The sequence below is a fragment of the Carassius auratus genome, unplaced genomic scaffold (assembly GCF_003368295.1).
Source record: "Carassius auratus strain Wakin unplaced genomic scaffold, ASM336829v1 scaf_tig00013767, whole genome shotgun sequence".
Lineage (NCBI taxonomy): Eukaryota > Metazoa > Chordata > Actinopteri > Cypriniformes > Cyprinidae > Carassius > Carassius auratus.
Genome location: NW_020524440.1, coordinates 156,621 through 219,905, shown reverse-complemented (window position 1 = coordinate 219,905; position 63,285 = coordinate 156,621). Strand labels below are relative to the sequence as shown.

General features: G+C 36.4%; 1 protein-coding gene across 3 annotated transcripts; it reads left to right on the top strand.

Moving 5' to 3' along the window:
- The first annotated feature begins 4,466 nt into the window (after positions 1 to 4,466).
- Positions 4,467 to 50,785, top strand: LOC113074137 (protein FAM19A5-like). Of its 3 annotated transcripts, none has more exons than XM_026246874.1 (5): positions 4,467 to 5,621; positions 17,670 to 17,819; positions 29,432 to 29,559; positions 46,026 to 46,073; positions 49,813 to 50,785. In XM_026246874.1, the coding sequence occupies exons 1-4, from the start codon at positions 5,525 to 5,527 to the stop codon at positions 46,047 to 46,049; spliced, it is 399 nt and encodes a 132-aa protein (XP_026102659.1). In that variant the 5' UTR covers positions 4,467 to 5,524; the 3' UTR covers positions 46,050 to 46,073; positions 49,813 to 50,785. The 3 variants fall into 3 exon arrangements, with proteins under 3 accessions (XP_026102659.1, XP_026102660.1, XP_026102661.1); XM_026246875.1 differs by lacking the exon at positions 4,467 to 5,621 and adding an exon at positions 8,540 to 9,045; XM_026246876.1 differs by lacking the exon at positions 4,467 to 5,621 and adding an exon at positions 14,233 to 14,539.
- Positions 50,786 to 63,285: the final 12,500 nt, after the last annotated feature.

Below are 63,285 nucleotides of genomic sequence, written 5' to 3'. Positions count from 1 at the left end.
TTTGCATATTTATTTTACAATATTAATATATAATAATTATTTTCTTCTTTTAATATATAAATTATTTTATAATAAATTGTATTGTATGTTATTAGACATGAACAATAGCTTACAGATATTTTTGTTTATGTATGTATTTTTAAATAATAAAAACAGTGATAAGTATTATTATTATATTATTATTTAAAAATAGATGGTAATTACTATTATTATTATTATTAATAAATAAAAAGAAAAATTAATTCATATGATTTTATAATATATTATAATTTTATAATGTATTTTATAATATTGTTATTTATTTATTTATTTATTTTATTATTATTATTATTATTATTATTATTATTATTTGCTTTTTAACTTTTTGCTCTGAATTTAAGATTTAACTTAATGTGTTAAGTCGGTTATTACAAAGAGATTAATTATGCTTACATCTTTTGAAAGCCCTAATATTTTTATTTTAAACTCATAATTAATGTTTTATATGTGTAAAATTGAAAATAAAAATTGAAATCTCTCCAAGTGCCCCCAGGGAACACACACCGCTTGAGAATAGCTAGTCTGACATCAACATATACTATATTCATGTATTCATTGCAGAAAAGACTAATATCATCCATTATGCGCTTCTACATAATTGTTTTTATACAGTAAGTGGATTGCAGTTATTTCCTCTTCTTACAAATTGGCAGAAAATATCAGCTTACAGATTGTGTGCTGTGGCAGCACAGTTCTGCAGAAACATAACTGAGGACCAGCACAGCAGAAAGTGATAAAACCCAAACAATAGATGCAAAGGCACGGCCACAGTTGTAAATATTGATTGCCATAGAGTGAGGTTTGTTGTTATTGCACTCTTGCAAGAATAATGATGTTACACGGCAAGCCAAATTATGATATTTCTCTCAAGGCGTGAGGTAGAGGATGCTAATAAGGAAAAGCGAAGTTAACCACACAAACACTAACCATATGCTGCCTCTGCATGGATGAAATCCTGATTCAAAGCAGCTGATTCCATTTGGATGGGTCTCCAGACATCTGCCAAAGAGACACCAGAGCCGCCCAATTCTCTTAGAGATAGAATAGTGACACAGCTAAAGAATGAAGGATGAACGGCCATGAGGGTGACGACCGAGAGGCTTTTTTAATAGACTTTCATGCCAAAGGTCTTCCAATGTGGTCACACTTCCTGAAGAATAACCTGCATCACCTTTATCAGATAATTGGGAAAGTTGTCATCAACATCGGATAATTGTGGCCTAACATTTTCCATGGGATCCTGCTGGTGTGAGAGTGTCCCCTTCGGCCGCAAATGAGGCTGGATGGTTGTAGGGTCTGGGTTTGAATTATTGATATGATTCTGTATGAGTGGGGAGTTTTTAACGACGGTCATTTAGAAGATGGAGAGGCATCAGCAGGGCACTAAATCTGACTGCGTGCTCCACAAACACTGACTTTATTGGCCGCACAGATGGCCCGTGTGTACTGACTTCAGAGCGCCAGTACATCACCCACACACATGCCTAGACTATCAGGTTTTGAAACAATACATGAAATTAGATTTGCTTTGATGTGTGATAATGAATTCAGATCTATATGCAAGGATTGTTTCAAGGTTTTCAGTCAGAAGAGCACATTATGTTTGGTTTTCAGACTGGCTTTTCTTTCTGAGAGGATGCGAACAATGCTGGTCTGAGATTTTTGCTTTTTTTAAGGGGCTGCTGGTCACGTTTCTGAGCTCAGAGGCTCTCTGAAATATAGCTTGGGTGTCATCTGTTGTTTACTGTTCTTGAAGTAGGCTGTAGGAGAGGGCAAATCGATGTAGAAATTCTGTCAGTTTGACTTTTGAAAAAGGCTTAATGGACATTTAAAGGTCTCTAGAAAAAGGTGTGCATGACCTGAGCTGTCTGCTGCAATACATTATGTGGAAGCCTTGCTTGAACATAGATGACGTTTGATCAGACTCTCAGACTACTTAAAGGAATAAATTGCCCAAAAAATGAAGGTTCTGTCATCATGTGCTCTTGCATGCAATTGTAAAACTGGATTTTGAATGTAAAAAGAGATGTTTTGAAGCATGCTTGAACTGCCACACAAATGAAAGCTTTACAGGTACCATAAAAAGAAGTCCAAACGATGAGATAGTGTTATGCTGCCTTTTTGTGTGTACCCAACTGTATTTGTTCATTGAAAATTTGATAATAATAATAATAATAATTATTATTATTATTATAAATAAATAAATAAAATGGTTCATCACATTTTATTTATAATAAAACAATTAAATCTTTATTATTTATTATTAATTATTCATTAGTTATTAAATATAAATGAAATAAATTAAATGGTTTGGCATATTTTGTTCAACAAACAAAAGCACCAAAAACAATACTGCTGTTACTACTACTACTACTACTACTACTACTACTACTACTACTAATAATAATAATAATAATAATAATTAAGAATATATAAATTATTTATTATTATTACTTAGCTTTTGTCCCTCAAAATGTAACTTTTAAGCCATTAATTGCAAAGAGATTTGCTTTTGAAAAAGGACATGGAAGCATCCTAGAAGTCCAATCTTAAGTGTATATGACACAAGTCGTATGAATATTTTTGTCTGTCTTTTTGTCCTTTTTGGAGCCTGAAAAACCCTGGTCATTGTATGTGTTCTTTGAAAGGAATAAATATCATACAATCAAAATTCCTTCTTTGATCCATGAAAGAAAGAAGGTCATTCACACTGGTTTGGAAAGACATGAGAGTAAGTGAATAATCAATGTGGAACAATACAGTATGTTCATTTCACATTGCTGACTGTAATGTACTGTCATTTTTTAATGCCAATAGCAGAAGGAGAAAAAATGTCTAATGGTGGTTTGCCATTAAATCTTGAAAGATGGGAATGGATTGTACACCAGCGCAGTGCAGTACAGAATACCAAAATATGGAGATGAAGCACTGTACCTGGTCTTATCTCCCAGGGAATGACGTGCAGATTTTGGGAGGGAGAGGGAGAGAGAGTGAGAGGGAAAACAACATATTGATAGAGCATAGTAGAATTTGCAAAGAAAACAAGCTTGACTCCATTTGACTTTTTTATTTATTTTTGTGTGTGGTGTTTTGGAAAGCATTCTCATGTCAGTCATTCTATCTTGCAGAATATTTCTATGAATCACCTGAGGTACGTGTCTGTTAATCTCTCTTTATGATGTATATCTTTTCTTTGTGATGCTTATTTGTGAGTGACATACAGTATAGTGGTATATAACACATTTTTTAACCTGTGTTACATTGTCGTGGAGTCATCATTGATGTTGTGTTCTGATAAGTTTGATAGATTGTGACCATGTTTAATACTTTATGTAAAGCTCACTGTAATGCTGTTGTTTAAATCATCCTGTTTGGATAATGCGCGCTGCTGCATGCATATTGCATTAGAAGAGGCTTTTTATGGGCTGATATTTTATGTATAAATTCACTCATATAAAAGAAGGCATTCCATTTGTTTATTTGTGCATCTAATCCTATATAGTACTATACATATCCAGACAATCATATTCATATTAGACTCGACTTTAGTTGCGACTCCAGTCACAATCCTACACTTTACAAGATCATTTAATAGGCTCTGCAAATATTGCTGGGTCTTTCCACAAAACAGTGTTATCTGAACAATATAAGTAAACAATCACTTTATGAAAAATGGATATTTGCTATTGTAATTTATTTCAATTTCAGCATGTGAATTCTGCAAGGATGTGCAAGTAGCCAGTATTTTCTTTTGTATCACTTTTTTTGTTAAGTTTTTTCCATAGGAGATGATCTTTTAACCTGTTTGTATTTTGTGTGTCCTTGAGTTTACAGTAGGCTAATCAACTGGTTACTGAAAACTGGATATTTAAACAAAAATGGATAGAAATATAAGTTAAAAATAATCTTCCTGTAGTTTCCTTGTAGTGTTGCAACCTTAAGGACAGAGCTATTAATGATTAATAACATGTGCAACTGTCATTTTGGCTAAGTAGACCTAAATATATAAAAAATGTTAATTTAGCTTGAGGCATTTATTGATTTAGCTAGGCTACATTTTGCTTAATGTGTTTTGTTTTGTTTTGTTTTGTCTTGTTTCACTGAAGCCTACTTTCAAAATAGAATGCACGCATTTCAGTATTGTCAAAAAAAAAAAAAAAAAAAAAAAAAAATGTCCCTATGTCGTACCGAAGGATTGTTACTAATCAGCAGCATCTTTTCAGTGACTTGAACACATCGCGACCAGTGTAGATCGATTCCCGCAGGAATGACTATACGAAAATACGTTTTACTGAATTAAACGCATACAGCGCGAACTATAGTCCCTATTCAAGAGGGAATAACTCTGATGATATGGTTCTTTTTACTCTTCCAAATGCATACAGCGCGACAAGTAGGCGACCCAGTTCGGTTCCAGACGGAATGACTCCGAAGAGCCGGATCTTTTCACTGAATCAAACGCATACAGCGCAACCAGTAGCTGGTTCGATTTCCCGCGGGAATGACTCTGACTCGGATCTTTTCACTGAATCAGACACACACAACGAGACGTGTAGAGCTTAATCGATGTGATACGTAACTGAAGTAGAACAAAACATGAAAGTCTTTTTTTATTAACCTCATATCTTAATATAGGCTTATTTATATGCTAAATCGGAACGTGTAAAAGCCCACAAGGAAACCGAGTTTTAAATGGATTTTGGGGGGGTTTAGGACCAGAAACTGAACCGGTTTAATGCATTGCCAATTTTTTCTTCCTTAAGTTCTGAAAGAATCGTTAAGGAACCGGAATAGTTAAATTCCTCACGATCTCCATCCCTTCTTCACACATTGTGCGTGTGTGCGCGCGCGGAGGGAGATCTAGAGGAGGGAGAACTCAGCTCTGAATCAAGCCACGAATCACGGAGAATGTGCGCGAAACACTTCACTGCTGTTCTCTGTAACTCCACAGGGCACATTCTGTATGATTTGACAAGAACTGGTTTGGGGACGTCGGAGTGACATTGAAGAAGGCGCATTTCTGGAGACTCAGAACAGAACCTCATCTACAGTCAGCATCCGTACATTCTGGACCTGTTACCACTGGACACTAGTACCACTGACCATTTCACCGTGTGGATATTTCTCCAGACCGCAGAGGAATTGCGCAATTTCCCACGGACCAAATTATGACTTTGCTTGGATGAGTTTTCCATCGTTTTGATTTGCTTTGTTTTAATTAAAATACACATTATGTTCTTAAATGTTAAACTGGGCAACTACCTGTAAAATAATGACTTTTTAATGCCGCTTCCTCCAAATTAAATATTTGAATGCGTTTTATGACATGCGTAAAATGGAAACCACTGCGCGTAAATTCACGTCGGATTAACTCTCTCTTCGCATCCCGGCCACATTCCCGTGAAAATCTATGGAAGTAGCAGAGTTTGCTTTGAACTTGCTTTAGGCTGGGTGCCGGGAGTGTTTTCTGCGGGACGTAGTGAGGATGCAGTCGGGGATGCGGGCGCTCTGTGCCGGCGGAGCCGCGTCTCTCTGCTGCCTGCTCATGCTGTGGATGATCTACACCCACATCCTGAAAGAAGGCAAGTGTTGAGCATCACTATACATGACTTTCACTGTCGTAACGAGGTCCAAATAACCACATATCTCTCTGCGCAGACTCACCTGATTTTGTCCCTATATTTAAAAATGCTGCTGTCAGATTTCTCTTAGCCAAGCTTATATGTCTTAACACCCAGGGGAGAACCATAGAGTCTAGGACAGAAACAACTCCTCTGAGAGACCCTGGAGAGCTTGTAATATTATTAGGGAAATCTATAACATAATAGAGAGGGCATGCCTCACAACCCTGAGGAAAATTGTATTGCTCAGGGGTTGCTCTTTCACAGCTCAGGAGATTTGTTTGAGATGTTACTTTGTCTCAGTGGGTTCTCCTAAAATGGCTTTGGAGAAATACACCAAATTTGAGACGCGGAGCATGTGAAATCCCAGACTTCAGACTTGAGAAATCTGAGCGCAGTTTGACTGTTGTGATTTCTCTCAGTTGAGATCTAATTTGCGGTTTTCTTTTCAATGTGAATGGCTTATAGAGGTGCATTGTGTGTGTCACACTAGTGTGGGCCTCTGAAGTTCTTTTGCTTCTTCTAATGCTGTGAATGATGTGTTCAGAGACCAGTGCTTTTGTATGCATGCATTTACATCAGTACCTAACATGCATCACACACGTTTTGTTGCATGTGTGCGTGTGTCTGTAAGGCGTTTCTGTGTGTTTTCTAGAGGCAATGAAGAGGATAGTCATGATCTAAGTCAGGGGTAAGAATGTGACTCACATTTGATAAACTAACTGCCCTAAAAAGGCACTGCGAGGCATGTCATACGTGGCACAGCTTTGTGTGCTGATGTGGAACTTTTGCAGATGGCTGTCAGTGGGGGGTGCGATGGGGTTTGAGTTAAGATGGAATTTAATAAGAGATATTACAGACATTGACACATCATCTCAAGGTGGTGCCTTAACAAGGTAATACTGCAGATTTAAAGGCACCCTGCTGCACAAATCCTCACGTTTAACTGAGACTTTCAGTGCGTTGAATGTTATAGGTGTGAACTGGTGTCTTGTATTTGAGGGATCAAGCATTGCTTATAGATCCTCTTAGTTAATGGCTGAGCTTTATTTGGGCTTCATGGCCTCTGGCTTAAACTAAGGAGGGAAACTCCTTTGAAATATTTTTTTTTTAATCTGACCACCAAGAAGCAACAAGAAATAACTGAGGGCCTGAAATTTTGTTTGCATCACATCCAGCTGCACAAGCTGATAAATCACTCATCAAATGTCACTGAATATGTTGTATTTTACCGGCAAGGTGAAGGGGTTATTTCTGCAATGAAGTTATGCATTTGACATGCTGACTTACATAGCACTGGATGATTCTTTTTATCACTTCATATTATTATTATTATTTAATTTGAATGTATTCATTTATTTTTTCACTGAAGAAATTCACTTACATTGAATTTTTTTAAAAACCAGGTCATATTTTGTATTAATTGTTTGTATTACTTATGTATTTATTTGACCATTGAAAAAAAAAGATATACAGGTTTGGAATGAGTTAAAAACAAACAGAATTTTAAATTCTGGGTAAACAAAAAAAATTAATTAAAGGAACATGGTTTCGGTATACAGCCAGATGAAATGGCAACTTATGATTGCTGTGATGCTACAGTGTGGTGGCCTTTCATTTCGATAAATATATCCATGACCCTACTGAAGTTGTGGGTGAGATATTAATTGATCAATGTGTGTGATCATCAGCCTTTGCCCCTATTTGGCTCTGTGTCATTTACAGATGAAAGTATGTGGATTCGAATGAAACCTTGACCCTTCAAGCACCATAGGCATGTGATGACAAACCCTCATCGCTCTTGTCCTTTTAATGGCTTTTTAAATGATCCAGCATAAAATATGCATATTATGATAGTGCTTTATTTGTGGTGAGACGTAAGCGATATGGAGATGTGTGTGTATCTTTGTGCGCCAGCAGCGCATGTGTTATAGTCATGATTTAATTATGTCGTCCTCCCAGGCCAGGGCTGTCATCCAGAATCACAACAGAGCTGCTGTGATGACATCACGATAATGCACAGAGCATTTCATCACCGATGCCCGGCGTAACGAGAGGGACAGTGACGAGATGAGAGATTTACAAGATTAAAATCAATTGTCAGGGGGCCAATTAAAAATTCTCTCTCCTTCCGTAGTGGAATTCCGCAGAAAGCTCGAAGCAGAAGATTAGTCGTTTATTAAATATTGTGAAAAGATTTCAGTTTCATTGAGCACCTCCCGCACCACTGCGCAGTCAAACTAAAGCCTGTGCAAATTTGATTCAGCTGCTTTGTGATGTGAGATGCAAACAAGCTTCTCTGCATGTGCAAATCTGCAGGCTGTTAGGACACAAGCTCATGTCACTGACCGACGTCTTTCTTTATCTGTCAAGCGCTCCGAATGCTGCACTGCACATCAGAGATACTGCTCGCTTTGGTTAAAGGTGACGTGTGACATTTTTCTGATGTTGAAGCACTTTCTTGTATCTGGCCTAAAATTACTTCTTTTTTTAAATGATTTTCAAGGAGTTCTAATAAACCCGGAGAGCTATCCAGCAGTCCCATCCATCTTAAACGCAGTTGCTCAGCTGGTGCGTGCGGCCAGGAAGCTGATGCCTTTGCTGCCATTCCAGAAAGATTTTGAGCCAATCACCTGAGCCATAAAGTCTGTTTCATAATGTTGAGAGGCCTGTGAGGAAAAATAGGTCACTGGTGAAATATCTTCAGTAATATTGTATGCCTACTTTTCAGTGGTCGTCACATGGTTGTAATATTTTTTACAAGAGTTTAGATTTTTATTTTTATTTTTATTTTTTTGTCTTGTTAATTTAGTTTACTCTGTCATTATTTGTTTCAGTAGTTTATAGCTTTAGTTTAAAGCATTCTAATTTTGGTTTTATTATTTTTAGGACCACAGTTGCCAGTGGTACAGTATTGACATACTTTATATTTTCAGACCGTGTGAAATCAAAATCTGGATTGTGTGGCTTTTAGGCCATGTTCTTAACTTTCAGGGAATCTAAATGCCAGTGTTCTAGTGCATTTGTACGTTTTGTTAGATGTTAGTTAGATGATAATAAAATGAGAAATTATGCATTAAGTGGAAATAAAATAAGTTTATGATTTTTATATTTTATTTCATTTCAAGCAACCTTTTATGGTTTTAGATTTAGTTATCTAATAACCCTGTCCTACACAGATTTTTGTCCAATCATATGCTCTCTTGAATAAGAAAGCCTCTCCCTTTGCAATCAACCAGCATTCATTGATATTTCATAACTAAACCTTATTGATATGTCCCACCTAAACATCTTGTTTCAATAGGAAATATGTCAACACCGGACAGAAAACTGAACTTGTCAGGCAATTTCATGAGGACTTTCCTGGAAGTGCTCTCAGGGAAAGGTAATTTATCCTTTGATTTTTGGCGAGTAAAACTTTTGACCGCCTATGACAACCATTAGCTATGATTTAAGATGGCATGATTTGTAGTAGATGTTGTTCTCTGACTGGTATCCAAAAACGCCTCTACAGACTAGAATAATTCATATTAGTGAACGCGTCTAAGGATGAGAAACAGATGGAGAGTGTGTTTGGCTTCAGAAATGGATTTACCGTGCAGAAGAGTGATGAAATAAAAGGGCTACTGTGTGTTTTTTAAGACAGGCCCATTAACTGCAACACGTGCTTTGGTCTGTCAGGCCCTTTTGGGGGGTTCAGTAACAGAGAAATGTGTGGGTCGCTCCGAGTGGCTGTGAATCCTGCCCTGACAGCTCCCCCCACAAAGCACCGCCATTCGTCATGGCAAAGACAGGAAATCAAAGTGTGCTTGGCTGTGGGTGTGCACTCTGGGCTACAGAACAGACAGATGGATGAGCTGTCACCAACATCAGCGCTGCCAGTTTATTTAACAATACATTTGGAAATGTCAGAGTTCCCTCTGAGGACTTTTCGCCCTGCCACCGCCGGCACCTTTCGGCTTCCACCTTAGAGCTTGGGTATCAGTGGGTGGGAAGAGATGATTCTAATTATAATGCAGCACATCCTGTAGGAAAAAAAAAAGATTCAAAAAGTATTGTATTGGTATTTCGTATCCATCCATCCATCTACCTTTCTACCTATCTATCTAAACCATAGACTGTAAAAATATATTGACGTGGTGGCAGTGACGTCACCCATAGACTCCTCAATAGCGGTTTTGAAGCCTAAAGTGTGTAGAGCAGGCCGTCGCCATCTTGGCAGCGTGTCACCGCGTGACTCTCCCGGATAATCAAAAGTGGGCAAAAAGGCAGGAGCTGATTCCTGAAGCCCCGCCCACCTAACGCGACGGCAGTGTCAGCAGCGGCAATCCACATGTCACTCAAGTGGCCACGCCCTTAATTATGCAGAACTTTAAGGCTTAATATAATTTAAACGGATGAGTTATAAAAAAATTCACCCCCCTCACAGTTGTCATGAAGGGCAAAATTAGCAATATAGACCAAAATAATTTTTTTAACCAGGCTCTAAACATGTTTTTTTTCTGCTGTAAAGTTGGACATTTTAACATGGGGAGTCTATGGGACTGACTCTCTTCTGCAGCCAGCCTCAAGCGGCCAGTCGATGAATTGCAGTTTTAGTCACTTCCTTATTGGCCTCACGAGAGAGAGCGAGAGGTTGCCGCTCGATTTAAACATTTTTCAAAACTTTGTCCAGAGTCAATGTTTCAAATTTATCTAGAATTTCTATATATATATATATATATATATATATATATATATATATATATATATATATATATATAATTGCAGTGATATTATTATTATTATTTTCAGCTTCAGTTCAATTTAATTGAACTAGCTTCATCCTTAACATTCAAGTTTAGGAATTGAATTGGAATTTAACATAAATTCTCAATTTCATATCTGAATGGTGCACAACCCTGCAGTAGAAACATCTGAGACAAAGTTGGTGCTTGATACCCAATAAAAGCTAACGAGAAGAACTCCATTAATTCTCTCGAGCTGTGAGCGAGCAACCTCTGAGCAATAAATTTGTCCTCTGGGATTACTTGGCTGAACCGCAGTGTATGAATCGCTGGTTATTTTTGCACTCTCCCTAAATGCCATTGTCATAATGTTGTGTAGGTGGGCAGGAACAGATATGTCATTTCCAGCAGCACAATTTGCAAAATGCAATTTCTTCCTCAACAAAGGCCACTAGCTCCCAACATGCCAGATGTTAATGATGGCCCATGTCATAAATTTAGTGCGAGAAACCACTTGTGCTCTGTAGGTAATGAAGCTGTAGAAGTGAACGGATGCTTATGCAAAACTCAAAAGCTTTTAAAGGCAAAATCAATTGTGTAGCATTGTGCCAGCCATTTTTAAACATTTTTCGCTGCTGGGTGAATATAAATTTAATTTATGTCAAATGGCACCCTGTTCTAGTTAGTTGTGTTCCTGTTCCCTCTCTCACTCTCTCGCTCTTTCTTAGCTGAGAGGAATTATTGTATATGAAGATGAATGATATGATGTTCTGCAGTATTTTAACTTCACTGCTTTCTCTCTCCTGAGAATTACTGTCTGAGTTTACTGTTGTCAGATGTTGTATGAAGTGTGCGACCTTCGTTCTCTGGCTTGTTGCTAACTTGTGTCAATTTTTGTTATAGCCGTCCTCATTCCACTTGAGTTTGATTCTAAATGACAGAGATGTTTAAACAGGTTCTTAGAAGGTTAGGGTGAGTTAATTAGCTCTTCAGTACACAATGCGGGAGGTTATGGCCGTTTCTATTGCCGAAAATAACTGTTAACAGCAAAGTCAAACTCGAGAGGCAGTTTTTCATCTGTAGCTCAAGCTGTGCTCCTTTCCACTCGTGCGGCAACAAAGTATTAGCTTGACTGTCTTTTGACTGAAGAGATTTATTTGAGGAAATCTCACAATACCTGTCAAGAAAGTCAGATTCCACCGCAAAGAATGAGAATATTATATTTTACTTAAAGGAATGCTCACGTTTAAAGTCTATCGCCAAAGAAGATGTTTAAAACAGTATGTGAAATGGTCTCCTCCTTGTGATAACAGTAGACTGGAATCAGGGTCTAAAAAGGATAAGGGAAAGCACCAAAAAAAAAAAAACATCATAAATTTAGTGCAGATGACTTGTTCACTAAATTCTGTGTCTTCTGATACAATAAACCATACTATATAATAGCTTTGTGTGAGGAATGGACTGTTAATCTCACTTGTTGTTGCACTGTATGGAAAAGAGAGGTTTTACTTATAAAGTATGAACATATTTTTTTGTGTTCTACTGGGGAAAAGTGGAAATTTGGTGTCATTTAATTTCAGTTAAAAAAAAAAGTGATATGTATAATATATATCTAATTCTTCTTTTCTTAGAACACATTTTGCTATAAATTCTTATGACTCCATCATCACTTCTTATTACACAGAAATCTATGCACATTACTGTAGCAGTAAAATACAATTCTGCATTTTTAAATATACTTTATTTGTTTAATTTGTTTAATTTCATTTATTTATATAGCACAAATAAACACCACTGCACTTTACAGATTATAAAACAAAGAAACATGACAAAAATCTGGCTGCACTGTTTTGAATTATTTGAAGCCTTGTAACATAGGACTGGGATATTCCAGTGCATAAAGAATTACAATAACCCAAGTGGGATGGAACAAAAGCATGCGTATCTCTTTCAAGATCGTTGGGGGATAGAAAAGTCTAGATAGTAGTTTCAGGTGAAAAAAAAGCTTGACTTAACTACTGTGTTTATATGTTGATCAAACTTTAAAGAGGAATCCAAAAGGACTCCCAGATTTTTCCCAGTTGGTTTGATGTAAGAGTGCAGATTGGTGACATTAAAAGTAGTAAAACAGAATTGGGGCCGAGATGGAACCTTGGGGAACACCACAGGTAAGAGGAGCTACAGTTGAGACAGAGCCTCCAATGCCAGTTGAAAATGTTCTGTCAGTAAGAAAAGATTTAAACCAACTAAGGGCACTTCCATGGATGTCCATAAACTGTTCAAGATTTGACAAAAGAAAGCCATGATCAAAGATATCAGGCTCATAAATACTCAATACTAATTTTAATATACAATATTTAATTACAGTGTTTTGTTCCTGTAACTCAGTAAGAAAAAAACTGTAATTTCAATGAGAACATAAAGAAAGCATAAAATACTTACAAGTAAGATGTTCTCATGTTCTATTCTAATAATAGATCAAAATCTATTATTATTATAATTATAAATATCCATTTCTTTATCCTATGTAGTTTGCATTATTATTATTATTATTATTATTATTATTATTATTATTATTATTATTATTACAATAATGAGAATTAGTAATAGAAAATGTGATTAATTATCATTAAAATTAAAAAAAATTTAATTAAATGTTTTCTTAAAAAAAAAAATATTGACTTTTTTCTTGTTCTTTTTTTCTTTTTTCGAATTTGGTATGAAAAAATAACCTGGACAGGTTCTTAAACGTGTTCATGAGATTCATCCATTCACTCATTTCATGTGTCAAACTTTTAGCAGTCCCACTGATTCAAGTGATTGAAACGCAGTGAGAATCTTCATTGAAATGTGTTTTTTCCTACCCTTATCTGTTGTTGCAATCTCTAGAAAGAAACCGGTAACATCTTCCTGTCAGGTGTCCTGTGGTGCTGTGTTTGGAGATGAGGTGGTGTTTTGAATAGAAATCTTTAAACTTCATGTTCCCTTGCAGTTATACCTACATCTTTCAGCTGAAAATGACACTGCAGACCCGAATCTAGTTCCTCCGAGAGAGGAAGTAGAGTCTGCATATGAGCAGAGCTGAGTTTGGTGACCCGGTCTCTGCTACAGCAGGGTGTCTCTGTGCTGCTCTGTGCCCAGGTGCATGTAGATCCTTAACGTTTGATATGGTTGGTCGTGTCTGGACTAAAGAGGCAGAAAAACTACTGTCATTTCAATTAACTTAACAACCTGTGATGGAATGGCTGTCAAGCTTTTGGCACATCAATCCCAATCTCTTTGACTCTCTCTTTCTATCCTGTTTTCTGAGGCTTATCTCCATCTATCCCCATCCTCTAGCTGTTAAACATGGACAGAACGCTGGTAGTTCGTGCCATTGATGTCCCTGGCCAGCAGCACACAGCTGTTCATGTGTGTGTGCCATTTGTGGGCGTTTCTTTAATTATGGGTGCTTTTATGTCCCAGGAGTTTTTATTAAAACGAATTAAAATATATTAAAATTTATTTATTTGTTCAGTTTGTATGAAGGCTGCACACTTTTGGAAAATGAAATCAAGGTGTGTGTGTGTGTGTGTGTGTGTGTGTGTGTGTGTGTGTGTGTGTGTGCGTGCGTGCGTGCGTGTGTGCATGGGCGTGCGTGCGTGTGTGTGTGTGTGTGTGTGTACGTAATTAAAACTTAATTTCCAAGTTATGGAAAAAAAATGTTCATGGCTTTCAGAAATGTTACATGTCTATTTTCAGACAAATTAACTAGTGTGAGTGTGTAAAGTATGAATTCATTTTCTAACAGAGCCATAAGTGCTGTAGTTGAAGAAAGATCTCAGTATGAAATGAAACAGAATAAAGAGGGGCAAACAGAGAAGCATCAGAGGACTGAAGGAGGGGTTAATTCTCTTATCTAAATTCTGAGCTGTGGAGGATTAATGTGGGCCGTTATGGAAAGAGGTTGTGGCTCTATTTTGGAGGAGGCTGATCAGAGTGAAAGAGGGAGTGAGACAGAGAGAGGTGACCTTCAGCATTCTTCATAGTCTTTACAATAATGATGTCTGCTGGGATTTCTCATCTCCACTCAACAAGATGCCCCCATCGGCGTCAAGGTTAAAAACAATTTCAATGGACTTTGAATCTGACACATGCAGCCTGAAATTGCGTGTAAGTTTTGCTCTTGATGTGTAATGTTTGATATTGTGTTGTTGAAAGAGGAAACTTTTTTTGTACATGCCACGTAAGATTCTGAAGTGAGAATGGGCTGAACATTAGTTTATAAATGCAGCATTTTAGACACTAATTAGGAGTCCTTCAGGAAATCTACAAATACAGATATAATTATGATATGTTTTTTACCAAGTTATTCTTATGTTGAAATGGGACTGACTGTCTGTCCATTGCACATTATTCATCTCTTCTGGTTTCTTCCTGAAAGGCAGGTGTCTTCCCAAGTTCGGTTGACCTTAACCTGTTGTTTTGAAATAGTAATTCTACAGCCCACTGGACTGTGAAGCGTTTGGTCATCCTGTAGGGAGTCCAAACTTTGCGTTCTACATGTCTGTCTTAATCAGCTCAGCCTGTGTCGACTGTTGACCAAGCAGTAGTGGTTATCAGCTCCACACTGCTGTCTTTGCATTTCAGTGGGTCAAGTGCTAATGCAACGGGAGGGTGGATGTGCTGTTTTTTTGCATGTTGGGTTGAGGGGAGTGTAAAAAATTATGAATAGCAATAAGCTGTTCAGCCCTGCAATCAGCAGCAGCTTAAAGCTGGAATAAAGGCTGACGCATTGACGAACGGAGAATATGGTGCATGAATAGACTCTTTTTGGACTGTTTTCCGTCGAGCATTGATTAAAGTTGCAGTGTTGCTGCATTTTGGAGACAATAGTTAGGCTTTTTGCTTTTTTAGCCTATTTTTTGATGTTGAGATCTGATTGACACTTTGTTCTGTCTGATCAGAGTGAATTATTGTGCCCTTGAGATGAGCTTTCTGTGAAAGGGAATCTTAAAGCATGAGTCGGTGGTGATACATCACTGTTCCTGAGTTCTATTACACGTATAAAAATTCCCTTTCATCACATCTCTGTTGGCCCTTCAACGGTATCACACAAGATTAATTAATATTGTAAATCTGCTTTTATTGCCATTTTAAATGGGCAGATTCATAGAGTTGTGCCTGGCTACTTTTCTTATTTGGTCAAGCACAAAGAAGAAAGAGCAAAGACAGGAAGTGAAGGAATAAGGAAGACTTTTCTCTCTAATATGAATTTTGATTATGATTATGAATGAGTCAGCTAATGCCTAGCCAGACTTTTTGCACTTTTTGTTCTTTTTCTACGAAGCTTGCTGGTCATTGTGGTCACTTGAATAGAAGTAGTAAGCTTTGCCAGCACACTAAAAGTGTCAAAAATACTCAGTCAAGCATTTATGACTGTCAGAGAAACCTTTGAGGGCAAGTGGTCTCGAAGGATGGAAAAGAAAGAGATTTTGCTTTATAAAAGGCTTGAACAACAATGAACACCTTTAGAAAAGTGAAAAGCTAGTATTTAAGTGACACCTCAAAATGATCTGAGGTAACTATCTTCTTCATGTTGAGGAGCCAAAATGAGAAAATTGCTTGAACCTTTCCATGATGCTCGATGCTAGCTTGCCTATTTTGGTTCTTTTCAGATGTTTGGATATGTTTGGAGAGATCTAGTATTCAAGTTAAATTATTTTCATAATATATACAATGAGAAAATTAGATTGCATGATGATATTCAGAGCTACTTTCTGTCAACCTGAATGATGGCTGGGGCTTTAAAGCTCCAAAAAGGACCCAAGATCAGCATAAAAGTGGTCCATAAGAAAGTCTTCAGATATATTATAGCTGTGTGTAAGGCACAGACAAATTTTAAATTGTAGTCATTCACTGCGTCCCAAACCTTAGGTTGCTGACTTGTTGCCTCACTGCCTTATGCTGTGTAGACACTAAAAGATTATTTAAATATGAGAGGCCACAAACATGAGGACAAAAAATCTTAGATCTAACCGTCTTGCTCCTATAGTGTATGGTGTGCTACGATGTGACAAAGACAGCACGCCACACACCAACAGATTTTCAACCAGTCACTGAGTTAAACTAGGTATCCAAATTAGTCTGATTTATGAATGGATCTTTCAGACCATCAGAATCATTTGTGAGCTTGATCAAACAATTCATTTACAAGAACTCAACGACTCAGAAGAATGATTCATTCACAAAATTTCTCATGCAAAACTATTGTACGGCCTTAGAAGAATCATTGACTTCTTTGTAGTGCACTTCTTTATTAATCCTTATAGTGCACGAGTCATTTGAACCATTTTTTTGGTGTAATTTTGAAGCATGACAGCTCTCATTCACTGTATGAATGTTACGTGATTTTCAGGCAATAAGAAAATGAAGTTTTATCCTGGTATTCTGTTGGACTAGCTGTCTGTTCGAAAATAATATTTCAAATCAAAATGTTGTTTCCAATTCATATGATATCTGTGTTATTCTTGATTGTCAATATTGTTCTTTTCCATGAAAATACAATGAATGGTGATTGGGGCTTTCAAAAGGACCCAAAAAAGCACCATAAATGTGGTCCAAAAGTGGCCTTCTGATGAATGATAATTTTGTTTAATGCACACAGTCACAATTAACAGTGTTTTTCAGTATTAAACTAGGGGAAACATCTGAAGCTGAATCAGTGAGTCAGTCCGATTCACAAAAGAATCATTTGCCCATGTTTTGTAAACTCATAGAACTCAAAGACTTATTCTTAAAATATTCCTTATGAAAATCTATTGTATGTCTTTAGAGGACTCTGAATATAGTTGTTGAGTCAAATGAATCAATTTTATAGCACACATATCAAACCACTTTTGCGGTGTCATTTTTGGAGCTTGACTGACATACATTTCATTCACTTTCATTTTATTGATTTATAAATTACCTTTGTGTTCCACAAACAAAAAAAAAGGAAGTTGCACAGGTTTGGAATGACATCAGGTTGAGTAAACAACGGCAGTATTAATTTTTTCGGTGAACTGTTCCTTTAAATGTTTCAGTTTCACAGAAAGCCATCCATGTTGTTCGCTCCATGATTGCTTTGGCAATGACTCTCAGACTTGTTCATACCAATGCACTCAAAGATAGGCTAATTTTAAGGGATATTAAACCTTCATGTTGAAATTTTCATGGCAAGATTTTACTACTGAGATCTTTATTTTTAATGTCATGCTTTCTGAAATAAATGTGTGTGTCTGTGTGTGTGTGTCCTCCACAGGTCAGTTGGCAGTAGGCACATGTGAGATAGTGATGTTGAATAGAGACAGCAGTCAACCCAAGCGCACTATTGCTAGGCAGACAGCCCGCTGTGCCTGCCGGAGAGGACAGATCGCTGGCACCACACGGGCCCGACCAGCATGCGTGGACGGTGAGATGCTTCCCACACACACACATATTCTCGCATTGTGTGGACACAGATATATCCGTTCACAGCATGCAACAAGCCATGTCATGTTGTTCGACTTCACTGTTGAATTTGCATTGCACGGTTTTTTTGTCTCATGTCAAAATCTTGTATCACATAATATAACACAGTAGTCAGACTTGCTACATGTAAAGAAATATTCCTCTCTGCGGTGTGTGCTGTGTCAGAGAAAGTCAAGGATGGATGACGGATCGGTGAAAAGGGAAAGAAAAAATGTAATCTTTGGATTGTGTCTGTCACTGTGGTTTAGGAGGAATATTTGAGCCTGTCTGTTCTGCTGAGTGCCGGATGTGGCTGAGTATCTCATGGGCTTTCAGCCTTTCTTAGGTTGTAAGCCTGAATATGATGGGAGACATTGTTTCTGTAGCAAATAAACATCTCCTGACAGCTGGGGTTGTGTATTTAGTTTTTTTAGTGCAATGGGGTTTTTTCCTAAATGCTACAGTTTGAGCTCTTCAACGACACATTAGAAGCACTTTGTAACGGCAAGACCAGAGTAATTAACCAAGAGAGTACCATAATTACAGCTGTGGGAAATAGATTTTTATTGGCTTTCTCTGCTACCTTCATGCTCCATTAGTAGTGGATCCATTAAAGAAGGACCTGTTGCATGAACACACACACGTTTACTTACTGTAGCTATCTAAATGGGGACATCCCATAGGCATAATGGTTTTTATACTGTACGGACCGTATATTCTATTGCCCTACACCAACCCTACACCTAACCCTAACCCTCACAGGAAACTTTGTGCATTTATACTTTCTCAAAAAAACTCATTCTGTATGATTTATAAGCGTTTTGAAAAATGGGGACATGGGTTATGTCCTCATAAGTCACTCTCTCCTTGTAATACATGTGTCATACACATGTCATTATACAGAGTTGTGTCCTGATATGTCACAAAAAACAAGAGCGCACACACAAACACACACACACACACACACACACACACACACACACGCACACATGCTGTAGAATTACAGGCTACCCCATGACTGCAGTACAGAGACCATTAAAGTTTCAAAGAATGCAGAAATTATATCAAAGGTCCATCCTTCCATCAGCATCTATTACTTCTTCTCATTCAGTCCTCGTATCATTATAGAGCTCACCTGAAGGACTCTCAAATTTAAAATTCCGAAATTTCCATGATGAAATTGATTTTTAGTGTAAAATTATGAATGATTTATCGGTAACTACATAAGTGTTGAGGTGAAGCATCAGGATTTACTTCTGTACAATGATCCTTAAGTCATTTCAACTTCATTTACATTTATATTTAAAAATTAACAAAATAAAAATGATATGATTGGATTTTGATTTGAAAAATAAACATGTCCTTTAGGTTATCACAATTTATTTGGTTTTCCAGCATCTTCTGTAATTTGAACCCTTTCCAACAGTGACTGTATGATTCTGAGATCCATCTTTTCACACTGAGGACAACTGAGGGACTCATACTCAACTATTACAAAAGGTTCAAATGCTCAACGTACTCCAGAAGGAAAAACAATCGCCAAGGTAAACTTTTTAAAGTCATACAGTCATTGTTCAAATGCGCAAAAGATGCTGGAAAAGAGCAAAAAAAAAAAAAAAAAACTGTGAAACATCCAGGTAACAACACCGTATTAAGAATCAACCGTAAGTAAACTTGTGAATGGGTCATTTTTATGAATTAAACTATTATTTTCTTGATATGTATATATGTATATGTAATATATAAACAAATATGAAAATCCAAATATGCCCCTCAGAAGAAATCCAGGAAATCCCTATAGTGGTTGCTGAATAAACAAAAGACTGTTTTCATTGATTTAACGTGAATAATATACACACAACTGCGACAATATGGTTTATCTGAGTTTGTCTTATTATAATGTGTATTATAATAAAGTATATAATAATGCAATGCTAATCGAAATAGCCTTTATCACTGCTTTGAAATATGCTGCGTGTCTTATTCTGTGTAAGAAGCCACATCATGTCACAGAAGGATTAACAAGCTACATGAACAGCTGTCATAATCACAGAATGATTTCTTCGATTTCATAATCACGCGATTATATCATCTGCGATTATGAACGCAATTTTGCGTAGCTTGTCAGTGAACTACGGCTCTGTGTAGTAAATGCTGCTGCACCTGAAAGCAGGTGATGGAGATTTACTGCTGATTACAAAACCAACTTAATTGACAGGATGTGCATTACAGTCGCATTCAATTAATCGTGCAGCCCTAATATATATTATTGGTGTTAATCTGGCACCTGGTGCTAATTTTCTGAATTATATGACAAACCCTATTTAATTGGCAGCATAGATAGATTACAAGATGGTGGATCATTCTAAAATGACTCAATCCCTGCGACAGGCGGTGGTCCAGATAAACGCCAAAGGTATGACCCTTTCAGTCATAGCAAGAGAAGTTGGTCATTCCAAATCTGTTATTTCTAGAATATTGCAGCTTTACAATGACACTTATACATTCAAGTCCCCCAAAAAGGCTGGTCGTCCACGTAAGAAAAATGCTCGAGAAGCCTTGATAATGCAGAGTCTCTCAACAGGGGATCGGTTCAACACAGAAGCCGGAATTGCTTGCCAGTTCAATGCTGAACCGGGTAAGGATCCGTCTCTGTATGTTTAAGAGAAGTAGGATTGAAAGCACACTTTGAAGTGATAAAGCCTCTCATCAGCAGTAAGAATCAAAAGGCTAGACTGATCTTTGCTGAGGAGCATTGTAACGATAAGATCTTTGTAATCATCGGCAAGAAGGAGGCGGGAACCAGCGCACAATCAAAACATAATTTTAACATTCAAAATAAACACAAAACAGCGCACCAGCCCCTTGCGGACGACTGGTATGCGCAAATAAAAAGCAAACATAAAATAATGTCCCAGGCCTGGTCCTCTCTCGTCCTTCACGGTCGTCGCTCCAGTTTTATATCCTTCCATCTCCTACGTGGGACTCGATACTGGCGGTGGGTCGCAGGTGCAGCTCATCTTCAATCACTACACCTGGCCTCACTCCTCGTTCCCACGCCTCTCGGCCCCGCCCCACTCGCCACAAGCATGTTGTGTGGAGAGAGGAGAGCTGATCCAATCTTCACTTTAGTGATGAGAGCAAGTTTAATGTATTTGGGTCTTGTCAAACTGAGGAAAGACTGAAGCCTGTGTGCGTGAAGAAGTCAGCGAATGGTGTAGGAGGAAGTGTCATTGTTTGGTGGATGTTTTCTGCAGCAGGAGTTGGACCTCTTATACAGTACATGGCAGGGTGAATGCAAATGTTTCTCAGAACCTCATTCAGCACAGTCTGCCCTGCAAGCATCTTTCAGTCAGCCTGCAATCGTCATACAAGACAATGTAATAATGGAATAGAGATAGATTTTCAAAAACATCATCATATATATATATATATAAGATTTTCTGATGTTTTTGAAAGTCTCTTATGATCACCAAGGCTGCATTTATTGTTTTATCAAACAGCAAAATTTTTGAATATTACAATTTAAATAACTGTTTTCCATTTTAGTATAGTTTCAAGATCATGATTTTACAAAAATCTTACTAATCTTGTTAACATCCTGATTTGGCGGTCAAGAAACATTTGTTACTATTATCAATTTTGAAAACATTTGTGCTGATGAATAGACAATTCAAAAGAACAACATTCATTATTTATTTATTTAGTTAGTTTTTTTCTTTTCTTTTTTTTTTGTGGTGGTGCTTTAATTACGGACTCTACCACGTTTTATTTTTGAACATTCTGTGCTTCAAGCAAAAATTATCCAAATGTAAAAAATGCTTCAGGGCTTCCGGTTAAGATTAGTCACAAGATTAGTCGATGTCCTTCAGGCAGCTCACCAATATTTATAGGTTTGCACCTCACTAAATCTTTATTGAAGGTTTTTTTGCTGCGAAAATTAATGGAAACATATTTCCTGAACCCACAGCAGTGAAAAACAATGCACTCTTGAGCTCTATTTGGTCTGCAGGTGAGGCTATGTCTGGCAGATGCGTCCGGGGGGGGGGGGGGGGGGGGGGCAGATGATCAAGGGTCTCAGGGGAGAGAGGGAGGGCATGCATGGGCCAGGTCCCTGCAGTCGTCTGAATCGGTGTAGGTGTGCTGGACGGAGCCGGCTCAGGTGTTGCATGCACACAGAGAGACAAATTGAGTCATGATGCAGAATGGTGGTATCATGGGAAACGGTGTGTGTGTGGGTGTGATTCATCCTATTTGAAGCTGGACTTGTTCTCTCCTCACAGATACACTGGTCAGTGGGTGGTATCTTCTTTTCACATCTATGGAGGAACAGGAAATTATCAGTTTTTGTGGGCGGCTGCATGTTTATATTGATTCTTGTTCCACTGCTTTTTTGTGTGTGTGTATTTCTAGGGAGACTTTGCATATGCCTGCCCCATATACAGTGACCCTGAAAGAGAAAATATTCTTGTTCTATCTATTTGCAAGCAGTTAATGATCAGTGAGTTTGGAGGGGAGGCACACGGCTCCCCAGGAGGCCATGTGTTCACTGGCTGCTTCTGCAGCGGAGAGTGCGGCTCAGGAGCCTCATCAGGCTTCACATGAAACAAATAGGGTACGAAAATATCTGCTAAACTCTGTGTGTGCTGTAATCTGCCGGTCTCTGCTCCCTGTGTGGCCTAGTTAGAGCACTTCAGCATACCCAATGAGACGCATGTGTATTTGCATCTCACATGCATTAATGATAATTAAGGCTATATTCTTATTTTACATTAAAGGCTTGTTTTTAGATCAGCATCTTTTTGGCTTTGTTTATACAAGGTGTTTCCATTTTATGTTGAGATGAAAAGGGAAGCAAAATTAACTGAGGAAAACCAGGTTTGAATTTCAGAGAGAATACGTTCCAGTTCTAAGCAAACAATTGTGCTTATATGAATACGAGTACTAGTTTAAAGCCAAAGTGAGAATGAGAAGCAGTTCAGGTCAGTACTCAAACTCAGTTTTAGCACTAGTCAGTGTACTAGTTCAAAGTCAGCACAAGTACTAGTATAAGTGCTAAGTCAAAGTCAGAGATGCTGTTAGAATGTGTGATGGTCCAAAGTCAGTTTTTTTATTATGTGTACCAGGGAAAAGTCAATATTAGAGCTAGGCATAGTAATTAAAGGTAATTTCTAGTGCTAGTATGAGTGATAGTGATGCATCAAATTGAATTTACATAAACACCAAAAGCCCAAAACTAAAGTTTTCATTTAACCAAAGACTGACACCAAAACTAAGTTTATTTATTAATCAGTTACAAATATATTTAATAATCAACGCTCAAAAAAAATTATATATTGACATTTAATTATATTAACATTTAAATTGCACATAATGTTTTATCATCTGCATTTGTGATAAACCCCCAAACACAATCTTGAACTTTGCACTACATAAAGACTATGGAGCAGAGAAATGTTCTTTAAATTACAGGGTCAAATTCCTGTGTTCAAGCAATGTTATCCCTTAAAATTTATCACTCAGCACTTATAATTATTTTTTACAATCAGCTGGAACTAGAGGTTCATCATTTTAATAGCAGTTTTTTTGGGGGGTACCTGCATGCTATGAAATAATAATTTGTTCCTATGTTAATAACAAATGGCAAACAGAGTGGGATCTATTTATAATGGACAAACTCCTTGAAATTAGCCCCAATGTTGGAAAAATACATTTCTATCAATTTTCCAACCAATGGGATCGAATTGTTATATACCTGCCATAGAAAAGGTCATTCCAGGATGAAACACAAGTTTTAATACTAGGAGAAGATCCTCCAACATGCTCTCAATGCGAAATCCTTTATCCCTAGAGCATGTTTTATTAGACTCTGCTGGTTTTAACCCTGTGAACTCTTTTAAAGAGATTTTTAACAGAGTTTAGCCAATTTAATTTTTTAGAGTTTTTATAAAATAAATTGAAGGAAAAAAGATATAATTTAGTCATTATTTTTCCTTTCCATGAAAATAGCCACATAAGTTGTCTAGCATTAAACAAGTATATCAACTTTTTAATGTCATAAATTTGTTTGTTCTCAAATTTGTTGTTAAATATACTGTAAGGATTTAAAATATAGTTGTAATATTGTAATAACTTGTTTTTTATATTCAATATTTAATTTAGTGTATCTTTTTAACAAAATGCTTCTCTCTAGAGTGCTTTTTCTAGTGGACAAACAAGCTATATGAACACTGAATGTGTGACATTAATATTATGTGACATTGTTTACAAGCTTTTAAATGAACATCTTTCCGCAGCTGAAACACTGATTAAGCGATTACATGGGATATGATACATTTCAGTAATTCGTACTGTTTATTTCAACATTTTTGGAATATTTATATTAAATCAGAGTCAGGATAGGTACTAGAAAATGTGATTATTTAAAATTGTTTGTTTTATGTGTACTAGTTCAAAGTCAGATCAAAAACTACTTAGTTTAGTGCAAGTTAGTTCTTGGGCTAATAGGTGTACTACTTCAAGGACATTTCCAGTGCTAGTATGAGTACTAGTTTAAAGTCAGAACATTTATGTGAAGTCAAGATTAGTACTAGAACTACAACACAACCAGATCTAGCCTTGGTATAAGTACTAGTTTAAATTCAGAGCTTGCCATGTTTAAATCTAATACTAATATGAGTACTTGTTCAAAGTCAGTTCTGAGTATGAGAGGTAAAATCAGGATTGGTAGAATATGTGATGTTTCAAAACCTGTTTTGTAGGTATACTAATTCAGGTCATTTCTAGAGCTAGTGTGAGTACTTGTTCAAAGTCAGGACTAGTACTAAAATTAGCACCAGGATTAGTGCAGAGCCCGATCTAATGCTAGATCTTGCAATATGTAAGTCCAGTACTAGTTCAAAGTCTTAATATTAGTGCAAGAATGAGTACTACATTAAAGTCTCTGGAGCAAAGATACTTGAGGTACTACAAAACAGTATTAGTTCAAATACACTACTAGTTTTAGTATCTAGAATGTAGTACTAGTTGAAACTCTTAATATTATTAGGTCTTTAAGTCAATATTATGACAGTACGGGATGAGTACAGATTTGTTCTAATGTTGTAGATCGAAGATAGTTTTAGTTATGTGTTATAGCTCAGCTCAGTGCTACTACTGTATATGCGTCTAGTATGAGTACAAGTTCCTTATCAGTATTTATAGCTACTTGTATTTGAAGTCAGTACTTAAAAAGTATGAGTAGTAGATCAAAGTTTTATTCGTCACATGGATCTGGTACAATAGCAGCATGATGTTTTCATTCAACATGTTTCACATGTTGGGCCAAGATTTCCCACTTGGGAGGAAATCATGCCTAGTGTTCTGGTGCAATGTGTGCTTTCAGCAGATATTTCTCATACATGTTCAAACTAGTCCACACACCACAGTACTACTTTCAACTAGATTCCAGGTGGAGTGTGTAATCACAACCGTTAACTCAATATAGCCATTCTTCAGCATGAGGCATCGCAGCTCAGACACCCTGACCGACTACACGCTAAATACCTCGCTGAAGCATTCCAGCTTCATTTAAGATCATTGATTTTCTTTAGCACTCTTTCTTCATGGCCCAGTTGTATTTGTGCTTTTGAATACTGTCCCTCAGAGGGAGGCTTGTTTATTTGATGTGGGATGGATTTGATTGTTTTAGGACCCCTGGGGATGAGAGGACTTGGATGAGATCTGTAGAGCTGGCACGGCCGTCCACAGCTTTTGCTCCACGTCGGTTTGAAGGCATAATCCTTCATTTCAGCAGCGCCACTTTACTTTGATAAATTCAGGGATGGAACTTTGATAACGTTATCACACGCAATATTCATAAGGACTGCCATGAAAGACCTGCTGTGTTTCAGATCAAGAAAATGGTTGTAAACATATCTTAAATCTCTGGTGACTGGAAATTTCTAAAAGGAGGACAAGCTTTTTAGCGCAGGAAATTGCATGGACTGAGTAATCAAGGAACTGAGGCCTCACAGGGATACAATATTAATGAAATTGAGGATTTTGTAGAATTTAGGGATAATCTAAATCCTGGAAATGTATTCTGTGCACATCCATGTTCAGTTTTATTAAAGGGGTCATCAGATGCTACATGCACTTTTACAAATTGTTTGAACTGAAATGTGGGTTGCCAGTGTGCACAACCACCCTATAATGATAAAAATCCACCCAGTGTTTTTTTTTTATTTATTTTGTATCTCATTAAATAATTTCCCTTTTCTCAAATTGAGCTGATCTCATGTGCCTGTCACACAGACAGTCCCCTCCCATGATAGTTTGATTGACAGTAGGGTTTCAGCACAGACTGGACTGGCGTCTTACCTTAGAGTCCACCATTGGACAGATGTAGACCAGTGTTGGGCAAGCTACTTGGAAAATGTAGTGAGCTAAGCTACCAGTTACTCTATAGTAAATGAAGCTTCACTACACTGAAGCTACCCCACTGGGAAATGTAGCAAGCTATGCTACATCAACAGTAGCTTGCTACATCTATGCTACTTTTAAAATTACATTTTTATGTTGAACACGTTTTATTACAAGTCAATGCAATCTCGGTGCTCAAAACTGTCAGTCAAACAGATAGGCAGGTGTAGTTGTTTAGTTTAATAATTTTTTGTGTTCCTTATCAATTTGGCAACAAAAACAATCAAAATACATGTAATTAACAATGTGCGCACAAGTATGTGTATGCACCTGTTGCATGGGCATGCTTAATATACTGAAGGACTTTGAAGAACAAAATGCAAGACCAGACAAAAAAATGGAGAGGCTGGACCCTGATAATTTTGCAAGCAGCATCTGAAAACATATTTTCTCTCTGTTATCTCGGTCAGTGTCATGTACTTGTCGAGGTACGGCCACGGCGACTCACTCCTCGGGATTAACTGTTCTCCGACCTCATCCTGTGCCATCATTTCATCAAATAATTTTTTGCGTGACTGGCCAAGGAGTGGTACCATCCGGAGCAGAAGGTGGCGGTAATGCATCATAAATATGGTTGGTTGCTATCCACCGTAAACACGAACAAGATGAAGTAGCGCCGTCGCGTCACTACTGATCCAGGATCAGCGATCTTAGCAGTTGTTTTTCCCGATTTGAGTTTGAGCTTCAGAAATGCTTGCGAAAATGTAGCTTGTGTGGAAGCTGCAGCACTACTTGGTAAAAAAAAAAGAGCTTCACTACTGAAAAGCTATTTGATTCAGAAAGCAGCGAAGCTACGACCAAGCTACTGAGAAATGTAGTTAAACTAGTAGCTTCGCTGCTTGTAGCGACGCTACTGCCCAACACTGATGTAGACAACAATGATTCCTAAGCGATTGAGGTGTTCTGTTGTCGGATGTAACACTAAACATAGCAGTCATCATTTACTCCTGACATGTTAGCAGCTAAAGACACTGTGGATTACATTTGTTTTTGAAAGGAATGCACCCCTGGTCTACCTAAATGCGTATATGTTCATGCAAATCGTTTATGGTCCAGCTTCACCTACAGAATAAGTGAGTGTAAGGTTTTTTTAATGAATCTTTGCAAATGGCCTTTCCTAATAATGTGCTAATTAGCAAGTTTCACAATGAATGTGGCTAAAGTAAACAGTCCCTCAGAGAGCGGCTCGGAAGAGAGGGGCGGGGTCAGCAGAGCTCATTTGCATTTAAAGGAAAATGCTACAAAACAGCTTGCTCTGAAAAGAGCTGTTTTTGACAGGGTAAAAAGGGTGTTGTTTTACACTACCATTGATCAATTTTAACCAAATTATTTTACAGACTTTTCGTTAAGTAAAAGAATCATATCAACTTGGGTATCCGATGACCCCTTTAAAAGAGTAGCAAAAATGATAATTTGCTGGAAATTTACCCACCATCAGGCCATCCAATATGTAGATGAGTTAGTTTCTTCATCTGAACTGATTTGGAGAAATGTAACATTAGTAATTTAGGGTTTACATAACTTGTTCATTAATGGATCCTCTGCAGTAAATGGGTGCCATAAGAATAATATTCCGAACAGCTGATAAAATCAACAATCCACACGACTCCAGCCCATCAATGAATGTTTTGTGAAGTGAAACGCTGTATGCTTATAAGAACAAAAAATTATCATAAGGATGTTTTTAACAACAACCATTGTTTTCAGCTAAAATATAAGACTTCACCCATAACATTGCTTTCCTCAGTGAAAACGTTTATTGAAATCAGGAGAGAAATATTCACAGAGTGTAAACCGTTATAAACAAATGTTTTCAACAGTGGACAACAGGAGATTGTCTTTCACTGGAGGAAGAGTTATCATGGATTTTTTTTTTTTTATGAACTATTCCTTTAAGTATTAACTAAGTGTTAATTCCTGCGGAGAAGTGAAAATAGAAACTGAAATTTATTCTGTTATTGACTCATAGTTATATAGAATAAAATGAATATGGATAATATAACTGTTTGGAAGAATATGATGATGAATGTTTCAGTTCATATTGACCTTGGTATTCTGGAGTTTGAAATATTTTCTGAATCCCTAGATGCTTTGTGAGATAATGAAGGTATTATTTCAGTAGAAACATCTAAGACGCTAAAAATCAGGTCTCCATTTCATCTCATTTGTCATTATTCTTTCCTGGTGTGCAGACAAGACGCAACCATCTTCTGATTGTCTGATGCTCCACATCCTCATTGACCTGTTTTGACAGAGCAAACAAGGAAACTGAAAGCGAGAGCCTCAGTGCATCCACATGTCTGATGTAGCTCTCTTTGAGTTGTATGACGATTTGGTTCTACGACGTGAAGATAATGAAGTGTGCAGTGAATCAAGGCCTGCAGGCTGCTTACTGAAACATGCATGCCATAATCTCAAATCCACTTTCATACACAAATCCATATTTTATGTGGAATATAAAGGTTGGGTGGTTATTTTGTGATGCCTGTTGGATTTGTAGTAACAAAAAATCTTTTGTAAAAGTCCATTAAAAGACAAAATGGGGTAATATTACAGACATTACATTAAATACAAATTGTCCTTTTCCTAATTTATTCCTCTTATTTATTCCTCTTTTTTTTAAAGAATATATAAATGTTTTTTTTTTAGCATTGGAGACTGTGTGACATTTGTCAAAAATATCTAAACAAATACAAAGAGCATTTAGAATATATATATATATATATATATATATATATATATATATATATATATATATATATATATTTATATATATATTTATTTATTTATTTATTTTGAACCAGTAATAACCTTTGGCCTGTAGCTTGAAATAGTTATAAAATTTAGATATGATTTATTCTGTGATGCATTGCCTGGTGGCAAAAAAAAAAAACGTACTGTACTTTTCTAAACAATTGTTTGTGTTTTGTACATAAGTTGAAAATTGATTGTTGTGGTTTGTTGTGCAATGATTTAGTTTTGATGATTTTTTTTTTATGAAACTATTACTCCATCAATACTGAATTTAACATTTATTTCATGTTACAGTCTAAAAGACAGAGTTGTTTAAAAAAAAATAATAATAAAAACTTCTGTGTTTTATGTTTATAGCCCGGATAGTGAAAAGTAAGCAGTGGTGTGAGATGTCCCCGTGTTCAGAGGGTGAGATCTGCGGACTTCTCTTCAATCGCTCCGGATGGACCTGCACCAAAGGCGGTGGCCGTATTAAAACCGTCACAGTGAGACACAATCTAAATATCTGTACAAATTCAATTTATTCACTTAGTTGACGCAATGTTGCATCATTCACACCACCTGTGTTTCAGCTCATGGGATAACACGTTCTAATGACTTACATTAACTGACATAATTTCTTTATATAATGCTTAGTGGATCATTAGTTAATGAGCATTCATATAGACACTGTAGAAAAATCATTAGACATCTTAAACATTCATATATACATATTTTACATCAGCAGCTGATCTGTTTAGCAGTATGTGATGTTGTTGTTCATTATGTATTAATGCAAGTTATTATGCAAGGGTTAATGTAGTGTCCTCTATCATTATTTCGAAATAAACCCTGACGGGGTGATCAGGACCACAAAGCAACATGTAGGGGGTCTTATATTACCCTGAACGCGTTTATTTTGTGATAATTACCTTCTGACTGTATGGTATTTAATGTAAATGTACATTAGTTTTGTAATTATTTTTAATGAGAGAAGAAAGACTCCTCAGAGTGATGTGAAAGACAGAGTAAACTGGTTGCCTGGGATAACAGTCAATTATGGTTAAATAGTTTTTATGGTAAAATATTTGATAGCAGAATGCATCAACTGACTAATCAGACCAATGAAGGAGCAGTGTACTAAAACATAATGCATCTCTTTTGGCACAGGTTAACTCCACCCATCTTTTCTCAGATGTTTTACTTTTACTTTGTATGAATAGCATCTATAACTATTTGTGTTTAGTGTAAATATGACTCTTGGTGCGAACAGTATTTACCACTCTGTACACTCAGTATATATAGCATATAACTTTTTATGTACATTACTGTCAGTTCAAATTTTTTTCAAATTTTTTGGGTCAGTAACAGTTTTTTTCCACCTTTCTTTTATTAAAACATTTTTGTCTTCAATTCTTTAACAAAATTGGGTAAAAATTAGGGATGCACCGAAATTTCGGCCACCGAAAATTTTCGGCCGAAAATGGCCTTTTCGGTTTTCGGCCGATAGACTTTTATCACCGAAACAACACGGCCGAAATGTTGTGATGACGCAAACAGAAACCGCGACCTGCACGTGCACCTGCATAAGGCAGACAACGAGCTCCACGCGACATTCACCAGTGAGAACATTCTCTCTCTTCGTATTCCTTTATTCGCAGCACTAAAGCGTCTCCTAACAAAGAAATTAAGACGGATCACGAAGTAAAAACAAAGAAAAGTACAGTCTTATAGAGTCCGTTAGCACACGTCTCACTGAGATCTTTTCGGATCCTCTGCACTTCATCGCGAATGTGCTTGATCCGCGTTATAAAGACCATTACTTGGATGCGGAAATAAGGCAGCGCGCACGAGAAATGATCCAGGCCGCGCTGGATGCGGAGAACCCGCGTGGAGACGGAGAAGCGCCAAGCGCAGGAGACTGATCAGAGCGCAGAAAAAAAGACTGGTCTCTGCACCAGATGAGTGGCATGCACCATCGTTGTCTGATATGTTCAGTGGAATTCTGCAAGAAAGTGCCTCAAATAATAATAATACGTTGGCTATTTTGTTCTTAGGCTACTATATATACACACACACACACACACACACACACACACACAAACATACATACATAATATCAGATTGTAGCCGTATTTATGCTAGATTTCTGCTTTAATTTGATAAAAATGTTTATTTATGCCCTGGCCCTATTTAAATACACTCTCTCAAATATTTCTCAAATGTCAGGCAGATGACAAGCTCAACTGCTCAACAGCTAGATGGTTATCTGTCTGAAGTCCCCATCCCCAGAAGTGATAACAGTCTTGCCAACTGGAGAAGTAATGCACTTTCTAGTCCTACATAGAAAAATTTCAAATGCACTTCACCTAAATGCACTTTGTTTTTATGAGAGAAATGTTCATTTTAAAACCTTTCTGCAGGCCAGTAGGCCTGTACATTATTATTAAATATACACATGAGTGGGATACATTTTTAGTTTGAATTTTATTTTATACTGTGCATTGTTGCAATGTGCTTAATAAATATTTGCATCATTTTTAATTGTGTATTTTTATGTTTTTTTTTTTAAATAAGTTATGTAATTGTAATTATCTTTGAAACTTTAATATTAATTTATGCAATTGCAATGTCTTAATTTTAGTAAAGTTAGTACACGGTCATAGCAATAAATGCAATGGTACTAATAATTGGCATAATTTCTTTCGGTGTTTCGGTTTCGGTTTTCGGCCTTGGTTTTCTCTTTTTCGGTTTTCGGTTTCGGCCAAGAATTTTCATTTCGGTGCATCCCTAGTAAAAATTAGTTGATCAATACCACATTAGCACTGGAGATTTTGTCAAGAATTATCTACAAACATAAAGCACATTTTATGCATTAAATTCATTATTAATTTAATCGTTGTTACAAATTTTTTATATAAATGTTGTTCTTTTGGATTTCTTTTGAATCTTGTTTCATAAGAGTCCTGATAAAAAATGGTTTCCACATTTATAATAAGCAGTACAACTGTTTCCATCATCCATAATAATAAGAAATGTTTCTTGAGCAGCAAAATCAGCATATTAGAATGATTTCTGAAGGATCATGTGGCTCTAAAAGCTGGAGTAATGATGCAGAAAATTCAGTTTTGCATCACTGGAATAAATTACATTTTACAATAAATTCAATACATATTTGCATTTGTAATATTATTTCACAGTTACAGTTTAGTGTTTTTACTGTAATTTTGATCAAATAAATGCTGCCATGGTCTTCTAAAACAACAACAAAAAAAAAAAAAAATATATATATATATATATATATATATATATATATATATATATAATATATATATATATATATATATATATATAATATATATATATATATATATATATATATATATATATATATATATATATATATATATATATATATAATATATATATATATATATATATAAGAAAATAGCCAGTGCTTGTATTATCAGGAATTTCAGAAGGAAGTTTGCATATAACAGTTGAGCCAGTGGTTTTATTTTGTGCATTCGCCATGTGAATAAGAATTAGAATTTAGATTCAAATTGGAGCAAAAAGTGTAGTAGACAAAATCACCTTTTTTAGAAGTTCATCCTGAAAGGCTCCTATTTGTGTGAGTGGCTGCACTGGAGATCCATTGAGCCCAGTGATGTGAATCTTTGTTTGTAATTCGTTGCCTACATCACAGGCATAAGTGCAGAGCTCAGGGGGTGTTTGGGTCATAATGCCCCTGCAGGCTCCTGCCCCATAATTTCTTGAGTCATTCTGTTTTTTTTTGTGTGTTTTTTTTAAGGTTACTACTGCACAAAATAAAAAAGAGCAAATATGCTGAATTAGAGGGTGTTTTCAGAAAGAAAGAAAAAATGGATATAGAGGAAACGAGTCTGAATATTAAACAAGTGTGATTCTGCTCAGGTTAGAGGGGTTATGCCATTCAGACAGAGTTGCTGAAATCATTCATGCGTTATTCAGAGGGCTCGAGTTTTCATGGCTTTGTGCATATTTATGACTTTATTTGCAACATTTACATGCATGCCTTGGCTTTTATTTGTTTTTGCGTGAAAACAACATATGCCCTATTTACTTTTATTGTGCAAGATTCATCAGTGCACATCAGGGTTATTATATTTAACTAAAATAAAATAAATATTACCTTTTAAATTTTATTCAACTAGTTGCTTAGACAGCATTCTTCATTTTAATATAGTTTAACTTGACGAAATAATAAAATTAAAATTCATAAGACAATATATTAAAAAGAATAAAAACTAATAAAAAATAAACAAAATACTAATTAAATCTAGATGAATAGATGACAGTTTGAACCAATGTGGGCATGGTGGTGGGTCTAAGCTTCATCGATCATTCATGTTTTGCGCAGAGGAACAAAATGCCTAGATTTCTTTGACGAATCAATGCTGGTCAAAACGTTCACTACACAGCCTCTGAATGTCCAAATGAGACAAATGCGATACCTGAGTCTCGATTCGATTCGATGCCTCTTTGAGGGTTAACATTTCGAGAAGCGAAAAGCTGCATGTTTGTAATAAACAAATCCATCAAAGGCATTATAACTGTAAACTGTCACTTCTGGCAAAAATGCAAGTCCATAATTCATAATAACTCTTCCTCCACTGTTTTCACTTGTAAACAGTGCTTGATCTGTGCATATTTCTCTCCTGATGCAGACAAGATGACTTTTTCACTAGAGACGCAACATTATTGATGGAGTACCCGTATATGAACCTTATTTCACCTGGGATTTAGACTCATCCTCGTGCACTCATTGCTTATTTGGGAAATATTATTTTTTTATGTGTGTACATATTCTGCACGTTTTTTTATCAAGCACCTCATGAAGTGGAAATATTTTACACAAAAGTTTGATTTGCTGTAGCAATCTTAACAACTACAAGTATCATTTTTGCTGCTGTGTTATCAAGGTAACAGTCTTGTTCATAATACAGTGGCAGGGACGTATGCCATGTATTGTTTTTCAATATCTACTTATAAGTCTTACTTGAAGTGCTCTGCCCTTGGAAATGAGTAGAGATGCTCACTTTCCGATAGAATTCGTCCCTCCATCTTTCTTACCATCCTTCTTGTGTGTGTGTCTGTCTGTCTGCCTGCTCACTAGCACTTGTGCATTGGTTAGTGTGTTTATGTGGTTGTGTAGGCATGTGTGTGTGTCTAATCTGCGTGTGTCTGTGCCCGCAGCCTTGTGTCTCTCAGCCTGGAGCAGCTGCCGCAGATTTCATGCCCCTGTTTCCTGCACCGTATAATCTAGTCTGACAGCAGAGAGGAGTTTGCATGGGAGTCGTTTACTTACATGAGTGTGTATGGAGTTGAAATGTGTCTGTGTGTATGTGCAGATGTTTACTTCTGTGCGTGATTATGGATAAGTGTCCATTTGTGTGTGATTGCATTTAGAGTGTGTGTGTTTATGAGAGAAAGAGAGCGAGAGAGTGTATCCTTTCAAAATGCCTCTTTTTACAGTAGACTGGATGCTACTGTGTTACGGTGTCAGGAAAGGTAGTTTTCGGCAGATTTGTGACAGCTATTCTTAGGAGCGATATAGATATGCTTCTGTGAGGTCTAGCAGGAAATTAGTTAGATTGTATGATTACAAAGTGAAGGAGATGGTTCATAAATCAGTGGATGTGGAATAAAGAAGGTTGTACGTTCTTACAAAACCGTGAAAGAGGAAATTTAGTTGCAATTGCTGACCTATATGGGTTTTTCAATGGCTAATGGTGATCTAGATAGCAGGGCAGTCGGTGTAATGCTGACATGTTCATGTTTTAACCCTATACAGCCTACATAGTATCATATTTAAGATGGGAATTGATAAGGCTTCAACAAGATCAAAACTTAGCTGAAAACCTGTTGTACATGTACTACTGTAGTATGTCATCTGTCATCTGATTGATAGTTTGTACTCTTCTAGCAAGTAAAAGGCCTGTAAGTATCATTCTAAAAATTATACTAGTTCACAGTACACATTTTTTTTTTTTGCCATGAAATCTGTAATGATTTTTGCAATAACCTGAACCTGAAACCTGAATCCATACATTATTTTTTTAGAAAAAATATGTTAAAATATGAGTATCAAATATGATACATCATATTTGCTATTGAGGCTTTCATCAGACTTTTTTAAATCAATAATAATTGTATTGTATCATGTTACATTTTTTAATGGACAATTTTTTTTTACTAAGATTATACTACATATCTTTATATGCAATTTATGTATTCTGCTATACTGTTATAAAATCTCATTGATTGATATTACATGCTGTACGAATTTAATCTTTAATCAAATATAAATATAAAGCAACATCACAAATTTCATATTTTTGCTCAGTTGGGCTTCTGAATAAAGCTGGGGTGTTTTCTATCATATCATATTATGAGCCATAAAGTCTTGATGTACAAAATGCAATACAAAATATAAAACACATATCAAAACTGTTTTTTTTCCCCTTACTGTTATTTGATATATCAGGCCATACAAGGTTAATGATATGCACATATTGGCAATAATCAAATAAACAAAATATCATTCATATGTACATCAATATTCATTTTACACAAAACAGTCTTCAATAGTGTGGTCAGAACCCTGTCAAGGGGTCTTGTATCAGCCTAAAGGGGTTTATTTTGTGCTGAAGATCAGCTGACTGTAGATTATTTAATTTATTACATGCCTGCTTACAATTTGAATAAATAAGGGCACATGAAATATTAACTGATTTATTATTTTATTATGTGAGAAGAAAAAGACCACGCAGTGGTTTGAGAAAATTTAAACTAGCACAGCTATGTAGGAAATAGGTTGCTTGTAATATCTGGAGAAAGCTATCCATTAGCATTGCCATTCATCTCAATGGCAGGTTCGCGGCTAAAATACAAGTCTATTTCATAGTTTTACGAGCTTTCCAAAAAGAAGTGAAAAGTGAAATTGCTGTGAGTGGGACTGAATCTGTAAATGTTGCAGTTTGTAACAACGCTGCCTTGTGATTGTGTAATAAAGTTGCTGTATTCATGCAAATATTGACTGAATAGAAAATATGTCATGGAGTAGCAAAACCACAGCAACAGACAGAGCAGAAAGCTGTGCAGTGTTTCGTAGGCTCGAGCCCAGAAAATGTGTGCAAATGGAGTGTGTGTATGTCTTTTAAATGTGCGTTCACATGCTTTGCACCTGCAACTTCCCTATATTCAGCCCTCCCCGCGTGCAGGGGATTCAGACAGAGCCAGGTTCTGACCCACTAATGGAGTAAGCATATGCAGAACGCTGAATCCCTGCCAGACATTAATACAGATCGCTCACAAGTGCCCCTAAACACGCTGGCCATTTGTCTTCACTAGTGAACTGCTGAAAGGTTCAAATTTGCCATAGTCTCGAGAGCCCACTGCTTTGGCATGTCATGCGCTGTGGAGATATTCACAGAGATGGGTATGAATAGGAAACTAAGAGAATGAGAGTGCGAATACTTGGCGAAGCTGAGGAGAAGGGCTTGAGAGTGGGTGGGCCGCTTATGAACTCTGTCCGGTTACAAACCACGGAGTCATGCTGTCATGTCATTTATAGTGCCTGTGAAAACATAATGCTCTTGCAGGAAACAGGAAGTTCCCAAGGAAGAGTCATTAGAGGGCCTTAATGGATGTTTTCTCAACATGTAGTTTTCTCTGTCAGCTTTTATTTAGCTTCTCTGCATGAGAGTGGATTTGGTCAAAGCAAAAAAAATAAAAAATTAGTTAATGCAATTAAAATTAAACCGGTTTACTTTATTAAAGGAAGTTCACCCAAAAATTAAAACTACTCACCCTCTCGAAGAAGATGACCACTGACTGTCCACTGACTTCAATTGAATGGAGTGGGGGAAAACACATTTCTCAAAATATTTTCTTTTGTGTTTCATAGAAAGATGTAAGTCCTGCAGGTTTGGAATGACATGAGTAATAGTGACAATTTTCATACTTCAGATTAGTGGTCGTCCACCAAGGCCGATATATCGGCCAGTATTTGTAATTTTGCAAATATTGCCATTGCCGATAAGTTTTTCTGCTTGGCCGATGTGTTCAAGACTTTTATTTTGACAGCGCTGAGAACGGCAGTGCCTGAGCACAGTTCTGTCTAATATGGATAGAAGTCTCTAATAATCAGATAGAACGGTTAAACAAAGAATTAATGTATACAAAAAGTATTATAAGGATTACTTTTATATTATTAGTAATTGGCAAACATTATAATACTTTCTCGTTTGCTGTCAGCATTAAGCAAATACGCATTTATATAATTTAAAGAAATCTTTGAATGACTAATGAACATTTAATATCACAAACCTTGCAAACGAATCCATCTGTGAGATCTTGTGAAGTGTGCATTTTTATCCATTAATATTACAGAATAGAATATGATCAATATGAACCTTTAATGTTCAATTTAAATAAATGTAATTGCACAAATTATGTTGGCTACAATTTCTAGTCATTTATTGTGAAATAACTCAAGCATGTCATTTTTTTTCTGTCCTATTATAAGCATTGTTTTGCCATTACCAAAAGCATCAGTGGTTTCTTATGATACTTTTGGGAAACGGAGTGTTTGAATGTACTGTCAGAAGTGAGTGAACGATCTCTGTGATTGATTGGTTCTGTCTTGCAGCATTTGCGTGTGTTCAGATGAGCAGGAAACTAGTTCTGTCCTACACAGTTATTCGCTAGCACAGGTTGTTTGTCCAATTCAATACATATTGTACACATTAATTGTAAATAAACAAAATCACTGGTAAAACAAAAAAAACAAAAACACATCTTAGTATCTATATTTTTTTATTTGGGTATCGATACTTTTGATACTCACATCAGTATTTAATATATATCGATACTTCAGGATTGATACGCCGATCCCTACTTTAAACTTTCAAACTTTAGGCTTTTTTAAACTTTCACATCAAACAATGCTTTTTCAATCCAACATGTTATGAATCTATTTAAATTTCAGTTCGTTTGAATCAACTTAAGTAAAATTTAATTGCGATTGAGCATTCCATTTGGTTCCTCAATTCAAATTCAATAATTTAACTGGAATTTAAAAGACATTCCCAGTTCAGTTTTCAATGTAGCACCACCCTGATAAGTAAAAAAACCACATGGTTTCTTAAAATGGTAATTTCTGCAAAATCCAGATAATTTGCAGTTTTCAGATGCTCATTCGAGGGGGTTTTCCTTGCTGTTGTTGCCTTAGGGCTTGTTCACGGAGGCATGATTTTCCTGTCCTTTTATCTTCTTTATTTTTCTGGTTTCTGTAATGCCGCTTTGAAGCAATTTGTGTTATTATAAGCCATACAGTTATATTGAAACAAATATACATTAAATTTTAGTCAAACACCAAAAAGAAACTGAATTCCCCTCCAAATGTAAACCTGTGCAAGTGCCTCTGTCTGTGATTTTTCCTTTTTGACGGCGTGTCTTTCTCTGTCGGTTTCTTCTGGGTAATAGCATTTCTCTGTCACTGCACAGTCATCATAACTGAGAGAAAGGATGAATGAGATGTACAGAAGTAGGCAAAGAGCGATGCGGAGGTATAAGGCAATTGTTTTCAGCCAGGAGTTGTATTTAGGGAAGGGGCCGTCTCTGTGAGATCGGCTGGGACAGGGTCAGAGCAAACACAGCGTCTCATCCACGAGCCGACTCCTCCGCTCTGCCTGCTCGCTTTCCGCTCACGTCTGCCTCCGTTTGCGCACGCCTGCACTGTTAGAGGCCACTAAATATCTGACACACTGGAGAATTGGCAATCCTTTGAGAATCTGTACCCTTTTCAATCTCTCCGCTCTTCTTTTTATTGAATACATTTATGGAGCGGAGCTCGTTGCACAGCGGGTCGCCTGTTTTGATTCAGCTTTACCTCATCCGTGGGGAGGAGTGCCTCCAAATTCAGCTCTGTGGGTCCTCAAAGGGGCCTGTGTAACACAGCAGTGTGTGCCTTTATTCATAATTGAGAGAAATACATTAGTTGAGTGCTAGAATGGGGTGTTTTTTGTAATTGAAGTGGCAAGGTGTTAGCAAAAAGGAAAACACCCTTACTCTCAGCGGAGTGATGCTTGGAAATCTATCCTTGTTTTCTGCCATTGCAGGCTTTGATTTTGTAAAGCCTATAGTGTGGATGCAGTTTTATTTGATTCTTATGATATAATTATATACACAAACAACATGTTTTATTGTTAGCATGATTGTACTGCATTCAGCCCTTGAAATGAAAGGTTAATTCTTTATTTTGTTAATGGTTTATATCTGCACCCGTTCAGTTGTGAATAATCACTGAATAATTAACTGAAAATTCATGATTCTATGTCAACAAACCTCAAACAGCACTTCAAAAAGTCATCAAAAAAAGAGTTTTACAAGCCAAACTGATGAGAGGCCATACTGTTTCTTTTTTTTTTTTACAAGCATTGTGGTACTTGCTTGAGATGATGTGGCTGCAAAATTCTCCGTAAGGCTTATAAATTGCTCTCCATAAATTATGACGATTGTTAGTGTCCTTAATGCAGTCTCAGGCATTTTTACAAGAACAAATTGTGTTTTAAATAAGACATGATTTGACCTTTAGGCTTTAGCATCATATAGAAAGCTATATTATACTTTTTATGAAGATAACCTATTTTATGATTGAGGGGGAAAAAGACGTTGTTTTATGCAGGATTTTGAAGTAAGCATTATGAAAGTTCAATTGCTATTTGAATTATCTCTCTTCCGAGTTACCAAAATAGAAATTCACAGATCATTAATGTTAATCATTAAGACGTTTTTGTCTAGTGTTCCAGGAAAAATAATAAAGCAATAGTTCCCTCATGTTGTTCCAAACGAAGAAGAAAAAAGAAGATATTTTGAAGAAATGTTTGTAACCAGTTTTGGTTACCACTGATTTCCAGTTCTCATCACTGAGAAATTTCTCAAAATATCTTCTTTTGTCTTCAACAAAGAAAGAAAGTCATGCTGATTTAAAATCACAAGGGTGGGTAATTATGACAGAATTTTACATTTTCTGTGAACTGTCTTAATAAATGCCTTAAACTGGATACTTGTGACGCAAAACTGAATGAGGATATTTAGACTTGTTTGTATTTGAATATAACTTTATCTACTGCACTGACAGATCTGTTTCACTTCTTTAACACATAGAAAATCTGTCTGTGTTGGTAATGCAATGTATTTTGATTGTTATATTTGATATTCAAATGCTTTGAAAAGCCCCGAACACATCCATGCATTTAAAATATGTATTTGTTCCTCAAGGGGATTGTTATGAGTAATTGCCTTATCAAAGCTGCCTCTAATCAATATCAAAATGTTTTTTGTTTATTTCCGAGCAAAGAGAATGAGTGCAACACAACACTGGCAATTACATCTAAATCTCCCATTTCTGTTGGTTTAGCCGGTCGACAGATCCAGATTGCTTTGTAATGGTTTGAGAGAATTAAACGCACGTTTGGTTCTTAAAATTTTCTTAGCATAATGGTTTCTTGATTTCATAAAGCTCTCCCCCTCCGCCCCCTCTCCCTCTTGAAATGATTCTTTTATGTTTTGACCTCCTCTCTTTCCCGTCAGAAGCCCCTCTCAGCCAGTCGCCCCGTCACTTAGACCATGTTTAAGCCGTTTTCCATCTGAAGGATTGCCAGGGTTTCTTTGAACTATCATTTTTGCATCCCACATGCAGCGCTTCACGTGTCCCTGAGGAATATTTGGAGATGTTTCATGCAGGTCTATAAGGCCGTGATCATAGGATGTCTCATATTGTCCTCCTCCTACTATTTTGGAAGACATATTAACATAGAGTGAGGAGAGTCTACTCTAATCTTCTGCATGCAGGGTAACCAAAAAGATGAAAAATGTATTTGAAACATCTTCCAGAAAAGGTGATTTCAATAATGCATTTGTAGTGATTGATATTTCAGAGAATTCGAATACCAAGAGATGAACGAATGCAGCTGGGAATGGAGTCTAAAACCTTCTTTATAGTTCATTCATGTATATAAATCTGTTAATTTATTAATTCCTTTATTCATTCTATTAACTCTCTTTGTTGTGTGAGCCCTGCATCGAGCAGAGAACAAAAGAAATAAGGAAAGCCAGAGAATCATTCTCACTCCTTTGTGACCTGGACTCCCACAGGCGGCTTGAAAAGTGCATATCGCACCAGGGAATCTGCTTCTTTTTGAAATCAATTTTAATGAGATGCTTGATAAAGTCTGAGAAATGTCTGCTAACTATTCACTGACTTGCATTTAGCAGTCAAAAGCTACTCAATATCCGCTATCAAGTTCGTCCCTGTAGTTTGCCAGTGATTTATAATTGCTTTAATTGCTCTTCTTGCAGCTACTGTTGGAGATTAATAAATCCTTATATTCAAAATCCAACCGAGGCCAGTCGGAGGAATGGCCCTTGCCACCTCCTGCAAAAGGGCGCATATCGCTTTTATTTCGTAGCCGTGCCTGCTGTTACTGTGGAAATGGAGACTAATGTAAGTGTGTTAATGCATGTCTCCCACGGTTACAAAATCACTAATACAGCCGCACTCTTCCAAATGACATCCTTAGACCGTTTCACACAGCATATGTAAAGCAGAACTGCAGAGAAATTGAATTGCGGTGTCTTACATCGTGCTTTTACGTGGCATTAATAAACAGTGCATGTACTTTGAATGCACAATAGTATATCTGTGAAAGACAATGAATGAAATTAAAATGCTGCTCATTGTTAGTTCATGCACCTAATGAATTATCTAATCATACAGTTTGAACCTTATGGGTCCCCACGTTAACATTTTACATTAAACAATGCTAATCTGATCATTATGTAATTTTATTATTTTTCTACATTGCTAATTCAACCTAAAATGGAAATTCTGCCATCATTTACTCACCTAAATGTAATTTCAGACCTGCACAACCTGTAGAAAAATTAAAAAAAATTTAAAGTCAGCAAGTGTTTGGACGCTGTAGACATTCATTGTATGTACAAAAATAGTGTAATCAGTGTCACATGATCTTGCAGAAATAATTATAATATACTGATTTGCTGCTGAATTAGTGAGTGTCGTGACATTCAGCCAACTATGGTGACCCATACTCAGAATTTGTGCTCTGCATTTGACCCATCCGAAGTGCACACACACAGAGCAGTGAACACACACACACACTGTGAACACACACCCGGAGCAGTGGGCAGCAATTTATGCTGCGGCGCCCGGGGAGCAGTTGGGGGTTCGATGCCTTGCTCAAGGGCACCTAAGTCGTGGTATTGAAGGTGGAGAGAGAACTGTACATGCACTCCCCCCACCCACAATTCCTGCCGGCCCGGGACTCGAACTCACAACCTTTCGATTGGGAGTCCGACTCTCTAACCATTAGGCCATAATAATATTAATTTGAACTGGCTATAGCCTCTTATGATGGGATCCAAATAGATGTGTGAAACAGGCCTTGTCATGTCAGTTATCTTCTTATGCTAGAGTGCACAGAATTATTTTTTTCGTGAGTATGTTATGGGGTAGTTTTTAAAGATAACAGAGCTGTATTTACTCTTTCTGAGAGTAAATAGCATTGTGTTAATAATATTGTTTCCGTTAAGAACTTTTTACCTCCTGTGATGCTAGCACCTGGAGCAGTAGCATCATTTGCACTAATGATAGCTAATCTGCTCAATTAGCAAAGTACACATTTGTAATCTGGGCCTCTCTGCTAGCAGGCAAGTTTACATATTCTTCATCTTCCTCTTGCAGACTAATGCCCCACGACATGGGGTGGTACACAATCCCCTGTGGTAACATGCTAACAGAGGAGCTGTTTCAGCCGATTGTTTGCAGACACAAGAAATGGCTCCTTCGTTCCACATCCCTCTCGCTTGCTCTCTAATGCACTCTCATTCTGCCTCCATCCTACTTTACCACAGGAGACCGCTTTCACCTTTTTAGCTCATTAATTAGCATGAACAGTTAATAGTGCTTCCTACAGTGGCTGCCTCAGCAGTTTTGCCTCAGAGTTGGTGTCACCAAATCAATATCAAGTCGGGCATAAAGCACTAGAGAAACTCAGTCGCAAGAAGCGGGCCATGGTTGCTTCTCTAAGTGATTTTTCTGTTAGAAGCAAGCCATCCCTACACCAGTATGCATAATACGGTCTGATTTTGTTTTCTGTTCTTGATGATTGTCGCATTAATTGTAAGAGAGTACGATATGGCACCAGTGAGATCAGATTTTTTTCACAACTGACAGCACTGACAAGGCATTTTACATCATCAATAGAGTGCAACATTTGTTTCACAAGTAAAAAAAAAAATCAATTTATTTTCTCCATAGTGGAATTGATGTAAAAGATATGATATAAATATGCTTTTGTAAAAAGCATCAGCTCGCATTATTTAACCTTATTTTTTGAAATAATCCTTTTCAGCAGTGGATTTCCAGGTGAAAAACTACATTACCCATAATTCTGCAAAGAAACTCCATCATTCAGAGAATCAGGACCAACAAGTGGAGCCAAAAGAATGGCATACTACTCTTTTAGCATACTATTTATTGCATACTATATAGTAGGGAAGTATTTTGAACACAGCAATAGAGTCACTTTCCTTGCGCTCTCGAATGACTTTAATATTTTTATGCATATTTTGTAATAGACTTAACATATATTGCTTCTGTATTAGTAGTTCTTTCCCTCATTAAACCATTAAGTTCACAATCTTCACGAATATTTTTTGTTTCAAATCAAAATTTGTAATGTTGTGATTTCACCTCATAGCTGGTTGGTTTGGTTTATGGCTTATAAATCTCAGAAGAAGACTCAATGGGAAAATACTTTCTTCCAGCTTCTTCTCAAGGCTGCTGAAAAAGTGGACAGACTGTTGCACTCTATTGTATCAGCCATAGCGCCAAATTAGCATTTGTTGGCAGTCTAATGTAGCTGACGGAAAAAAAGGATTTTGTGGACAAACCGATGTAATTTCTTTCTTTCTTATTTATTTAAGCTTCAGAACAAAATTATAAAGAGGAAAAACAACCAATGCAGAAAAATAAACTAAATGAACTGAAAAATACATAAAAGAAACAAGAAATTAAAAATTAAACTGCTGTCGATTACAGGTATGTCACACCATGCATTCAGAGTTATTCCCAAAGTTTGTCTTTGACTGCAAAACTGTGGTAAAAACCATATACAGTAGTGCACACTGAGCTTACATGATAACACTCTCAGAATTCCCCTCACATCTCCAGGAGAAAGAAGAATATGTCTAGGATCTTGAAGAAAAGAAATTGAAAAAAAAAAATCAAGCTAGTTGCAGGATTGTCTTGTTTGTTTTCGCTGTTCTTGTTGTTTTCATTTAACAATGCAGCATGAGTGCTTAGCATTTAGATGACATGTTTGAGGAGAGGTGCAACAGATCAGATGCACTGCGTGAAGGGTTTCACAGATAGTGCCAGACTTCCAGGGCGGAGAGGCATACGGACAGGCGGGCACTGGAAAAAACAGCTCTACCCGTAGAATCATGGGCACTGTCATCACCATTGTGAATGACACAGTGACGAGCCAATCAGCACGTGTGCCAACGAGTGGCTTAGAGACCCTTCTGCATGCCAATGAGTGTAGCCGATCCAAGAACCACGAGCTTGCCAATGAAGGACTCAAAGTCTTGAGGGGTTAAGAGGTTTTTATAAACACTGAATGAGCAAGTGGAAAGTAGGAAGTTTCTTCAACTTGATCTAAGAGAAAAGACTTCAAAAAAGCCCTGTGAAGTACAGAATACAGGGCTGGCTAATTTGAGGCACTTTGAGAGTATAAACCAGACAGCAGAGGACCTGAATTAGCAACGTTAGCAGAGTTGATGGTGATGCAGTGCTGGGCAGTGACTAACTCAAACAGTCACACTAATAAATCATATCTTTCAGTAGGAACTAGTATTAATTTTCTTGTTTGTTTGATTGTTTATGATGGTCTTTTGTGGGTCATACTTAAATGCTGATATTCTGACATGCAAAATGTCATAAAGATAAATTATTTATTATGTTGATTCATTTATTAACATTTTTGACGTTGCTGCTAATCATAAAGGACAACTTGTTTTTATTTTATTTTTATTCTATGATAGCTTTTTAATCAAATTGTCCTTTTATTTATTTTAAACTTTCTTTTTCCTCATATTAATTTTAATTTATAATCTTATTTCATCTGAACTAATTTGTTCTATTTTTTCCAATTTCTACTACTTAGCACTTAAAATTACAACTGTATGAAATGTGCTATAGAAATAAACCTGCCTTTCCTGTAGTCTCAAAACTGATCACTCACAACAGCATAATAAAAATAAAAATATATATTTTTAATGAAATGTGTATATATATATATATATGTTTAAATGAACCATGCCTTTTTCTAAATGGTGAGAAAATCACAAATGTCACATTTGAACAGCCTCTTTACTCTGAATTCTGACCGTGGAAATACTTTTCTGGAGTCTCTTTGTTTTAGTTTAGTGTTTTTCATCCATTATTATTAGTTAATTAGTTGTATTAAACAAATTATGAACTTCCTATTTTGTTTTATTTTTGCACATATGTTAGACTGCACTGTTGCTTAATAAAAAAAATTTTTTTAGGATTTTTTACAAATATATAATATAAGGGTAGATGGAGACCATCTGTTTTAGGTTTTTGGAAAATTCAAACAATTAAAAATAAAAAGTGCAAAACCTAATTATAGTTCATGGTTGAATCTATTTCAGATTATTTAATAAATGGTTATGTTATAGAATGATGCCATTTGAAATCTTTTTGATGACTGTAAATTCAAAGTTTTCTTTTTTTTCGTGTTATATAGTAGAATTGAATTATATAATAAAACAAATCTAATGAAATAACTGACCACTGTTTCCTTTTTATTTTTTTAAGCCTCTGCCCAAGGAGCCATCCTAAAGGACATCAGATTGCTGTGAGGAGGTGAGTGGTGCTTCAGTAAGATTATGTCTTATCTTGCTCTTTTTGCTTTTTCTTAGTAAGCCATCATTATCTCTAAATCTAAAATGCAAACACAGTGATCATGCAAAGACAGTGATCGTCCAACGAGCAGGTCCGAAGAAGAATGGTGTCAAAACACGGCGAGCGACAAGAGTGCTAACACAGCGTTGGCTTTAAAGCAACAAGACAGATACAGAGCACAGGTACAGAGGGGGAATATGGCAGAGATGAAATCGAGTGGAAATTTTATCATTTATCCAACCAATTGTGCCCCGCCAGCGCTGATGAAGTTGTGTTAAGAGTGACACACCTGATCAGCGGAAGGGCTAAAGCTGGATTAGAGGGCAGCTGTGGGTGCCGGTTGTGCTACGGATCGAGAGATGAAGGGAGAAGATGATGTTGCGGGACGTGATCTGAAACCCAAAATCCCTCGTGTTCTTTCCTCAGTAGTGATTGCAGATGGTGCGATGGTGGCAAAGAAGGAGATACGGTTATATTTAACAAGATATATTTACATGCCAGCTGTTGTTTGTCTTTCCGTCATGCTTCGAGCGATTCCCAGTGAGTGTGCATGGCTTGGGAAAGACTGTAGTTTTGCGGTGCAGGAGGATAATTTGAGTGCAGAAATTTGCATAAATGTATGTTAATCCTTGAGGCAATTAGCACCTGTCAGTTTCTGAGTGAAAGCTTTCCGGTCTTTTTTTTTTTTATTACACGACACAATAATATGCTGAATATTGTTTTAAAACCACCACCAACACCATTTTTTCTGTATTGAAAAGTATCCTTTGGGAAACAATGCCTTTTCACGCCAGTGTTATTCCAACAGTCAGAGCTATATTTGAGTTGCACATGCCTCTGTTTCTTTGAAAAACACTTTATTAAAAAGCTAGTCATGAGGGAAGACTTTTTATTGAAAAGCTCCATTATAAAAGGGTCCAAAGTGAGCACTTATGGAACATCTCAGAGGGAAGCTGTTGTGTAAGACATCTGGGGAGGATTGTAGGCTTTGTGGCTCCTGCGGTGGTTCTAGGAAATGAAATTCTTTATGGCGGTTCTGGTTCATGGCCGTGTTATCAACATTTCCAGCATGTTGCGTCCTCCATCCCCAAGAGAACGCTGTGTGTATTGCAGGCAATCTCAGAGAGATGGAGAAACAGAAAAATTATTTACTTTAAGAGGAACTGGAATGTACAAAACTGTGTTCTGATTACACTGACATGCATTAAAAATTGATTCAAGTAATTTGGGGAATATCTGATTTACAAATACCAAATGCGAGTTCGTTAAACCACATTGAACAGATGTGAATTTTTTTTTAACTCCAATGCTCCCATATTTACTGCTGTAAAAAAAAAAAAAAAAAAAAAAAAAAACTTTCTGCACATGCACAGCCCACGTTTAAAATGTTTTGGTGATTTTTAACAACTATGTTTTCTATAGCTAGTGAAAGCATACAAAATGTATGACTTTTTTTTTTTTTTTTTTTATCCCTAAACTGGAACATTTCTTAAGCTGAAACATGGCGCCTGCAAAACCAAGTCAAGTCAGCTTATTTGTATAGCGCTTTCTACAATACTGGTTGTGTCAAAACAGCTTTACAAAGTCAAACAAGAAAATAGATTGCCAATAACACAAGAAGACAATAACAGAGTCATTTTCCCAGCTAAAGTCAGTTCAGCACCAGGGTCATGGGTTTGATTCCCAAACAATGCAGGAATTGATCAAATGTATGCAGTACACTGCATGCATTAAAGGGACAGTAAGTAGGAATTACTCCCATCTAGTGGTGAAATTGTATTTTGCATTCAAACTAATTTTGCTCTCCAGCGCCTCGCTTTTTCAAATGCATCTACGGTAGGCGATATGTACCAAAAAGCTTTGACAGGACGTCTTCTAATAGCACTTCGTCGAGTTTTCCTTCAGGTGAACAGGTGTGTTCTTTCAAACAAACTGCAACATGACAACTAACAAACGAATGTTACAGTATGAATTACTGACTGTGGAAAACATGAAATATTGTAATTAGTAGTTATGTCTTCTTTATTCGTTATATTTTCTGAATTATATGCATTGTTAGATATAAAAAAATATATAATATAGATTGTAACACTGACTTACCAGTCGAGAAGAAAACAGGCCACTTCAGCATCTCTTTTGAAATCTTTATCAAGCATTAGCTCTTTCCACCTAGAAAAAGCTTCCCCGACATTAACTCTTGTTTTCTGTAATCTATGGTCACGTTTCCTTTTACGTTCTATTTTTGACTGTTTTGGCGATGATGTTTTCTTCTCCTGTGGCGCGGCATATGTATGGTCCATAATAAGAATGCAATCCAGACTTTTAAACTTGCCGGTGCAGTTTCAAGCGCCTCTCACTGCTCTGCACCTGCGTTTCTGGCTCTGACCGAAAACGCGCTGTGGAAACGCGTTGGCTTAGTACTTTTTGTCCCTCTCTGCTATTATAGTTTTGCAAGATGGCGGAACTACATGGAAGCCTCCGTCGACCTACCCGTCCCATGTATATAAAGATAATAAATTCTTCATTTACAAGGATTAGTTTAAACATTGGCATAGGTATTTGTACACACGTATTTATGAATAAAAATATTGATTTTAGATAATAAAATACCTAAAAAGTCATTTATACTCCCTTTAATTCAATGTAAGTTATATTGGATAAAAGCATCTACTAAGTGCAAAAAAGTGTCATAAGTATTGCTGATGTGTAAAATAACAAAATGCTTGTAAAGCAGTGGTCAGACTAATTGCTGATGCAGAATTTATGTCTCAGGGTCTTTTTATAGAATTTGATCATTAAGTCAAACTTATCTAAAAGAAAATATGATGTTTTACTTAAATCAAAAGATTCTTCATACCATGCACTTACAGTTATAGGATATTTCCATGTATTATATAAGTTGGCACCATTATGTATTATATAACTTTTCTGACTTTTTCAGTTGTAAATGCCTGCTCATTAGTACATTTTTCTGTGTTTTACCCACCATAATAGAATAAGTTACAAAGGTACAAAGGTTTTTCTTTTCCTCTAAACTATATACTTTTATGTAGCTATACTTAGATTTAACATCATTAAATGTGCATTTCTAGAATCTTTCTTTGGAGAAATTGTCACATAGTGCATAGATGCTTTATGAACAACAAAGCACAAAAGAAAAGATTATACACTTTGATTAAAACAGAGCACATAACTGTACTAAAGCACTGGTGTCCTACTAAGATATTCAGTTATTTTAAAAACAATCAGAGGAAACAGTGCTGATTAGTGCACAGGCAATGTACATTTACATATTCAGATTTTAATTCTCTAAATGCGAATTAACACTCAGACAACGGGTGGCATAATTTTCCCTTTAAAAAAATAATGGAGCCGCAAGATGAACGCAGAGATGTTGAAAGGCCTGTGTGTAACTAAATAATCATTTTATTAAGGATTTCGTGCTAAACAACACAGGCATCCACTGCCATTTACATTTTTTCAAAAGAATGTGCCTTTCAAAGCAGCCACTCTTCAGAATGCAGTCATATAAAAATCTTCATTCACTAAGTAAACACAAACAAAAGAGCCACAAGATCAACAAACATGAAAAGATGAGGCAGGAAAAGGTAATGCATGTCATTTTTTCAGGCCTTTGATCATCCACAAAATGCATTTCCCTAATGTCCCCACCAATGGTTTTCTCTTTGTGTGTGCGCAGGTTTGCTGACATTCACAGGAGCAACGCCAAACAGGAATCATCCATCAGCCCCCACACATTTGTGTCCATCCTCTCATTTCAGAGCTAAACATTATCAGCTGACCCACTCCCCATCGCCCTCAAACAGGAAATGGAATCCGTGCACCTCGGTTGCAGTCAGTCAAGCATCTCTACAGTTATATGCAGGTCATCGAGTCCCAGCAGACGCCATCGTCTCACAGCTGGGCACACAAAATATTTTCAAACCTTGACATAAAAGAACTGTTTAAGTTTTGATCTCAAAATACATTAGCGACGAGAACATTTCACTCGCTATCCACTTAAACCTCCAGAGGAGACTGTTCGCTTACCTTTCAGACAAAGATTACATAAGTTCCTTGCGAAGAGCGGCGAGGCTGTTGTCGATCTTGAAAGACCCCAAATACGTCTTCAGAGCAAGGACATGTCGTCAATGAAAGGCCAAGGACGTGCAGAGACCCTTAAATATACAGCAGAGCTCAATCGCGCTGTAAAAGGACTTGTTTTGCGAAGGAATTAAGACGCAGCAGATGACTGATGTATCCTGTAAATTTGACCTCATGAGGTTTGACCATATGGATTGTGTCGGTTGAGTTCTGAGAATGGCAATGAACTGATGCCGTCAACTGTAATCATGGCTGATTTAAAGATTAGCAAACAATGTGTGGATGTCATCTGTCCCTTTCTCTCCGGGGCATCTCTTTCACTCTCTGCTTTAAATGTCTGTCTCTAATGGACATATCATTTCTATCTATACTTTATTTTGACTGTAAATTGACACTTGCGATGGATTGTTGACCTAGATAGGAAATAAAGGGTGCGTCCATGTAAATGTACATAATGCTTTAGGGACTCTCTCTATTGGGGGCCATGCTGATTTGCTGCTTAAAGTCAATGTGAAATCGTAAAGCTTATTTAGTTTCATAATAAATGGTCCGCAGTTATTTGTAAATGATTCATTGGTGCAATCAAATTTGTGGTCAGAATTTTTTTTTTTTTTACATTTACATGACAGAGGTCATAATCACCAAAGGCTGCATTTATTTGATCAAAAATACAGAAAGGCTGAAATATTTCTGCAATTTAAAATTACTTTTCATTTTGAATATATTTAAAAAATGTAATTTATTCCTGTGATGGTAAAGCTGAACTTTCAGCATCATTATTCCATTCTTCAGTGTAGCATGATCCTTAAAGGGTTAATTCACCCATATATTAAAATGATGTCATTAATGACTCACCCTCATGTCATTCCAAACCCGTGAGACCTCTGCTTATCTTCGGAACACAGTTTAAGATATTTTAGATTTAGTCTGAGACCCCTTAGTCCCTCCATTGAAGCTGTGTGTACGGTATACTGTCCATGTCCAGAAAGGTAAGAAAAACATCATCAAAGTAGTCCATGTGACATCAGAGGGTCAGTTAGAATTTGTTGAAGCATCGAAAATACATTTTGGTCCAAAAATAGCAAAAACTACGACTTTATTCAGCATTGTCTTCTCTTCCGGCTCTGTTGTGAGCACGTTCACTGCAGTGTAGTGATATCCGGTTCACGAACAAATCACCGGAGTAATTCATTTATTTAAACAGTACACTGACTGAACTGCTGTGAAGAGAGAACTGAAGATGAACACCGAGCCGAGCCAGATAACGAACAAAAGACTGACTCGTTCTCGAGTCATAAATCGTTTCTGTCAGACGCATCCAATTTGAGAATCAAGGAGCTGATAATACTGCGTATGTGTGATTCAGTGTGAAGCAGACCAACACACAGCGCATCTGAACCGAACTGGTTCTTTTGGTGATTGATTCTGAACTGATTCTGTGCTAGTGTTATGAGCACAAGTAAACCGAAGGTTTGAATGAAGGGCAATCATCGCCAATGACGTCATTACGCAGAAAGAACCGGTGAACCATTTAATTCAACCGTTTTATTGAATCGAACTGTTCGAAAGAACCGGTTCGCGGAAAAGAGCTGAACTTCCCATCACTACTGGTGATCCGAAAACCGATGCAACTGGATCTTGACTTGAGAACGAGTCAATCTTTCGTCCGTTATCTGGCTCGGCTCGGTGTTCATCTTCAGTTCTCTCTTCACAGCAGTTCAGTCAGTGTACTGTTTGAGTAAATGAATTACTCCTTTGTTTGAACTCTTGAGGGAGTGTCAGCCACATTAAAAAAGTTAACAGCTTAAGTCATTTGTGGATTAATGCGTATTGGAGACGCGAACCGTTTTAAACGATTCAGTTCGATTTGGTGAACTGGTTCAAGAAGATCCGGTTACATCGAGTGATTCTTTCACGAACCGGATATCACAAACTGCAGTGTTTTAAACTCGCTCACAACAGACACGGAAGAGAAGACAATGCTGAATAAAGTAATAGTTTTTGCTATTTTTGGACCAAAATGTATTTTCGATGATTCAAAAAATTCTAACTGACCCTCTGATGTCACATGGACTACTTTGATGATGTTTTTCTTACCTTTCTGGACATGGACAGTATACCGTACACACAGCTTCAATGGAGGGACAGAAAGCTCTCAAAAATGATGGTGGTGTTGAGTAATCCCCCTCAATAGACTGCAAAGTCTCTGTCAGCCCGAGTTTCACCATCCAATTAAATTACATTGGATAAAATCGACATTGTTTTCTTGTGAATGTTTATTTGAAAATACATCACAATACATCATGGAGATACGTTAGAACTTAAATTATGCACACAAAAAAAATATTTCCTCGAATACTGAGGCAGTCTGCTTTTCACAAAAACACTGATCTATTGCCAAATTGGTTCTCCTCGTGGCCAGTGGAGAAGATGAATTCATATGATGGACATAACTGGTTCCATATAGCAGCAAAAATAAGATGAAAGAGCGAAATAATATGGTCACTTTTAGTGAACCGTAGTAATTCATCAGTCTCATGGGCTAGGCCCGGCTCCCTGAGTTGTGAATTTTAATAGTGTTTTTATGGTTCCTAATAAAGTCTGTTATGCTTCTGGCAAATATGCAGAGCACGAAATCGCTCGTTTCCAATTACTGAGAAACTCAAGGAGATTCTGTATTCATTCATTATGGCATATAGTTATTTAGGAATAACAGGACTATTTTCTCTCTCTTTCTTTCTCTCGTGGATTTACTGTACTTTCTACCAATGTATGTGGAGTGAATATACAGTAATTTCCCCTCCTCACTTAAAGTGTTCTGTAGCCTGTCGAGATCCACTCCAGGTTTTCCATCTCCTCATCCCCACTCGCTCACTTCAATGGGTCAAGGTTTGGCTGGCATGGTTCAGTTTGCCCCTGTTGGTAGATGTTGTAATTACACTGTCTGGTACAAAAAGCTATCTTTTTCATTGGCATTCAAAATTCAAGCAACATTCAAATAGTAAATATTTCGGTAACACTTTACAATAAAGATCCATATTAAATGCATTAACTAACAATGAGCAATACAGTTGTTACAGTATTTATTATTCTTTGTTAATAAAAATACAAAGGTTCATTGTTAGTCCATGTAAGCTCAGTTCCAGTAAATAACATTAATAGATACAAGTTTTTATTTTAATAATGTATTAGTAAATGCTGGAATCAACAGAGAAATGCTTTAGAAGTATTTTTCAGTTTTAGTTTGTTGTAAACTAATGTGGTTAACTAATGTTACAAATTGAACATTATTGTAAAGTGTTACCAATATTTATTTAATTTGCTCTTTTATTATAGGACATATTTTACCAGTGCCAGATTGTATTATTTATTTTCTAAAACGGACCTGTCAAATATTAAATATTACATTATTATTATATTTTTCTGTCTGCTACCTTTGACGTCATAGCACAGGATAGTCTCTAATGATATCTGTTCCCAGTTCAGAGTAAAAAATACCTACCTCACAGCACAAAGAAAAATTAAAGATATTTAAAGTTAATTTTTTATAACTGCAATTATATATCTAACAATTTTGTATGCTTTTGTTTCTCGTGACTCTATTTCCTTCTTTATTTTTTACATGGAGATAAAAACAGACTGCAATACATAGGCACGCCATAATTTTCATTAAATATTACTTTTTTATTTATTTATTGTTCTTTGTTCTTCCAATAATATTTCACATTCATTGTTTTTGTTTCTGAATCCTAATAGTCTACTAACAGTGTGCTTGGCTTGTGGTGGGATCGGAGCAATCCAGGAGTGAGAGAGAACACTGTCTCTCCCACTTTCAATAAAACGTTGCTCACCCCAGGCAAAAATCACACAACTCTGCTGCTTCTCCACACTCCTGTCTATGAGTTTGTCTCTAAAGTGCTGTTGATGTTATAGGTGGATGTTTACTACTCTGACAGCATTATTCTTTTACATTTCAAATTACATCCCAGTGAGATCCTGCAAGATCTCAAAGCTTCTGCCTCCACTGTACCTGTGATTTATTATTTATCAATAGGAACAACCACATTAATGGCCAGAAAGGCCGCAATCTTTATTTTACTTGGACATCTGCATCAATTCCTATGATTCCTAGGTGACATTTATGTACATATTTGCTCATTGTGTGCAGTGCTTGTGGTTATGGGATCAATAAGGCCATAACATCAAATCACGAGTGCAGAACGCTCCTGAGAGGTTGCATTAGTACGGCAATATCTCTGCCGTCGGCCAGCTGTATCAAGCTCCAGTACACCCATATGATCTATCCGTCAATGCTAACCATGAAGGAAGCCATCACTTGTCACATTCTCATAACTTAAGGCAACATATGGATGGGGTGCATGTAATTCTAATGTATTTTCTTCCAGAACTTGAGCATGTTCTGTGGGATGCTGATGTTGAGAGAATTAAGGATGCGCTGCTTCACTTTTCCAAGGCCTTTTTGGTAGTTATCCACCCTGAGGCATCTGTCATTAAGTCTATATAATACAAGCGTAATTGGGGTTTATGTCTGGATTAAGAGATCGTTACACTTAATTACAACGAATCATGGCGCTCTAAGATGTCTGGGCCAGAAAACAGCCGATAGTGTGAGAATAAATGAAGCATGCAAGGGCATAATTACCATGTTTTGTTGTGTTTAAGATCCTGATATTAAAATTACATGCTCAGGATTTTGTAGTCCATGCAAAAATATTTTTGAGCACTCAAAAATTACATTTTAATAGCTGTGCATTAAAAGAATGGTTCTCCCAAAAATGAAAATGTGCTGTTCATTTACTCACCCTCAGGACATCCAAGATGTAGATGACTTTCTTTCTTCAGCAGAACATTGAAAATGATTTTTGCTGAATCCGTGGTCCTTGGTGATTCATAAAATGCAAGTCAATGGGTTCCGTAACTTTGAGAGTCAAAATAGCAGGAATCACTAAATAAATGCCCGTAGTTCTTGATGATATATATTGAGGTCTTTACAATTGCGTCAGAGTTCATGTGTGATTTGCTGCACATACATCAGCATGCGACAAAAAGCTAATACTCCAGAACTGTTTGCTTGAGGCTATGGATTATAGGTAATAATGCTGTAAATATTTTCTTGCACAGATTGATTGTTTCACTTCATAGGATCTCAGTGTATCTTCAGGAGTCGCCAAGTATGGATTTCATCAAAAATAAATCATCTTCGAAGTTCTACTGAAGAAAGTAAATCACCTACACCAGCCTTAGGATGAGTAAATTAACAGTTTTAATTTTTGGGTGAACTATTCGTCTAATATTGGTGCAATATGTCTTTAAGTTTTAATTAGTAACCTTTTTCTAGCACTTTATACAGTAGAGATAATTATAGTAGTTTCAGTAGGAAAATAACAATCAAATATATGAACTTCAAATTTGCTCAAAGACAATAACGTTCTTATTCATCTCAAGTAATTTCAGTTCAGTTCAATAACTGTAAAGTTCATCAATTGTGATGTAGGCACCAAAACTGCAACTGATAGAATGTGCGCTGTAGCACGATGCTGAGATATGTCTTCAAAAGCAGATCGTGGAGATATTTAATCATCCACAAAAGTGTTGTGTTGACTTTGCAGTCTGGCAAACTCTGCGTATTGAGCCTTTGTAATAAAGAATAATAATAATAAAAAAATAAATTATGAAAAATATTGTCATTAAAAACAATGAGTTTCATATGTATTTTAATCATACGGTTTACCTCAAAGAATAGTTGAAGGATACATCTATTTCTTTGCTGGCACTGTCCTTGCACTGGATTTTGAAACTGGTAGAGCTAGAATAAACCCAGTTGTAGCAAAGGCAAAAATAGCAAATATCTGTAAAGACAGTTAGTGAATACAAAGAGTTTTAATGAATGAATGTTTATATGAATGCATACAAATGGAAACCACAGGAAGCACGATTACACAGAACTAAGATCAGCATATGAAGAAATGCAAATAATTTTCTAACAGCGAATCATCATTAAAAGCCCTACACAGTCTGTTCCCTCTCTCTAATGGCTTTTTAAAAGATTAAATTCTTATTGTGGGTTTTAAACACCAGGCTGTATGATGCTAATATCCAGTTCATGGCAGAAGCATGATACATATTTGTGCATTGATTAAAAAAAAAATTATTTGATTTGGTAAAGGCCAAAGATAAGCGGAGTCATACAAATATTGCATCAAGAAAATATTACCACAAGTAACCTAAAAAAATGGATTACAGATTTAAAGTTCAATTTAGTTATAACTGAATACAGCAGTGTTGTTACTAACTTGAGTCAGTTGATTTAATTCAGTTCAATAACAGAGTCATTTCAAAATGAAAATTTGCTAATTAAATTCAGCTATAAAGAAGTTCCACCAAAGACAATAGTCATTATCCAGCTAAATTTTATTCAAGTTCTGTTCTCATCCAGTAGTATAAATGCAGTCCAGTCAATTATATTCCTGAATGTTAAGTTTCTTTTAGACCCTAAACAAGCAAGTCAAAGGCTACACCGAAAAGGAAACCAAGCTTTTAGAAAAACCAGGTACAGCATTGCTGACCACTGACTGTGTTGCATGCATATGCACCTGTGCTGTTTCCCTTTGCATTGTTCTCAAAAGCCCAGATATAATGGCAGCTTGAGCTGGTTGGAATCTGAAACAAAAAAATTACCTGAATTATATTATAATACAGACAATTATATAAGTGAGCAACTCCTGACTGAATTTGTTGATGGGGTCTAAAAGACTATATATATTAACTCTTAGAAGTGAATTTGTGAAACATTCACCAAACGTATTTCAGTGCACAAATCTGAGTCTTCTTTACAAACCACCCGCAATCTATTTCAGCCTGCCACTAAATGCGTGGCATGTAGTGCAAAAACATCTCCATTATATGTAAATAAGTCTTATTATAGATTCCGTCTTGTTAAAAGAATCCAGTGCTGTGTGCTTGCAATTAATGCCATATTATTACCACCCTGTGGAATAACAGGCATTTAGGAGCAGTGGTGGACAGTAACGGAGTAGCTTTACTTCGTTACTGTACTTAAGTACATTTTTCAAGTATCTGTACTTTACTGAAGTAGTTTTATTTTGAGTAACTTTTACTTTTACTTCACTACATTCCAAAGCATAAGATCGTACTTTTAACTTCACTACATTTCATAAAACATATCGTTACTCCCTATAATATATCACGTGCTCCGACACGCAAGCGGTGTCTGATTCATCATGAACGAACTGAGTCTTTTCAAAATAAACCTTTAAATCGGATCGCGAATCGCACCAAACGATTCGTTTACGAATTAGAATGATCCGATTGCAGCTGTTCTGGAGTCGACCACTCACTGATTCAAATGAACCGTTTAGTGTGAGTCTACAGAAGTAAGAACCGTGAGATATTGTGAGCGCGTGCGTCTGATGTTGCTAAAAGTAGTTATTAATGTCGGAATTTAGGATTAATTATTGTAACTGAAAATCATATTTTTTATTATTTATTTTATATATTTTATTTTGATAATTTAGAGTTATTACTGAAATACAACCTTTTTTGTTTCAAACAGTTCATTGAACAATAATAAATGAAGTCTGAAGCTGACAATGAAGTAAATGTATAATAATTAGCAAAGATGATTAATTTAGCGCTGTAAACGCGCGTGTGAGGGGCGGAGACACGCCGCGGAGCGTCAGACGCCTTGAGGACCAAACACAGCAGAGCGGTAGGAAACTTCACTCCTCTCTCTTTTACTATAGCGATTTATTTTTAGATACGTGATCTGAGTCTTTCATTCTCAGATCGGGACTTCGGAGCATGTTCGCGACTCGGTTGATTCAGATCAGGACTTCGGAGCCTGTTCGCGACTCGGTTGATTCAGATCGGCACTTCTGAGCATGTTCCCGACTCGGTTGATTCAGATCGGCACTTCGGAGCATGTTCGCGACTCGGTTGATACCGATCGGCACTTCGGAGCCTGTTCGCGACTCGGTTGATTCAGATCAGGACTTCGGAGCCTGTTCGCGACTCGGTTGATTCAGATCGGCACTTCGGAGCATGTTCGCGACTCCGTTGATTCAGATCGGCACTTCGGAGCCTGTTGGCTACTTGGTTGATTCAGATTGGGACTTCGGAGCATGTTTGAGATTTTTTTTAAATTCAGATCTCGAAGCAGGAAGTGTTTGTCAAACAGTTAATTGGTGATAAATGGATATTTGAACTTGAGGCTTTTTTTTTAGACGAGTAACGTTAGACAGACATGAATGTTTATTCAGAACGGTACTGAAAATAAGTAAATATTGTAGCTGATGCTAAATGTCTAGCAGGCTTGCTGGTGCTAACTTGAGGTAATTTTTATAAATAATGTCCAAATATTTTTATTCAACCACCTATATATATATATATATATATATATATATATATATATATATATATATATATATATATATATATACATATATATATACATATATATATATATATATATAGATAGATAGATAGATAGATAGATAGATAGATAGATAGATAGATAGATTACATCTGGGGAGAAAAGAAAGGATGTGATGTTCAGAACATGGTAACTATAATTATCAAAGAGGGGAAGAGATGCACCCCGTTTGGCCAGGGGTGTTTTTAAGGTTTGAGAAGGAAAAAAATCATTAAGAAAATATAATAATATTTTCCTTAAGATGTTCTTCCTAACTTCAGGCCTTATTATCTTGTCATAAATAACTGTGGTGTTCTGTAAAACCATAAACTTTAAAATACTTTTTTCTTACGGGTGAAGATCAGATTATCATCTCTGTTTTCTCTCAGGTACATCACAGTGTAAGCTTCACAGTGAACATTACTCTCGTAAGCATAGTCCATATCAACAACAAAAATATATCTTGACTCCATATAGTGGTTATTTTGGAAAAAATCCCAGGTATTTTGAGCAGTAGGATTATAAAAAAAAAAAGAAATGTGCTAATATAAAATTAAATTAGCCTATATAAAATTGCAAAAATCTATCTTTCAGTACTTTTTTACTTAAGTTCATACAAAATTGAGTACTTTTGTACTTTCACTTGAGTAAAATTGAAAAAGGAGTACTTTTACTGGAGTAATATTTTATTATTCGTATCTGTACTTTTACTCAAGTACTTGATTTGTGTACTTCGTCCACCACTGTTTAGGAGTGCAGCCTTTCTGAAGGGCGGCAATCAAAGGGAAAAGTTTTAAAGAATTTTCTTAAATTAATGCAAATCTCAAATTTGTTCTTAAGAAAATTTTTCTTAAGAATCTTTTTTCTTTATAGATTGAGTTCTTATTGATAACCCATACGTGTACAAGTATGCTAGATTACATATAGAAAAATATTTCAGTAATTATATTTTTTTTTTTGTGATGTTTAATCATGAAAAAAACCCTCAAAAATACTTTAAACGCCAATGTTATATTATGGTTATATTATATTATAATTTTTATTAATATTTTTGAGTGTTTTTATTTATATTTTTAATTTTTTCTTTTCTTTTATTTAAAGTGTTGGTAATTATTTTGTGTTTTTGTCATTTTTTTAGTTTTTAGTATGTATACATAGTTTATTTTTATTATAGTTTTATTCATTTTAGTACACCAAGTTAAACAAAATTCTAGTTAGAAATAATGCTTTGGCAACTAGCTGAAATGAAATGTTTTTTATGTTTTATTTCAGTTACTTTTCATTTCAAGCACTGGAAATGTACTTTTATGGTTTTAGTTTAAGTTTTAGTTTTAATTAACTGTAATAACCCTTTAAAGAATTTCTCTCAAAGAATCCCTCAAATAATTTGAATTTGTCTTATAAAAAACATAAGAAATCTTCTCAGGAATATAAAATATTCTTAACTTTTATCTTTTCTTTTAGTAGTTTATTCATGAGAATGTTTGTGAATCCAGCAACGGGTTTGCATAATTCCTTGGAATTGGATTCAAAATCCTTGCAAGTAATATGTGACAATAAACAATGCTTTAAGTTGGTATAGTTAATTTTTAATAAATATTAGTCAATTCCCTCTTCAGAAAAAACTACAGCTTCTGACTGGTGATATGGTTGTTTATTTGGATGAAGAAAGAGTCATAGAAAGGGGAAGGAAACCTTACTCTGAGCATTCACTCAGAAAGCACACTCTCTTAGAACCTCATATACTGGAGCAGAGTATGAGACCCGACATCCGCCTACAGCCAGGCCCTCAGGACACTTCCTACATATGTGTGCAATCATTTTCTGATGCCTTCATGAACTTTTAAATATAATTTTTTTTGCTTCAAGTAGTAGCATATGAAAATCTATTTTGTTTTTACTATATATCTGTGTAAATGTTATTTTTCTGAATGAGGAGGTAGGCCTATGATTCATATCAAGTCATATTTCAGAAAGCACCCAGCCACAACAGAAAACAAGCCCAAACCTGCATTAAAAAGCTAATTTTACTTCCATAATATCAAGTTTCAAGTTTCAAGTCTGCTTTATTGTCAGTTTCCACATGTACAGTACATACATACAGAGAATCGAAATTGCGTTACTCTCAGACCCCGGTGCATACAGATAACATTAACATTAAAGCCTAAAAAAAATAACTAGATCAAATATAAAATGTAGATACAATTATACAATAAGGGAATTATAAAAAAAAGACATATAATAAAAATAAAAGTTAAAAATAAAGTTAAATAAAGCAGCGCAAGGTAAATGACAGATATAGTGTAAATCAATGAAGTGAACAACAGTGCAGTTAAAAGATTTTTTAGTGCAAAAAAATCAATTATTAAAAATATCTTAAGTCTGATTCAAGTGACAAGTGACCAAGAGCAGTTATTTTATTTAACTGACTGATGAGGTAGTGGAATGACGTCAGTTCCATGCCGAATGAGGTAGTGAGCGGTGAGTGACTCGTGCATGTCATCATATAATTAGTGGGGGGGGGGGGTGAGTGACGGGTGAGTGTGGCGGGTGAGTGTGGCGGGTGAGTGGGATCACCTGTGATGCAGATGGCTTTGCGGGTGAGACGTGTTCCATAAATGTCCTGGAGGGAGGGTAGAGAGACACCAATGATCTTCTCAGCTGCTCTCACTATGCGTTGTAGAGTCTTTCGGCAGGACACATTGCAGGCTCCATACCACACAGTGATGCAGCTCGTCAGGATGCTCTCGATGGTGCCTCTGTAGAAGGTGTACATGATGGGGGGCGGGGCTCTGGCTCTTCTCAGTTTGCGGAGGAAGTAGAGACGCTGTTGTGATTTCTTGGCCAGTGCTGCAGTGTTTTCAGTCCAGGAGAGGTCCTCTGTGATTTGCACACCCAGTAACTTGGTGCTGCTCACTCTCTCCACAGTCGCACCGTTGATGGTCAGAGGAACGTGCTGAGTGTGTGCTCTCCTGAAGTCTACAACAATCTCCTTTGTCTTCTCTACAAAGGAGATTGACAATATGACACATTTCCAAACAAAACAAGATATTCTATGAGAAGCAAATGCAGGATGAGACTTCATCTTATTTGTTGGTTATTTATTGACCTGGATGGCATTTTGCAGTGGATTGTGTAGGACTTTTTGTCTGGATTCGGAGGTTGAAGGTCAAGTTTGCCTTCCACACCATCTCAACTGTGGTAACGCCTCATTTTCAAATCTGCCATTATTTGCTATTATTGGCATGACATATTATTTATAATTCCTTTAGATCAAACAGTATCTAACAATTTTCTAGACAAACTCTATTTTAAAGGTGGATTGAAAAAGTTGATATTACATAAAAATCAAAATTTTAGGCCATTTAGTATGAGAAACTTAAAAACACTTAAAATGTGAAATTTGAGAATGATACATGTGAATTATTTTTTTAAGCATATGACTTATAATGAAAAATATTTGCTAATCAGAATTATTCGATATATGATTTTTTTAGCTCCACGTAGTGTTTTTGATAATATTTTGCAGCAAAAGTTATATTTAGTCACCACTGGAGTGATTAGTTTTCTGAAAGTTTCTTCCATTTCGATATATAACTTGTTTTGGTGTATACAAGTAATTCTATATAACCTTTTCAGATAGCTCATTAAACTGATAACAAGTTATGCAAACTAAGAAATTTCTACATCCCTATCATGTAATGTTCTTGGTCAGCTCAACTTATATTGCAAGCTTACTGTACTTGGATCTACACAATCAAAATAAAAAAATATACATTAAAAATGAGTTGGAAAAAAAAAAATTGTCAATACTCAAATATTGCTGAAACTGGTTGCCATTTTGGTTTTATTTTGCAGAATCCCACTAACACCACTAAAGTTAGGACAGATTCCCAAAAATTGAAGAGTTGATAGAACGTACACCTTGAATGTAACGTCACTTTGTATAAATGAAATCATTATTATATTAATCAATGTAAACTACCAACTATGTGTAAACTACCAACCATGTAAAAATTTACATTTATAGTTGGCAGATGCTTTTATTCAGACAGTGCTGAAATATCTACTTGCTTGGCATATGTGACATGCCAAAAAGTTATGATAATTGTACAATTGATTACATTTTGATTATGTACACAAATGTATTTATGGTATAAAATGTCAGTATAATGTGCACTGATTCATTATACACAAATGGACCAGGAGCATGTGAAGTCCTCAGTGATATTAGAATGAGTCAGTGTGAGAAGTAACTGTTTTTCCTGCCTTATAGCTTACCCTTGCAAAACAGTCTGCATACTTTTTGGCATACTAACTTCACTGTAGTGCAATAACAGAGCTGCATTGCCTCAGGACAAGTCTCAAAATGCATTTTCCTGGAAATACTGATGCTGTGTTTAATATTATTTGTCTTCTCCAGGGCACTCGGCCATCTTTGTGCTGGTATGCCAAACTGGATTGTATTTCGTGGCTTCAATATTATAATTTTTTTCCTCCTATTTTTTGTTTTGATGTCAATCCTGCTGCAGCCACCGTGACTGAGATAAAACGAGACTTCTGTTTTCATAATTTGTCACAATAATAGAAAAGAGAGAAAGTTTTTGCTGTTGTTTG

Bases quoted from the DNA above. Each gene is read 5' to 3' on its own strand.
- LOC113074137 (XM_026246874.1), top strand. From the start codon at position 5,525: ATGCAGTCGGGGATGCGGGCGCTCTGTGCCGGCGGAGCCGCGTCTCTC. The intron at 17,820-29,431 runs GTGAGATGCTTC...TTATGTTTATAG, and splicing joins CCGACCAGCATGCGTGGACG to CCCGGATAGTGAAAAGTAAG. The intron at 29,560-46,025 runs GTGAGACACAAT...TATTTTTTTAAG, and splicing joins GCCGTATTAAAACCGTCACA to CCTCTGCCCAAGGAGCCATC.